This window comes from Phyllostomus discolor, chromosome 13 (assembly GCF_004126475.2).
Source record: "Phyllostomus discolor isolate MPI-MPIP mPhyDis1 chromosome 13, mPhyDis1.pri.v3, whole genome shotgun sequence".
NCBI lineage: Eukaryota > Metazoa > Chordata > Mammalia > Chiroptera > Phyllostomidae > Phyllostomus > Phyllostomus discolor.
In genome coordinates, this window is record NC_040915.2 from 64,043,025 (window position 1) to 64,111,820 (window position 68,796).

At 50.5% G+C, this 68,796-nt stretch overlaps 5 protein-coding genes across 5 annotated transcripts; 3 read left to right on the top strand and 2 right to left on the bottom strand.

Moving 5' to 3' along the window:
• Positions 1 to 10,379: 10,379 nt before the first annotated feature.
• LOC114509092 (sperm acrosomal protein FSA-ACR.1-like) lies at positions 10,380 to 12,434 on the top strand. Its single transcript, XM_036014076.1, has 3 exons — positions 10,380 to 10,626; positions 11,401 to 11,529; positions 11,734 to 12,434. Exons 1-3 carry the CDS (start codon positions 10,560 to 10,562, stop codon positions 11,877 to 11,879), a joined length of 342 nt encoding a protein of 113 aa, XP_035869969.1. The 5' UTR covers positions 10,380 to 10,559; the 3' UTR covers positions 11,880 to 12,434.
• A 3,437-nt stretch (positions 12,435 to 15,871) lies between these two features.
• On the bottom strand, positions 15,872 to 18,578 carry LOC118497917 (prostate and testis expressed protein 2-like). The gene is made up of 3 exons (XM_036014130.1): positions 18,380 to 18,578; positions 17,300 to 17,443; positions 15,872 to 16,815 (listed from the first exon to the last, which is right to left on the bottom strand). Exons 1-3 carry the CDS (start codon positions 18,450 to 18,452, stop codon positions 16,637 to 16,639), a joined length of 396 nt encoding a protein of 131 aa, XP_035870023.1. The 5' UTR covers positions 18,453 to 18,578; the 3' UTR covers positions 15,872 to 16,636.
• Positions 18,579 to 24,666: 6,088 nt separating this feature from the next.
• PATE1 (prostate and testis expressed 1) lies at positions 24,667 to 27,599 on the top strand. Its single transcript, XM_036013660.1, has 4 exons — positions 24,667 to 24,803; positions 25,810 to 25,850; positions 26,339 to 26,489; positions 27,427 to 27,599. Exons 1-4 carry the CDS (start codon positions 24,752 to 24,754, stop codon positions 27,597 to 27,599), a joined length of 417 nt encoding a protein of 138 aa, XP_035869553.1. The 5' UTR covers positions 24,667 to 24,751.
• A 6,228-nt stretch (positions 27,600 to 33,827) lies between these two features.
• On the bottom strand, positions 33,828 to 34,909 carry PATE2 (prostate and testis expressed 2). Its single transcript, XM_028528896.1, has 3 exons — positions 34,889 to 34,909; positions 34,290 to 34,524; positions 33,828 to 33,964 (listed from the first exon to the last, which is right to left on the bottom strand). The coding sequence occupies exons 1-3, from the start codon at positions 34,907 to 34,909 to the stop codon at positions 33,828 to 33,830; spliced, it is 393 nt and encodes a 130-aa protein (XP_028384697.1).
• A 3,872-nt stretch (positions 34,910 to 38,781) lies between these two features.
• LOC114510228 (prostate and testis expressed protein 3-like) lies at positions 38,782 to 40,969 on the top strand. The gene is made up of 3 exons (XM_036013661.1): positions 38,782 to 38,906; positions 40,098 to 40,223; positions 40,746 to 40,969. The coding sequence occupies exons 1-3, from the start codon at positions 38,858 to 38,860 to the stop codon at positions 40,967 to 40,969; spliced, it is 399 nt and encodes a 132-aa protein (XP_035869554.1). The 5' UTR covers positions 38,782 to 38,857.
• Positions 40,970 to 68,796: the final 27,827 nt, after the last annotated feature.

Sequence of the window (68,796 nt, forward strand, 5' to 3'; positions counted from 1 at the left end):
ACTAAACTGAATCGAGCCTCGGCACGGCACAGAGTGCTGGGACACTGGCCTTGCTTCTGGGCCCGATGCAGACATAGCTGGGTTTTTCCATGGCAGGACGGACAGAGGTGAGATGTAGAGAACCTGGGCACATCCATTTACTTCAGCCCCAACAACTCTTACCACTGAACCTCAGCCTCCCACGCGTGGGTCGCTGGAAATGCCTTTCTCACCATTCGTGAAAGGGCCCCCATTTCCACTGGCAGCTACAGGAGTGGAACTTTCAAATAATCAGCCTGGAGCTCCTGGCCGGCACTGGTGAGGTGACCTGCCTGAGAAGCTCCCCGCCCTCAAATAATCCACTCTTGCCTTTCTTATTTCACCCTCATTTTGCCTATAAAAACCTTGTATCTTGTACAACCCTTGTAGTTGCTGGATGGGATGCTGCCTGATTCGTGAATCACTTAATAAAGCCAATTAGATCTTCAGATTTACTCAGTTGAATTTGATTTGTTAATAGTTATTTTCATGTCCCTGGTTAATAGTTTCAGCATCTGGGCCATTGCTCAGTTTTGGTATAGTGATGACTTTATTTCTGGATAATACACTGTTTTCTTTTGCCTTTGTGTATTTGCAATTTTTTATCAAATGCTTGGCAGGGCGGGTAGTAGAGCAGAGAATGAGACAAATAGCGCTGGTGCCTGGAGATGCGCTTGCCTCTGTTTATGCTGGGCTGTTAGGATCAGGAGTTGTGACAGGTCACTTTTTATTCTTGCTGTCACTACTGTCCGTGTGCCGTGGGCTTCCTTAGTGACAGGCTGCTATCTCCTTGTGCTCAGGGTCTTAGGGGTGCTGGAGGGTTCTTCTGCGTGTCCGTGCTCCCCACTCAGCTTTTATACACCCCTGCACCCCTGACGGCAGAAGAGGCCTCCAAGCATGTGCTCCTGTGGGGGAGGGAAAACCATTTCCCTCTGTCCTCCTAGGTGCTTGGCTGAGACAACCCCCGGCTCCCGCAATAAAAGACAGATGAACACGAGAAAAACTAACACAAGTTTAATAGCGTGGATGTTTCTTGTTTAAATGGTGGATACACAGGAAAACTGGGTTACATCCTGAACCACTTTCAATGCCATCTTCAGGGAAAGACAAAAGATGTGGGAGCTGGGGGGACAGAAGGAGCAGTCACTGAAGGCTACCAGGAAAAGAGGTTGTTAAACAGTGGGGGCTTTTTGTCCTCAACCCAGGACATTTCTTCGTTGCTTTTAGAGAGGGCAGAAGGGAGAGGGAGAAACATCAGTGTGAGAGCGAAACGCTGACCAGCTGCCCCCCATGTGTGACCAGGCCAGGGATCACACTGGGAGGTGAGGCAGATGGTAAACCGAGGCCGGGAGGGAGGCAGGCATGTCTCACCCACTGACTCAGCAGTCCTGAGAACTGCAGCCTCAGGCCACGGGGCTGGTCCAGTGATACTGCCGGGTGTTCCTGCACCACAAGAAGCACCATGCTGACTCGGAGGAGGGAAGTCCTTGAGACTCTATGTATGGTTCCCACTATCTGGGGAAGAAGCCCTGAAACTGTTCAGCTCCAGGCCTGGCAGGGGAGTCCACAGCGCCCAGAGAAGCCCAGCAAACAACTTTGGTTAATTGCCTGCATCTGGTCACTATCTGTTTTAGGAGGGAGTCCCTAGAGCTTGCAGAAAGACTCCATAAATAACTTTGGGTACTGCCCCAACTTTAATTAACTGCTTCCTGTCATGTATCTGTTTTACAACAAGATGAACAAATGGAGTCTGGAGCAAGAGAAGGATTCGGGCTAACAGACCCCACACATACCCAAGTCTGGGTCGTCACATCCCCCTGGGAAAGCTGGCACCACCTTTATCTGTCAATCAGTATGTAACTTCTTCACCCCATCCTGCCAACTATACATGTCCCCAGGACAAAGGACTCAATGCTCTTGCCACCCTTGCCCTTGCCTCTTGCTGCCCATACCCTGCTCTGTCCTCAACCTATGCCTGTCACCCCCACCCCGGCAAGGCCTATTCTCCTGCATGAGAAGGTGTCACCAATAAACCTTGCTTATACGCTAATAGACTTGCTGATGTGTAATTCTTTACTATGTCGGCAAGAAGAACCGTGTTTCTCCCATAACATACAAGCCTGGACCAGGGATTGAACCATCAACCTAGGTATGTCCCGTGACTGGGAATCAAACCCACAACCCATCGGTTTCCTCCAGCCAATTGAGCCACATCGGCCAGGGTGGTTGTTATGCAGTTTAAGCTGTTGCCTCCTCCACGGATAAATTTCTAGAGATTCAGTTGTCCTCTTCCTGGTACTTAGGAGGAGATACCATTACAGATGGTCTCTTATGAAAGGCTAACTTCCACTTGGTTTTTTGGAAACTTTTGTATATGCTAGTTCTTAAAAATAACCAGCCTAAAATAACCCTTATGCTAAAGGGCCAGTTTTGGGGTGGTCTATTCTTGTTTTACTCCTCTCTCACTATTATAATGTGGCTACTTGTTATTGCCGCTCAACTTGTGATTGCAACACAGAGATGTGGTTATCCTGGTCTAATTGCAGTCTTAGGCTGTTTCTGAACGCCTGGGCCTGGGGCAGAGCTTTTTCAATACCCCTGCTTTCTGTGGCTGGTCTGGGGTGATAGCTTTTACCTGCTTAAAGAAGTGAAGATTGTTGTCTCTTGTCCTTACTGCAGACACAGGAGGACCTTGCCTGTGCCCCAGGGTCAGTAGGATCCTTCATCTGTCCCCCAGCGATTTAAGGCATTTTTCAGCAGAGGAAATATGGGTCAAAGGGAGAAGATGAGGCTGTGTGCCGTTCTTCCAACAGACTCCAGTCTGGTCCTGCAGGTCTGCAAGGCCCTGGGGCGAGCTGGGTGGAGGGGTGGCGGGTGGGCTGCACCTGGTCTCCAGCCGGGCCCCAGCCTTGCTCCTTAGCACTGGGCGTGGAGGACGCCATGGAGGGGGACCGAAAGTCTTGCCGTTCGCAATATTGATTGTAAGTGGGTTATTAAGAAAAAGGCTCCAAAAGAGCCTCTGCCCCTCCCCCCTTTCCTGGATCTGAGATTCCGACAGAAAGTTGCTTCAGGGAGGGAAATGTAACTTAATCACCGCACCATGAGACAGGACTCTGAGCTGGAACCTGTCTGGACCCCCAGCACCCGCCCCAGTGTCCCCTTGTTTCCGGGTGGCCCAGCAAAAGCCCACTGGCCACATCTGTCTGCTCTTCCTCAGTCACCTGCCAAGAGCTCACTCCCACTTCCGAAACCCAGGGCCCCTCCCCCCCTGCTCTTTCCCCAACAATAGCACATGTACCCACTTTTATGTCGCCGTCTTTGGAATTTTCATGTTTTTGTGAATTAAATGTTTCCTGTTTACCCGTTTTTGTAAATTTGATTATTATCCCAGGTAGAAGAACTTGGAAGGCACCCGCACAACTATGTGTTGCTGGTGGCAATGGGGTCCTTGCAGGGACTTGCAAGACAAGCGTTTCCAGGGGCCCACGCGGGGCAGGATGAGGTGTGGGGGTAAGATTTACTGGGGCAGAAATAAATGACAGCCCCCCAGGGGCCCGGTGTCCGTGTCTCGGCCACCGCCTGCTGGCTCAGCTCCACTCCGCTGCGGAGGAAAGCCAGAAGAAGAACCAGGGTCCAGAAACTGTGCCATTGGTTCAGCCTCTGTCCCTGTTCGGCCGGCTTCCTCTCTGTTCCTGGCTGCATTCTGGCTGCCACGGCGTTGCTGTGCCCAGGCCTGCGCTCTCGTGGCCTGCCGCACCACTGCCACGGAGAGAGGACGCACAAGCGACCAGGCTCAAACACACGTTACTGAGGGAAAGGGCTTTGTTATGCTTTGATGACACCATCTCAGGTTTACAAACTGACCCATCTCTTTTCTAATCCTTCCCCGGCTGTGCTGGGCCCTCCCTCCAACCCATCCATTTTCTAGAGCTTGGCAGGCTTCTGCTGGGCCCTCCCCCTGACCAACGCATTTTCAGAAGCTAACTTGGTAGAGTTTTTCATATTTCATTGATCCAATATTTAGCAATGAGCCAGCTCATTTAAATTGGGATGTCATTCCTGACGGTGCGGTTGAATGACAAGGCCCTGCTTCGGACGGTGCCCCACACTGGCCAACCCCACCGGCCTTACCCTTTATCCCCGATCTCCCCTCAGTGTTAGGTGGGGGACCCCATGACAAGTAATTACATATGACATGCTGAAAGGAAAAATAGATATTTAAAAGGATCTCTTGAGTTCCAAGAAATATTAACTAAATAAAAACCACACAAAATGAATTTGTTGTTAGTCGCTATAAGAGAAACAAAATATTCCTCTTATTTTGTTTGAATTTATAAACAAGAAATGTAAGATTATATTCCATGAGTAATTTAACATCATCATAACATTCTCCATCTTTGTATCACGACTGATAAGGGGACAGAATGAAGGAAGGGGACAAGGACAGAAGTGTAATTTAAAGGAAAAAAAAAAGATGCCAAAAGAACAGGAAAGATGCTCTGAAAGGTACATTGAGAAAGACGAGAAGACGGTGAAAGGTATTCTTGCAGTCCTAATAAGAGAGGCATTTTACGCTAAAGAGAAGACGTAAAACTTTGCCTAAAAGCATATTAAACTCACTTTTCTTATAGGATACACTGACTTTGTCAGTTCCTCCCCACTTCCTCGGGAGCAGTGCCCACACTCACGACTTCCTCCTGCCGTGCTCCATGCACTCCTCACCTTGCCTCTGGGACCTCCCTCTGACGCCTCGTGTGGCCTCTGGGACCTCCACCCCGCTTCATGCTGGTGGGCTCCAGGATCCGTGACCCTTCCAGCCCGCTCCCTTCCCCTCTCATTGGACAGCCCCCCTGAGTCTCCTGACCGTCCGCACACCCTGAGTTTGGATGCAGCATCTGAGGCCAACATCCCAGCTCTTTGCCTCAGGCCTTGGAGCCTCCTTGCACTTTGAGGCCGCTCTGCCCATCTGCCAGTTGCGCACTTTTTCCTGAGTTTTCCACTGACCCTTCACGCTCCTGACGTGTGGAATGGAGCCCATCCCATTTCCGGGCACATCCCAGTCCCTCCTGAGTGGGCAGGATTAGAAGTGAGGCAGCCAGGCAGCTAGAGAAATGCGAGGGCTGTGAGAGAGCAGGGAGTGCAGGGTGAGGAGGGCTGAGGGAGGTTTGCAGGTGTGCAGGACGCCGGGGCCTGGAAGCAGGGGGAACCGAGAGTGTCCAGTGTCCCCTAGGAAGGAGCCAGTGGCCAGGAGAAAGGCGAGGGGGGCTGGTGTGGAGGACAGAGCCGGGCGGGGCGTGCCCCTGAGGTGCACGTGGGGAGGGAGACAGGAGCAGAGGTGCCAGGGACAGGAGAGGGCGAGGGGACGCCACCCTGACAAAGGAGTCAGCAGTTACTGAGAGGGCAAGGTCCACCGCCGTGATTTTCCTCGATATATGTTACAGAAATCTTGACCTTGACAGCAAAAGCTCGACACCTTCAGGTTTCCACGAAACAACCTCCAAGCCTTACACTCATCCGAGCAGTCTAACTGAGTGTGGTTGTAGCGCCACGCATCTGCAAGAGAAGGAATTCACATTCAATGCCACAGTGGTCTCCGGACATCGGCCACAGGCACCTCTCAGCAAGGGCTTCCTCAGCCTGGAGAGCCCCACAGTGTCTGAAGTCAGGGGGCAGCCCGGCAGCATTACCTCTGATGTGGAAAAAGAAGAGATCCCTGGTTCTGCATCCGGGGCCCTGCTCTGCGGTGCAGTTGCCTTCGCCTTCCAAACACTTGCCCTTCTTGAAAACCTTGCAGACCATACAGAGCGTGGCTGGAGCTGTGGACAGACAGACGTGGAGGCTGAGCCTGGGGTGGCATGGGCAGAGACCAAGGTGTCCCAGGACACGTGAGCACTCTGGAGTCTAGGGACAAAGCGTGACTCTAAGCGCCTGTCCCACGCACACTTTGGGGCAGGAAATATCCCCAGTAGATGACTCCATTGGGTATTTAAGGAAATGGAGTCTCTGATGGGGGATCTCAAAATCCATTAGGGATACATAACTGTGTACACTGTGTGACTGAACTGTATGGTATGTGAACTCGTGTTTCCTGAAAGCTGTTCAAAAAAACCTTGGGACGAGAACATGAGATGTTACCACCAGGTGGCATGGGAGGTCCTGGGAGGTGAGACACGAGAGGAACAGAGACAAGGGGAACAGACTCGGGTTCTAACCGGGCAGGTGGAAGTTCCGACCCTGTACCTAAGCAACACCAGGAGCTTCTGTCTCCTTTGTTATTGTTCCCAAGGAGCTTGGCTGAACTCTCCCTGGGACCAGCCCTGTGCGCACAAGCACAAAAAATGTAGGGAGGTTCACGGAGGACATCTTCTCCCCTCAGCTGTGAGCCACGGCCAGGTTGCAGGAGAGCATCTGGGGCCAGTCCCTCTGGGCCCGGCCCTCTGGGAGCAGATGGGGCAGAAGGCCTCTCTACACAGCTGGAAGGTGAGGAGGCAGATTTTAGTTTTCAAGATTTCTGAGCCAGCACCAATGTTGTCCCAAGCACACACAGATTTAAGTGAAAGGAGTCATGTGAAAATATTTGTTCAAAATAAGCCACCCGATTGCCTCTTCCTGCTAACGCACTGCCCCTAGGCTGCTGCTCCACAGAGAGTCTAGAGCGACCATTGGCTCTGCCTCATAGGGCCGGCCATCTCAGATAGCCCCAAAGCCCTAGAGAGAGAAGGGCCCCCAGCTCCAAACAGTCCCACGGGAGCAACAGACCCACTCTGACACCTTGGGCAGGGACCTCAACCCTCTCCTGGTAGTAGTCGGGGTGGGACAGCACAGAGACACCTCAAACCCCAACTGGCCAGGTCATCTCACAGCCTCACCCTTGACCTCCCTCCCTCCCAAGCTGGTCAGAGCATCATCCCCAGAGTGCTCCCCCAACCTCCATGTCCTCACCCCCACCCAGCTAGCCCAGGGCCTCACCCAGTCCCTGGAAGAACACAGTAGGGAAGACTCCCAGCAGGAGCAGCAGCAGCAGCAGGAGCTTGTCCATCTGGGTCCAGGTGGCGGGAGGTGCACCCGGGCTGGAGCAGGGCCGCACAGGCTGCCGTGCGTGTGGATGGGAGGGCCTGGGGGCTGCACTGAGCTGCTCCCGGGCTGTGGGCAGAAGCTTCCTCTTGCACACTTGCCAGTGGGTGTTTCACTGCCACGCAGGCCCAGGAAATGTTCCCACAGAGCCAAGCGCCCTGGATACCTCCGAGGGCAGAGGGTGTGCCAGGTGCCGCCACCTGTTCCCCTGAGGTTGCCTCCCGATGGGCAGAGACCATGCCCGGCCAGATCAGCTGGACCACTCAGCAGTCTGACCCTCAACTCTCCGGACATCCCATTGCCCCAGGCCCAAGAGCAGGGCCCCCCATGCTAAAACACCCACGTCCTCTGGGTCCAGTGTCCTGGACGACCACCTCTCCCCCAGTCCTCTGGCCCAAGGCTGACAGCCAGCAAGGCGGACACCCAGCCTCAGGGCCTAGGATGTTATGTGGACCTTAGCAGCCCCGCCCTCTCCGCACTGACTGAATCTGCATCGATAACGGCAGGGTGGTCGCAGCAGCAAGTGTTCACTCTGTATTCTATCTAAACCAGGGTGTCCATCCGCTGTCACGCCTTCCTTAATCAGGATGTGCCTGCACCTGTCACACACACAGCAAACGTACAGCAGAAACCACCCAAACACACAGAATGAAAGCACCATAGGGAAAGAGCTTATTTTACAAGATACAAAACTATTCCTGCTCCATTACTTTTATTTCCATACCCTGAACTCACCTCCTCCTGGACACGTCTTGCCTGCTGAGCTGTGCCGGGTGAAAAATGCCCTGAGCGCAGCGGAGGTCGTTGTCGGTGGCCGAGTGGCCGCAGGGCGTTACTCGGGAGGGGTGAGTGGAGCCAGCTCAGTGGGAGAGTTTTAGAGGTGGGGTCCCCTGGTTGATACATATGGGTTTTATAAATGACGTTGCAGAATACACTGCTCTTCCACCAGTGTATACGTTGTGCGTAACTGAGGAAAACTAAGCAAAACCCACAGAAGAACGCATGGTAAGAGGATGCGTGATCATTGTGGTAACCGGAGAAGCGCTGAAGGCGATGGTGAGGGCGGCCTGTCTGTTGCTGCCTAAGGGAGCGTCCTTTCTCTCGCCACGGCACCAGCTCGTTGCGGGCCCAGGGACGACAGGGGCTCCCAGGGTAGAGCGCGGAGGAGAGAGATATACAGTAGGGATGGCGGTCAGGGACTGCGCAAGGACAGACACACTCCCCCTCCTGGGGGAGGGGCACGAGGGTCTGGGGGTAGGGGGTGTGTTTGTCCACGCGCATGCCTGGAGAGTGAAGTCAGGACGGCTGACGCCCCACTGCCCAGGTAGGGAAGAGCTGTCTCGGAGCGTAAACCTCTGCCGTTTCCTAGTCTCCGTTTAAAGTTCAAATTTCCTGAATGGAGATTCGTAATTGTTGACACTGAAAAGAAGAATAATGTGAATAATTGAGCCATTACTTATTATATCCTTATTCTATATTGGATATTGTGCTAAAAACCTATATGTATTTTCTTTCATTGCTGCCAGCTATGACTGAAGTATAATCACTATCATCTCTCCTTACTAGAGGAAATTGAGACGTACAGAAAGGATACAAGTTTCCACGGCCTCAGAATTCTAAAACGCTGGACCCAGGCTTCAAACCCAGATCTGGGATACCCGAGGCTGTGCTTTGGCCTGGCCCTCCCTGGCTGGGTCTCAGCCCAGACACTACTGGAAGATCCGGTAGCGGTGGGCATGGGCCTGGAAGCTTGTGGCGGCCCTGGGCACCCACGGTCTGGATGCTGCGGGAAGGAGGCTCCCACGCTGGGAGACAGAGCGTGACTAATGACTCTGAGTAGATGGACCATGTAATTCATTCTCTGGACCAGGGCATCTTGGGAGAAAAAGGGATAACTTAGTAGGTAAGCTTGGACTCAAGTCATGAATTAGAAGCCACTTATTTCTCTCCCAGCTTTATAAACCTGGAGAGAGGCCCTCTTGGGCTCAGGATAAATTTAATATATTATCTCTAGCAGGCTCTCAATTCCTGGTGGGCCTCCTTCGCCTCTTCTCCTGCAAAGTCAGAAAATGTCCACAATGCATCATTCGGGGACATGCGTGTATCATCCAGCACAACTGTGTCACATAAAATGACAAGTGTCTCCCTGTGCAGCCTGATGTCCAGACTCTACAGGATGGTGTTTAAGAAACTTCCCGAGGAAGAGTGGATGAAGGAAGGCTAACCAGGAGTCTGGGGCACTGTGTCCTTCTGTGAGGTGACCTTGGCCTTTACTGGTATAGATTTAACAGATGACATCTCTAAATGGCTCATGTGTGGTGTCAGACACCGTCTCGACTTTATTTTGCTATGGTTATCTAGTGGTCACAGGCATTTCCTTCCTAGAGGGTCCACATCCCATAAATCTGTCAAAGAGTTTTGCTTTTTGTTGGAAACCTAGATAGACCAGGCACGCGGTGCTGACAGGATCCGTAGTGAACACCATGAGGATGTTCGTGGAGCGCGCACTGCCACGGGAAGACTCGGCCAGATTGTCATTTCTGTTTTTTCCCACTCTCTTCTTAGATTCCCTGGTGATAATACGTCCCTTTCCACTGTCATGTTGCCTGTTATTTTTTAAGATCTATTTATTTATTTTTTAGAGAGAGGGAAGGGAGGAAGAAAGAGAGGGAGAGAAACAACATGTGGTTGCCTCTTGCGCGCCCCCTACTGGGGAGCCTGGCCTGCAACCCAGGCAGGTGCCCTGACTGGGAATCGAATCAGCAACCCTTTCCTTCACACATAGTCCGGTGCTCAATCCACTGAGCCACACCAGCCAGGGCTGTCGTGTTACATGTTATGTATCATCATTATTATGACATTCTTCAAGTTTGCAGAGAACAGCATGTCTTCTGTAAATTAATGCTGTTGAAGAACAAAGTTGTCTCTTGGCAGCTCCGATAATTTGGATAATTTCTACTCCTCCTCTCCCCTCTTTTGCACACAGATGATGGGGTGATGGAGTCTCGGGGAACAGTGAGACCCCTGGAATTCAGCCATCACTGTTAGGGGATGCACACTGGACGTAAAGGTGACTCTGGGTTACTCAGGAAAATTACTCAGTTTGGGGACCAGGCAAGAAATGGGATTGCTTGTTCATGCACCCACAGTTTTCCCGAAACTGCTGTGCATGACAAAGACCTTTGTCCTCGGGGGGTGGTGAAGGGGAGCTGTCATGCGTGATAGCTCTGCTCCTGGGGCATCCAGCACAGCCTCCGTCCTTGGAGGTATCCAGGGCACTTGGCTCTGTGGGAACATTTCCTGGGCCTGCGTGGCAGTGAAACACCCACTGGCAAGTGTGCAAGAGGAAGCTTCTGCCCACAGCCCGGGAGCAGCTCAGTGCGGCCCCCAGGCCCTCCCGTCCACACACACGGCAGCCTGTGCGGCCCCGCTCCAGCCCGGGTGCACCTCCCGCCACCTGGACCCAGATGGACAAGCTCCTGCTGCTGCTGCTCCTGCTGGGAGTCTTCCCTGCTGTGTTCTTCCAGGGACTGGGTGAGGCCCTGGAGGTTGGGGGAGCACTCTGGGGATGATGCTCTGACCAGCTTGGGAGGGAGGGAGGTCAAGGGTGAGGCTGTGAGATGACCTGGCCAGTTGGGGTTTGAGGTGTCTCTGTGCTGTCCCACCCCGACTACTACCAGGAGAGGGTTGAGGCCCAAGGTGTCAGAGTGGGTCTGTTGCTCCTGTGGGACTGTTTGGAGCTGGGACCCCTTCTCTCCTAGGGCTTTGGGGCTGTCTGAGATGGCCGGCCCTATGAGGCAGAGCCAGTGGTCGCTCTAGACTCTCTGTGGAGCAGCAGCCTAGGGGCAGTGCGTTAGCAGGAACAGGTCCCTGAAGGGCTCAGCTGGAACCAATACTTTCACAGCAAGTGAGCTGTCATTACTAGGTAGGTCTGAACGTCCAGTGTCTCTCAGGGTGGGAGTAGAAATTTTGTGGGACTACCTCCCCACTTTGGAGCCAGGTCAGTCCTTATATCCCACGATACTCGAACAGATTTCTAGCTTCAGGCAGCTGGAGGCAGGTGCTCTCACTGTGACCTGCATTCTGGCACCAAGGTGAGGGCAGACCACGAACCTTCTGTCAAAGTCTCACATGCTTAACGAATCAATGGACATACTCCGGAGGGAACATTTCCGGGCTTGCAGAGCGTGCAGGAGGAGGCGTGCAGGGTCATACTTCCCCTCGAAGTCCCCGGCCCTCTAGGTCCCAGCCCAGCTTGGTCTCAGCCCATTCTCTCCTGGGATCAGCCGTGGGGTCTGTCTTCCACAGCCCCACCCACAGTGTGCATGGTCTGCAGCAATTTTAAGAGAGGTCATTGTTTGAGGGGGAAGAGCAACTGCACCATGGAGCAGGGCCCTGGATGCAGAACCAGAGATTTCTTCATTTTCACCGAGAGAGGTAATGCTGTTGAGCCAGGCTTGGCTGTGCTGAGCAGACCCCTGGCTTGGGACACGGCGTGGGGGTGCTCCAGGCCGAGGGGTGCCTGGCCGAGGGGTGCCTGTGTCTGGAGACCAGCCATGGTGGACAGGGTGGGAGCAGGTTCTCTCTCAAGAGCTCCAGGCACAGCCCTCTGGCCCTGAACGTGATTTCCTTCTTTCCCAGATGGGTGGAGACTCAACCACACTGAACTGGACTGCTGGGACTACTGTTTGCCTTCACACTGGTATTATCAGACCCTGAAGATTTCTGTCTTTTGTTGTAAAGGTCGAGATTTCTGCAACAGATATCAAGGGAAAGGACAGGGATAGAAACAACCGACTCCTTTGTCAGGGTGGCGTCCCCTCGCCCTCTCCTGTCCCTGGCACCTCTGCTCCTGTCTCCCTCCCCGTGTGCACCTCAGGGGCATGCCCCGCCCAGCTCTGTCCTCCACACCAGCCCCCCTCGCCTTTCTCCTGGCCACTGGCTCCTTCCCAGGGGACACTGGACACTCTCGGCTCCCCCTGCTTCCAGGTCCCTGCATCCTGCACACCTGCAAACCTCCCTCAGCCCTCCTCACCCTGCACTCCCTGCTCTCTCACAGCCCTCGCATTTCTCTGGCTGCCTGGCTGCCTCACTTCTAATCCTGCCCACTCAGGAGGGACTGGGATGTGCCCGGAAATGGGATGGGCTCCATTCCACACGTCAGGAGCGTGAGGGGTCAGTGGAAAACTCAGGAAAATGTGTGCAACTGGCAGATGGGCAGAGCGGCCTCAAAGTGCAAGGAGGCTCCAAGGCCTGAGGCAAAGAGATGGGATGTCGGCCTCAGATGCTGCATCCAAACTCAGGGTGTGCGGACGGTCAGGAGACTCAGGGGGGTTGTCCAACGAGAGGGGAAGGGAACGGACTGGAAGGGTCATGGATCCTGGAGCCCACCATCATGAAAAGTGGGTGGAGGTCCCAGAGGCCACACGACAGCGAGGTGAGGAGTGCATGGAACACGGCAGGAGGAAGTCGTGAGTGTGGGCACTGCTCCCGAGGAAGTGGGGAGGAACTGACAAAGTCAGTGTTTCTTGTAAGAAAAGTGAGTTTAATATGCTTTTCAGCAGAGAAAAATTGATTTCTTCTTGGTGTTTTCCATCTGTTTAATATAAGGATCTTATTATAACAATAGCAATGTATGCTTGTATCTCTCTCACCTTTTATGTATAATGTTTTCTCCTCATTTTGTCAACCTCTTCGTTTTTATCTTCTCATCTCTTGTTTCTAGCCTTAACTTTTCCTTTGCTGTTTGCTGCGGGAATGTGGAGATTATTTGTATTTTTATTACTTATTGACTACTTCCCACTCACAATTTAAAATAAACTAAATGGAGCATTTGACCTTTCTCTTGGAAAGGCGAACAAAATAAATTCATTTTCCGTGTGTTTAATTTGGGTAACATTTTTCAAAGTCATAAGAAAAATCTTCTAAAAATCTACTTTTTTAGATATCAAATTTAAGTGTTTTTTTTTTAATAGATTTCATCTATAAATTTGAACTGAGATGGGAGGTGAAAGGGAAGACAGGTGGGATTAGCCATTCTGGGAGACCTGTGGTTAAATGCTAACATGTCAGCAACAGCCCCGTGAAGATCAAAGCAAACCAAGCCCAACCCGAACGTCCCAGCGCATGTTACGCTGGGTGCACTTATCATGTCTGATCCCATCAGAAAGAACTGCAGAGGGGCCACGCTGGTGCCGGCAGAACTAGTGAGAGGGCTTTTTATTATTTAAGAAAATGCCTTTGATCACTTCACACCTAGTAGGACGTCTAGTATTTTTTTTAAAAACCGGAAAACTAAAGTGTTGGCAGGGAAGCAGAGATGGAAGAACGCTTGGTCCCTGTGGGTGGAAGTGTAAGAGGGAGCAGCCAACAGCATGGTTGTTATAATGACGGTTGTTGAGAGAAATTGAGGAGGACACAAAGAAATGAAAATATATTTTGTGTTCATAGATTGGAATAGTTAACATTGTTAAAATTGCAGTATTACCTAAAGCAATCAACAGATTTAATTCAATCCTTCTCATAATCCTAGGGACAGCTTTCACAGAAATAGAATAACAAGTTGTCAGATATGTATAGAACCACAAAAGACTCCAACAACAACAAAAAAGAACGACTCAGTTTAAAAAATAGCCAAAGGTAGCCAAAGCAACCCTGAGAAAAAAGATGAGAGCCAGAGATTTCATACTCCCTGACCTAAAACTATACTACCAAACTACAGTGATCAAAACAGTATGGTGCTGGCAGAAAAACAGACACACAGACCAATGAAACAGAGCTGAGAGCCCCAAAAGAAACCCACATACATATAGGGACAATTAATTTATGAGAAAGGAGTAAAAAATATATAACAAAGAAAAGACAGTCTCTTCAATAAACAATGTTGGTAAAACTGATCAGCTACATGCAAAAAAAAACAACAAAAAACTAGACCACTGTCTTACCTATACACAAAAACTAACTCAAAAAGGATTAAAGCCTTAAATATAAAGCTTGACACCATGAACTTCCTAGAAGAAAACATACACGTAAGCTCCTTGACATCAGTCTTAGCAATGTTTTCATGGATCCGCCTTCAAAGACAAGGGAAACGGAAGCAAAAAATAAACAAAATGGACTCCATCAAACTAAAAATCTTCCGCATAGCAAATGATCAAGACAAAAGGCAACCCACTAAATGGGAAACTATGTTTGCAACGATATATCCTGCAAGGGGTTAATATCCAAAATTTTCCTACAAATGAGTAATGTCGAACATGTTTTCATGGGCCTAATGGCCATCTCTATGTCTTCTCTGGGAAAACATTATGCAGACCACCCACCATTTTTTAAACTGAGTTGTTCTTTTTGTTGTTGTTGAGTTGCGTATGTTCTTTATATACTTTTGATACCAACCCCTTACCGGGAGTCACAGCTTGGTGAGGACGGAGTTTCTGTCTCAGATGATGAAAACGCTGTGGGCACGTAGGGAGGGGAGGCTTCAACAACAGAGCGAGTGTGCTGAGTGTCGCTGTGCTGCACACTTAACGTGGTTCCAGTGGTGAACTTTGTCCCTTATTTCATCTCACCACAGTTTCATCTGTCATTGGCATTGTCTTGGTTTTCTGTTACTGCAGCACAGAATTCTCTTTGATTTAGGAGTTAAATTATAATATGATGGTGAACTATAATGTAGTTATTTCCTATGGGGCAGTTAAGGTGCACTGGTCACTAAGTACAGTGATATGTTCTATGATTTAGTCTTCACCGAGGCCGCGTGAGGAACCTTTCATCAGCCCAGTTTGCAGAGGAGGAAATGAAAGTGGAGAGGATGTTCCCAAAGCTCTGGGTTGCTAGAAGCCCAGTGCTCTCTGGCTGTGAAGCCTGCACCCTGCTTTCCTGCTCTGGTTTGCCTGTGGCTGAGCCACGTCAGGCCATCTGCTGGGACCCAGGACAGAACCTGGGCCGGGAGCCCAGACGGGGAGGCTGTGGGGCTGAGCGGCCAGAGGACCAGAGGGCAGTGGCTTGTAAGCTTCTCTCTCAGTTTAGCTCCTCCCAGTGACTTGATACCTGTGTGAGCCCGGGTAGGTGATTTCACCTCTCCTAGTTTCACACCCCCCAACTGTGAGCAGGACCATCACACAAATTAAAGGAGATAAGTTCGTCCGGCAAGTAGGAAGAGTGATAACAGCTTCCACTCATTCGGTCCCTACTGAATGTTCCAGGCCCTGTGTCAGGGAGTTCATGCTATATGCCATTTTTTCCCCTTGTCCCGTGATAGTATAAAGGAAGGATATTATTTCTATTATGCAGAAGACGACACTTGAGTGGTTGGGTGCCGGTGAGTGTCAGAGTGCTGCCACCTACCTGGGTCTGTTGGAAGCCAAAGCTTGCACCCTCCATTGAGTCTCCCTCCTACTGCAATAGGCTGCACGGCTGGGAGCACACAGGGGAGAGGCAGACAAGGGAGAGCCGGATAGCAGCGCTCTGGACGGAGTCGGGGAAGGAGACCTGCGCTCATGTCAAGAGCCTGGGGCTGCTGGATTCAGGGAGATGAAGGCCAGGGGAGCTCAGAGTGGACCACGGTGACAGAGGGGAGGCGCCGCCTCCCTTGGGAGCCCCCTCCGGACACTCACTGCAGGTGCAGGGTTGCAGAGGGGGTGAGCACAGGCAGATGCCTCTGTCTGTGGCCTGGCTCGGCCACTCAGCGGCTCTGCACCCTCGGCAGAGGTCACGAACCTCTCTAGCCCCAGCTTCTTCATTGCCACAATGGAAACAATAATCTCGCTGCAGGGGGGTGTTTATGAGATGACGTGTAAAGTGTCCTACCCTGTGTCTGTCACATGGGTGATAAGAAATGTCCAACACCTGTGCTTACTACGCACCTGAAAGCTACAGACTCACTGAGCCTTCATATCAACAGCGTAAAGCAGGAGGTGGCTGTGGTAGAGAGAAGCTGAGGGCTGGAAGGATGGAGTGGGAGGGTTCAGACTCGGGCAGTCTGGTGGGCTCCTTCCGAATGCATGTTTTTAATACTTGGGTCGTGCAATGGCCAGAGACACCTGCTTCCCACTGCCCTCATCACGCATCCTGACCCCAGCCAGCCCCAATGGGGTTTCAGATCCCATACACACGAGACATTAAATCATGTGGTGACCTTTGCCAGATGCTTCTTGCCCAGTATCCCTTCCTTCTTATCAGTCACTGTGGAGACAGTGCGAGAGCTGCCCTGCACCTGGTCTGGTTGCTCATTAGAGTTGGCGTTGCCATCTATTCAGGGCCCCCAGATCCCAGAGCAGCCTCCCCCACTTTCTTGCCCCACCTGGACTTGGGGTTTGGCCCCCAGCCAGAGTGGCAGAACCAGACGATGAGGCCTCATGGGCCTGGCTCGGGCCCAGACGAGTTTCAAAGTTGCACATAGTCCTTCTTCATCCACAGTTCATTTCTCTCGGGCCTCTTGGCTCTCCAGACAGTGTAGGTGGCAGGTGGGTGCAAAGGCTGTGCTGGACATTGATGTTTGTCCAGAAAGGCTGGCAGGGTGCAGTCGGGAGGAGGTCCCCACAAGTCAGTTGAATTCTAACTTCTCTAATTGGATAGGATTGAAGGGAACCTCATCCTTTACTGAGACGCTGTTGCAGTAGCTTTGATTACAACAGAAGAACACGTTTTTCTCCCTGTTGGTGATGCGTATATACTCCACACATCTTTTGGGGCAGCCCAGGATGGAATAGTGGTAGATGTACTCTGAAGAGGGCAGGAAAATAACAGGGAGGTGCAGGTTAGACACGGATGGGACAGGAAATACAGCTGAGTGACCAGACTCTCCCTTCCTGCTTGTCCCCTTAGGCAGAGCCTGAGACAGTGGAGACCCTTCCACAGAAGGGGCAGACTCCTTCCGGAACAGCTCGCTCCCGCCCCCAACGCTCGCATGCATTTACAGCAAAGGAGCTGTAACAGCTGATCCTTTATTAGGGATTCAGTAGCCAGGTATCAGTGATGGGGGGGATTTGGAAATCATCCACAAAAACTCAACCTTTGTGCAGATGAGAAATTCCAACTCAGAGAAGGAAAATAACACGCCCAAGACCAACGCCTGACTTCATGCCGGAGCTGGCGGGGCTAAAAAATTCTGACTCCAGATCTACATTTTTGTTTTGTTTTTGTCTTGCCAAGCCAAGTCATAAAATTCAATCGCCCATCCCTCCTTTCTCTCTTCCCCTCCACTCACCTCCGGTGAAATGTCTAGAGTACACTTCTTTGGTCTGGCATGCAAAGTCAGGGTATTTGGAATGACAGGAACCTAAATTCTTCCTGCAGGTCCTGCCCACAAATTCATCGCAGGAGGTACAACGTGGAAGTCTCCTTGTGGGATCTGGACATTAGGTGAGAACCATGGGGTGAGACCAAAGGGTGTCAGATAGTTAGGGAAGCAGAAGGGGGGCTGCCCCTACCAGCGCAGGGATGGAGGCCAGGACCCCCGACTGTCCAGGGTTCTTTTGTCTCTCTCCTGGGGACCCTCCCCGCACGGCCCAGATCTGCCTCCTGGAGCCTGGTTGTGGGAGCCACGGGGTTTCCAGGAAGCCCTCTCCCTTCTTTCTCTTCAGACTCAGCCAGAATCTGTGGCTTCTAAAGGGGACTCTGAAATAGGCATTGTAGTGCTGGCAGAGCTGGGCGAGGTCAGCAGAGAGGGAAGACCCAGGATTGGGGGTGGGGGGGCGAAGAAGGAAGAGGCGGATCTCTGTTCTGAGTTACTTATCAAGACCAGGGTCTTAGTGTAGAGAAAAGGCAATACTGCTCTCTAACTTGCCCAGGTATAGACCCCAATGATTCTTTTTAAAAACTATTTATTCATTTATTTAGAGATAGAGGGGAAGAGAGGAAGAAAGGTAGAGAAACATCGAGATGGGAGAGAAACATCAATCGGTTGCCTCTCCGTACATGCCCCAACTGGGGACCGAACTCACAACCTAGGCATGTACTGGGGATCGGACCTGCAACTTTTTGATTTGGGGACAATGCCCAACCCACTGAACCACATAGGTCAGTGCCCCAGTGATTCTTTATCACCCCTTCCCCTCACATCATCCCGGGATTAGAGTTTGGTGAAGCTACTGAGCGGCAGGCACAGCTGGTCCCCAGGAAGCGTTTCCATGGTGGGGAAGGGAATTTGCAGCAGCCGTGGGGCTCAGGGGCCTAGATCAGCAAATGCTGTCCCTGCGGCTTCTGCTCCTCCTCATCGGGACACTCTAGTACTTTACTCCCTGAACCCATCATGCTGCCCACTTTGGCTCCCTGCTCCGGGACTCACCCTCTGTGGAAGGCCAGCACAGAGCCAGGAGGATGCCCGAGAGCAGGAGGAACAGGAGCCGCTCCATGTGCATCGGGAAAAGGATGATGTGGCAGGAAACCGAGCTGCAGGAGGGGCTCAGGAACAGTGCACTAGACAGGGTGTGGGATGGAGGCGAAGCTGCAGTTTCCTCCCAGCCTCCCACTCTGGGACTTGCCGTCCTGAGTCATAAAAGGTGCATTTCATTTACTTGTCCTGGGAGGCCCTGCCTCTGAGAGAGTGGGTGTTCTGCTCTCTCTCTCTCTCTCCACTCCAGAGCCTGGACCCGGACATCTGCATAGGAAAGAGGTGACCAAAGGAAGAGAGGGTATTAGTGAGCTCATCCCAGAAAAGGCAGGGGATCTGCGTGAAGCAGAAGTGGAGCCACCTTCGGAGTCCACACATTCTTTACTGTTTCAGCCTACTCTGCATGGTGTTACTGACTGGCCCACTGAGCCTCCGTCCTGGACCTTGCCCCACAGGAACACACGTGTGTGGCACATACACATCTTGTGTTAGATTCCTTCTTTTAAAAAAAGATTTTATTTATTTATTTTTAGAGAGGGGGGAAGGGAAGGAGAGAGGGAGAGAAACTTCAATGTGTGGTTGCCTCTAGAGTGCCTCCTACTGGGGACCTGACCCACAACCCAGGCATGTGCCCTGGCTGGGAATTGAACCTGTGACCCTTTGGTTCGCAGGCTGGTGCTCAGCCCACTGAGCCACACCAGCCAGGGCTGTGTTAGATTCCTTAACTCAGCCAAATCACGTGACCCCAGGCTGGTAAAGGGAGTGGCCATTCAGGGGAAGGTAAGGAACTAGCTCACCTCAGGTTCTCAGAATGTCTGGAAAGAATGCAGTTGGAAACTGCAAATTGTTATTATTCAAGAGCACGTGTCTAGCACAAGGACCAGAGACATAGGCATGTCAGACTGTTCCCAGTGGTGAACCAATTACAGGACAGGGAATGTAAGAGGGGTATACTGATTAGTCCGAAGCTGGGAGAAATGGGAGGCAGGAAAAATAAAGGAGCAATTGGCATTTACAATTATTTTGCAACAATTCCATTTCTCCCAAACACACATTATATGTTAAGGAAACAAGGGCTCCTATTTAAAGGGAAGGCAACTTAAAGGTTGCACACATTGCAACATGGTTTTCCTCTCTTTATTCCACCCCTCTCTCCCTTCTGAGAACCCGTTAAGTCCACTTGCTTTTCTTTCCCACGTCTCTTGACTGAGCTACATTTGGGCCATGTCTGTGGACACCACCCAAGTCTAAGCCTCGACCTCTAAGCCCAGCCTGGCTGCGAGAGCTGCTTCTGCTGGTCTCTAGTTCGTTCTCTAGCTCTTTTCAAATACTGCCCCCTCGAGGAGGATGAGTAAAAAACATCTCTCTTTGTGCCAGAAGCCTCTTCTGAAGTTCGTGCTCCAGAAGCCAGCTCCTTTCAGGTAGTTGCACAGTACAGCCCCTGAACCAGAGCGAGAACCCTCCAAGGGGGAATCCGCCCTCACCGACTAGAACCAGAGAACAAACAGCCCTCCGGGGCGCGGTGCAGTGGCAGGAACGGCAGGCCCGGCTAGGCGGGGCCAAGGGCAACGGCAATCCCTAGCAAAGGCAGGCACTTTGGGTTTCTGGACAGGGGAAGCTGTGTCACAGATGCCTTTTCTCGTGGGATCTTGATGTGGCTGTGGCATCAGGGGAGCGCTGGCTCCCTGAAACGCGTCAGGATACGCGGACTCCTCTTCAATTTTCTGGAAGACTTCTGAGAATCAGTGCTATTCGGCTTCGAGATGTTCGGGGGCGCTCGCCGGCAAAGCCACCTGAACTTCCCTTGCGAGAAGGTTTTCAACTACAAAATGAGCATCTTTAAACGTGTCTTCCTTCCTCCTTGAGTGTCTTTGGTGGCTGGAGTCCTTCGGGACGGCCCATTATCTGGCACAAGCGCACCGCGGCACACTCAGGCGAGGGCTTCAAGACTTGTGTCCAGGCTGTGGGTTGCCTGGGGGCGGGGCTGGGGGCGGGGCGAAGGGGCGGGGAAGGACCGACTGGGAGTCACAGCCCAGTCGCGGGACGCAAAGCGCAGCACCGGGAATGCGGTGGATAATATTGTGACAGCTACGTGAGGCGCCAGGCGGGCGCTGGAAGCAGAGTTTGTAAGGACTTTGTAAGTGTGGGGTTGTCTGCCCGCTATGCTGAACACGTGAAACTGATACACAATAGTGTTCAACGCGAAGTGCAATGGGGAAAAAAATCTCAGAAAAAGATAACGTGTTTGCAGTGTTTCTAACAGAGCAGGTGCTTAGAAAATTATAGCCATTCTTATTGTTACCTTCTAAAGAGAAAAAGAACAGCCTCTGGCTAAGACAAAAAGAAGGGTCTCTAGGTTAATTTTGCTCAAACATCCATGCTGCAGCATGACAGGAATTCAAAAGGCCCAAATTCTAGCACTCGGGAAGAATAAAAACTTCAACACGGAACCCCAGGGGCTTTCCATTGCACCCCTTTCATCTTCTTTCAGCAAATAGAATCTTTCAGGCGCAAGCGAGCGTTTTTTCTAAGACAGGCTCCACGTCTCCCGTCTGGATACGGACCTGCCTGGAGGTCCGTTTCCGCAGCGCACGGGAGCAGCGGGCGTCCGGCTCTGCCAGCGTCGAGGCTCCGGGAGCAGCGTTGCTGCAAGTCGATGCCCTGCGTTCTGGTGCGCCCTTCTCGTGGGCCCTTCCAATGGTTCTGTCACGGTCGGCTAGGCCCTTTGATGCAGCGGCAGGGCAAGTCACACTGTGTCCACCCGCGTCTTCCCGTTCTGGATGGCCCGGGTGGCTGATTCCCCGGCGCCTACGGATGGAGGCCTTGGAAGGAAACTCGGAGACGTCGACCCCAGACGAGGTTCTCCCGGGGCATCCTCACAGGTTTTGGAATGCAGGCGAAGGAAGGGTGAATGTTTTGCCGAGGTCAAAATGCTAGGAAGCAGAACTGGGATTTCAACGTGGGCCCTCCCCAGGGCTCATGTAGTCCTTAAACAAAGTTCAACAATTTAGAGTTACAACGGACCAAATTGTAAGATGTTTAAAGTGTACCTCATGGTGATTTGATATACATTGTGACAGGATCTCCCCCTACACACACGCACTAATCTAGTTAATTAACACGTCCATCGCTTTACCTTTTTAAAAAATATTTATTTATTTTTAGACAGAGGGGAAAAGAGGGAGGAAGAGAGGGAGAGAAACACCAATGTATAGTTGCCTCTCATGCGCCCCCAACTGGGGACCTGGCCCACCACCCAGGCACATGCCCTGACTGGGAATGGAACTTGTGACTCTGGTTCTCAGGCTGGCACTCAGCCCACTGAGCCACACCAGCCAGGACATCATTGCTTTACATTTTACTTTATTTTGGTGAGAACATTTAAGTTCTCTCTTAGCAAATGTCAATGATATAATACATTGTTGTCGACTGTCGTCCCCATGTTGTACATCATATCCTCAGACCTTGGATTCCCGGTCAGAGCGCATGCGTGGGCTGCAGTTCCGTCCCTGGTCGAGTCGTGCGCAGGAGGCAGCCAAGCGACGGACGCTTCTCTCCCGTCGATGTTTTTCTCCTTGTCTCCCCCACCCTTCTCCCTCTCTAAACACCTCAAGGAGCATGTCCTTGGGTGGCGATAAAAAAATGAAAATAATTTAACATGCACATTTATGTTCTACACCTGTTTTTGGTATGTGTATTGTTTTTCACCAATATAACAACCCCACACCTGTACACACACACAGGAAATAGTGAGGGGGAATCTGCTTCAGTGAACTGGTTAGGGACAGTCTCTCTGAACACAGAGAGGTTATTTTTGTATTCTGGCATTGTACGTTATTTTTATAATTATAATATGTAAAAGTATGTCATGAGCTCAGCGATGCAGAGGGCTGTGTCCCACCTCAGGGTGCTGGCAGTTTTCGGAGAGGTCCCTGAGCATGGCCTCCACGTGCTGTGAGTCCACCGCGCAGAGCAGATGAGGAGTCCCTAGTCTGTCCTTAGCTGCGGTCACCCTTAGAAAGAGTCCTTTGGGTGATAGCCAGGCTTGTTGGCAGCAGACTGAAGCACAGGACATTTCCCTTGAGATGCAAGCTGCAACCGGAGCGACGGATGAGCTATTGGCTTCTTATTCTCCCTTGAGAATAACCCTAGACCCAGCCCCCTGGTCACCTCAGTGTCCAAGCTACCTTCTCCCCACCTCAGAGTCACAGGAAGAGACTCTCCAGGGACCTGTGGACGTTTTGAACAATTCTGAGATCCCCAAAAAATCCTTAGGGGTGGCGAGTCTCGCAATAGAAAAGAACCCACCGATGCTCCCCAGAGATGCTTGGTCTATGCTCTTTACTGGATCTGCACGTACTGCCAGAAAATTTTCTGCCTTCGTCTCCTTCAAGGGGGTAGAGCGTCCCTGGCTTCCACAGGTCCCAGTCACCCAGAACTGTGCTACTTACTCACTTGCATCAGGAAAAAAGGGACAGGCTGTTCTGATCTGACTGTTCTGTCCAACTCTGATCTAGAAGAAACTGTTCTTTCCCTGCTGGGTCACTGGTGTATGTCCCACGGGTACTGGGAGAACCCAGGAGCCCAAGGCTATTGGTGCCTCATAGGAAGAGTGACTGAGGGTCTTCGTCCTGTTGACTCACCTGACGGCCTGTGGGGCCCTCCTGAGCTGAGAGCTCCTTCCCCAAGTCCTGGTCCCCACCCCTGGCCCCATCGCCCTATTCAAAAAGGTCATCAGGAGAAACTGTCTCGATTAGCAATACGTTGCAGGGTATTTTGCTGTATTTTCCCTGCGGAGAGTAGATGTTTCTTTTGAAAGTAATGATAAAGAGACAGTAAATCTCCACGCAAGAAACATCATTTTTTAAGGTTTTTTTTAAAATTAATTAATTTATTTATTTTTAGAGAAGGAAGGGAGGGAGAAAGAGAGAGAGAAACACCAATGTGTGGTTGCTGGGGGCCATGGTCTGCAACCCATGCGTGTGCCCTGACTGGGAATCGAACCTGCGACACTTTGGTTCGCAGCCCGCGCTCAATCCACTGAGCTACGCCAGCCAGGTCTTAAAAACATCATTTTTATTATTTTGCCTAATAGCAGAGATGCAAAGCAAACACCCTAGTCCACCATCTAAATGGCTTCTGATCACACACACACAGACCTAAATGGAGACCTTCTAGTCACCCTTGGCTGGGCTGAACCTTGGGCTGTACGTCCAGTTTGCGTGCACCTGGGGCACCTCTGCTGGGGAGAGGGGTGTCACGAGTACAGGGACCACACAGATTGAAACGAAGTCTAGATCCATCGGCAAAAGGGATTCATTCCTGAACACTTTTAAGTCAGGGGTCTGAGATGTATGACATGAAAATCATAATTTGGGGGTGCCCTAAGAGGGTGAGAAAGAGGATTAGAGGTGTGGAGATGACAAACAAAGTGGGGCCCAGTAAGGAAATCAGGTATTATGAGATGCTGAGGCTGAGAGCATGACGTGGGGAAATTTTAATGGAAAAGTAGTACGTCAGCAGCACGGACTCAAAGCTAAGCAGAGTGTAGGCGGGTCAGTAGGGCTGGGAGAGGGGCATTTCTTCCTCAGGGTTGGAGTGAAAACACCGTAGGAGTGTGATTAGGTGAGGAGACGGGTCTGGCAGGCCTGGAATGAGGACCTTTCCTCTTGTGAGTTGCCGTCAGCAGAAGAATTAAATAAGAAGGGAGCAGTTTCCTCCAGCGCTCTCATCTCCTACCCCTGCCGCCGCCCCCACCCCTCCCCGGGTCTGCTCCACCCCAGGATGACCAACAGTGGGGGACTGGCCCCCGCCCTGTGAGGACCCTGTGTCAGTGTCTCTGAGCCTAACCTTCCCCCACCCCCACCCCCGCCCCGCCTCCCCCATTCCCTGGGGGTAGACCTTTTTAAGGCTCCATGCTCAGCCTTCTTTCGGCCTTTCTGCACCCCAATTGTTTGCACTCATATATTCTCTCTGCTTTAATGGCCACCCTGGTGAAGATGGCTGAACCCTACTTGCCTGGCCCTGACTCACCCTCTTCTCTCCTACAGCGTCTTTTAATGAAAAGACCCCAGAACATGACATCAAAACTCCAGAGTAGTCGGACTGGAGTAAACCAGGCCCAGGGTTTACCTAGCCAGTCCCTCTCCCCACACTGGCCAGGAAGAGAAATGACGGAGTCCCTGGTTTCCCTGGGAGCAGAGCAGTCCTGGAAGGTCTTTTGCAGTGTCCCCGCCCCTGGACGGCCCTGGGGAAGTCCAGCCTGGCGGATGTATAAATAGGCACCTTGCAGCTCCCTGCCCTAACCCATTCCTTTCTCCCTCCGAAATGGACAAGTCCCTCCTGCTGGGGCTCCCCATCCTGCTCTGCAGCTTCAGAGGTGAGTCCCGGGGGCTGACAGCTGGAGGGGTGTGTGAAGGGTCCCCGGATGGATCAGGGTTCCCATGGCACAGGTGCTCTTACAGGAGCCCTGTGGGGACAGAAGAGGTCATCCTAATGCCATGTCTTCCCCCACAGTGTCCCTGGGAGCTGCACCCAAGCTGCTGTCCTCCCCTTTAAGGGAAACATTGGTGGATTATAGGAATTGAGAAGATTTTCACAGAAGCTGGGGACGGGGAGGTTGTTAAAATGTGATCTGCAGAGACTGTATTTTTTTTTTCCCCCAACAGTACTCTCTGGGTCATTTTTAGACAAACAGCATGTACAGTGAGTAGCAACAGATCGGTGGTGTGGGAGGGGGGAAGCGGGGGGGTTGCAGGGTGGGGGCGAGGGAGATGGGCAGGGCCAGCACTGGGGATTGAAACGGATCCAGAGATAGACCCTGAAATTCAATACTGAGCAACCTCTTCCAGGAGGATGGGGCTGAGCTGGGAGCCGGTGTGAAGTCTGACAAGGTAACAGGAAGGCAGTTAACAAGCCTTAGGGCCAGTTCATAAAGCACGAGAGAAAGAGCAGGTAGGAAGGGGAATGCTGCCTGTACAAACCAAATCCCAAGTGTAACTCATGAATTTCAGGTGCTTCCACACACACCCTGGTATGAAAGCCACATGGGGTCAGTTGAGAATAGAATGAGTTTTTTTAAAAAGTCCATTTATCTTTTTCCTTCTGGTCTGTGACTCTCCCTACAAGAACAGGTAGGGGGTGTGAGAGGCCACAGAGAGGTGAAGAGTAAGAAAAGGAGGGAAGAGGTGTGGAGGTGCCAGAGACTAGTGACCGAGTTTCGGAGGGACAGAGACGGCCTCGCGTGGCTCTGGGCTGAGAGCACAGCACACACCCCACGGGTCCCAAGGGTTAAGGGGGAGGCCGTCCGGGGGCGGGGGTTGGGGGTGGGGGGGAAATCTCAGAAAAAATGCAGATTTGTTTTATGTATTCTTTCTCTTTGTCAGTGCAGTCCACCGCCTACCTGTTGATCAACATATTTTGTCTGGTGAGTGTGAAGGGGACCTGATCTGATCTTCTTGGCCTTGAATTTGTTCCTCTTCCCCTTTCTTTCCCCTCCCATTTCTTTCAGGCTAAAACTCACAAGAACATAAACTCAAGTCCCTCTCTTGGCTTAGCCTCTTTCATTATTACTTTAAAAAATACTTTATTTCTTTATTTTCAGAAAGAGGGGAAGGGAGGGAGGGAGAGAGGGTGAGAAGCATCAGTGTGTGGTTGCCTCTCACGTGCCCCCTACTGGGGACCTGGCCCGCAACCCAGCATGTGCCCTGATGGGAATCAAACCCATGACACTTCGGTTCACAGGGGGGCACGCAATCCATTCTTGAGCCACTCCAGCCAGGGAGGCTTAGCCCATTTGAATAGAGGCAGGTGCCCTTGCTGAATGGACCTCTGGCAAAGCTGCCCAGGCTCCAAGCAGAACCTCAGCCAGAAAAGGGAGATGGGTGCTTTCACAGCATGTGATGTCTGCTCTCACTTCGGTCCCCCTACTCTCCGGTCCCCACTATAGAAATTATCCAGTGTAGGATGTGCCACTTCCAGTTTCCAAGGGAGAGCTGCTTCAAAGGCCGAGGAATATGCACTGCGACAATGGAAGAGTCTTGCATAACTGGGAAGATTTTCAAAAGTAAGTTGCAGGCTGGGGGAAGAAAGAAGGGGCTGAAGCAGCAGACAGGGCCAAGCCAGCCTGAGTAATGAGGAGGGGCCGCACTGTACCCTAGGCAGTTGCCCCCGGGAATGACTGGTGTCTCCATCCCCATCATGTGCCTTTCTGGAAGGACAGTAGAACGGCAATAGGTGATCCCGGAGGGAGCCGGAGAGCAGTGTTCTGAGAAACCTGGAAGACAACAAAGGAGAGGCAACCGGTTGGGGAACAACTGCGCGTGGGAGCCAGGAAGACGGCTCCTTGTTTCTGACCCCGCCAGGAATTCCTTGTGGGTGGTTTTCAGCCTTTACAAGAGCGGGGGGGGGGGGGGGGGGGGCAGGGGAGGAGGGGGGGCAGCAATAGAGACTGGCTTCAGTGGCTCTGGCTGAGTGAGACTATAAACATCGTGATTTTTCTATTCTCCTACCCTCTATGCTAAGTGACTCCTTGGCATTTATAACCCTTGCTTAAGCCCATGTGGATTCTCAGGGGAAACATCCAGGTTTCCCAGAATTGCTGCTGTCAGGGTGCCCCGCCCCCCAGCATTGCTTCCAGCTGCTGGACCGCTGACTTTTGTTTGTGAAGCCCCTTCCAACTCCTCACATTGGAATCACAGAGCCTGAGACGACACAAGGTGGCTTTTAGCTACAGGGTCCGGCACAAATAACACCCCCTCTTTTTTATTACAACATCTTTTAGTACAAAAGCATAAACATGTCATTCTGTAACATGACAATATCATACTCAAGCACACTTTGAGTATGATAAATGATAGAACATTTTAGGGGGAATGTTCAAATTAAAACTACAGAGTATCACCCCCATATTATTGCCCTGCCAATCACACCGACGCCGGCGTTCCTTCCGCCGGACCGGACCGGTGCCCGTGCCGGGGCACTGTCTGTCCTCTCTCCCACAGATGACGGTTTTCCCTGGATGACCTTCATGGGCTGCCTGAAGAACTGCGCGAACGTGTACCACTTGCGATGGGGAGCCTACCTGGTGAATTTCAGGTGCTGCCGGAGCCACGACCTGTGTAATGAGCCCGTGGCCACCGTTGCCCCGACCCTGCCCCCAATCCAAATATGGTAACGTGATTCTGAATAAGCACGTTGCCAACCGCAAACCCGTCCTCACCAATACTTGCCATGTTCTGGTTTTGTGATCGTGGCCCCCTTAGTGGGTATGAAGTGGCATCTCACTGTGGTTTTCACGTGATGTCGTGCCATTTGTATGTCTTCTTTGGAGAAATGTCTATTCAAGACCTCTGTGCATTTTTAAATCAGCTGGTTGCTCTGAGGACTTCCTTTTATCCGCTGCGTGGTTTCTCTCTCCACGAGTGGCCTGTTCACTGTTGATTCCATCGTTTGGTAGAGAGAAGCTTTTGATTTTGATGTAACCCAATTTATCTCTGCTTTTGATGTCAGAGCCAAGAAATCATTGCCAAATCCAATGCCGTGAAGTTTCTCCTTGTTTCTCTTCAGAGTTTTATAGTTTTATGTGTTCTGTTTAAGTCTTTCATCGACATTGGGTTAATTTTTTTCTTATTTACAGTTTAAAAAAAATTCAATGTTTTGGGGTAACATTGGTTAATAACATCGCAAAACTTGCAGGTGTGCAAAGCTGTAATTGAGCACCTGTGTGCCCCCATCTGTAGGCCACTTTCCTTTGGTTGCCAGACATGGGCCTCCTTTGCCCCTCCCCCTCCCCCACCTCTCTCCCCCTGCTAACCCCCTTCTTTCTGTATCTGTGCGTTTGTTTTTGTTTGTCTTCTTAGTTTGTTTGTTACTTTTTGATGGATATCCCACATGGGAGTAAAACTGTAAGGGTTTTATCCTTCTCTATTTCACAAAGCATGAACGCGGTCGAGCCCCACCCACGCCATCACGAATGGCAGTATTTTGTCTTTTTATGGCTGAGCGGTGCTCCATGGTCTGTGCAGACCACATCTTCTTTACCCAATCTGTCAACACACACTTAATTTGTGTCCATGTTGTCGATATTGTGAATAATGTTGCAATGTACCTAGGGACACATTTATTCTTTTTTTTTAAGATTTTATTTATTTATTTTTAGGGAGGGGGAGAAAGAGAAAGAGAGAGAGAGAGAGAGAGAGAGACATCAATGTGCAGTTGCTGGGGGTTATGGCCTGTAACCCAGGAATGTACTCTGGCTGGGAATCGAACCTGCGACACTTTGGTTCCCAGCCCACGCTCAATCCACTGAGCTATGCCAGCCAGGGCTGGGACACATTTATTCTTACAAATAATCGCTTTCCTATTTTCCTGGTAAGTAGAGGGTTATTGGCCTGGAAAAGCATGCTGGACCTGAGTCTAGAACAAGGGCACTTGCTCAGGGGCTGGCCTCCCTGATGGTTCCCGCTACTTCTTGTTTGCTCCACGTAAATATATTTCAGTAAGATGTGAAGAACAGGGAAGGGCTTCCACTGGACCAAGAAAATCAGGGGGTGCTGGGTATTGTAACCAGGGCAACCTGAGGGTCAGAATCTCCTGGACATCTGAGCTAGGAAGCATAACAGGGCAGGCTCAGGAAGATGGGACCTGGAGGCCAGCGTGGATATGATCAAACCTGAGGGCTTGGCCACCGTGCTTTTCGAACCTTCACTTCAAGCCCAGCTGTAGGTGTGCATGGGTCAGTCTCCATCTGCCTGCACCGCTCCCCGCCTGCCTGCAGCTCTTCCCGCTGCCAGGAGGCCCCTGGCCACCTACATTGTGTCTGTTTCTCATCTGAAGCTTCCTCATAGTGTTTAATTTTGACTTGCCTGAAGCACTAACTGTACATCTCAGGAATCCTTCCATGAATGATTTCATTATTGGAACCCACAGCCAGTAGTACCCTCAGTCTACCCACGTAAACTGATTAACCAGCTCTGAATGGAAGAATCTACTGCATTTGCTACCTCAAGAGGCTGAAGTAGTTAAAGTATTTTCAGGATGCTAAAGTATAGTAGAATACTCATCCTAACAATACACAATTTAGGAAGAAATACTAGCCTACATATTATGCCAATGTTTTAAAATTAAAACATTGAATATTCCAGTATTTTATCCTGTTTATGCCAATACGACTTGGAAGAGGCCTCAAAGCAAGCATAAGCCTGGGTGTCCGCAGAGACGCTGCTGGACCAGGAATAATGTGCTGCAGCTAAACATGAACGCGATACTGTATGTAGATTCTAGCCCATAGAGAGGTTAACATGGTAAAAAAAAAATTAAACCTAAATGAAGTGAATAATAAATTAGGGGTTAATTTTTATCATTTTGTGGCCTCATAGTGTGTTAGGAAAACGGCAGTGAGGCTCTGACACTGACGTCTCCTGGCTCCATGGCCTCAGCTGCGGGGCTGCGCGGCGGGCCAGGAGCACCGAGCTTCCTCCCGACGAGTGCGCTCAGAGCAAGGCAGTATTTCAGTGTCTCTGAGCACCGGGGCGGTGAAGACCTGCAGGAAGCCAGGCGACAGAGTGGTTGGCTGACACCCAGCCAAACACCCATCCTGATAGACTGTATTTTGCCACGTGGAACGTGCAGCCACACTTTATGTGTATTATCCACGGGGTTGTGTAACCATGGTATGTAATGATTACACCCACATGTAATTCGCATCCGTATGTTTCCCTCAAAGATTTGGGCAAAAATTGTGCATTATACACAACGAAATACGGTACTTGGCTCTGGCCCTGAGAGCAAGATGAAATGATCAGAAACACAGTGACCAGGCTCATGCGCACAGGGGGAGGTGTCGTTCAAATCGTTCGTTAAACCCAGGGCAGGACCGAGCCTCTCGTGTGCGGGGCACTGACTGCCGCTTCCACGGAAGTGAGCGTTTCCCAACCTCACGCGGACTTTCTCAAGCCCCGGCTAGCATGGGCCCTCCCAGCCCCCACCAGAGGCCTCCTCCACTTTCCTCCCAAATATTTCTAATATCTCCTCTGGTTTCTCACCCAATTTTTCTACCCAGTCTGCTTTCTCTGACCCTCCCTCACAGTCTCCACCAGAAGAAAACACTCTGCTCCTCTTGCCAGAAATGTTAGCAGCCTGGCTTCAGCCCAGGGGCAGCACCAGAGCTTCGGGGCCAGGAGAGATGGCCAGGAGGAGGCGGGTGGCAGAGAGAGCAGGTCCGACCAGAGAGCAGAGACGGGGCTTTTGTGGCCCCTGGTTTCACGCTCTCCTGGGAGCGGGAGGGCTGACCCAGGAGAGACGGTGCTTGCATGGGTGGTGGATCTGCTGGCTTAGAGCAGAGAGGGGTCTGGGAGCTGAGGAAATGGGAGCTGCCGTTGCCGTCGGGTGGGAGAAGGGCGAAGGTGACTGAGCGACGTGGTGTGAAAGCACTCTGTGTTGTGCTGTGTATAACGCACACTCATGTTTTTGGGCCAGACTTCCAGGAAAAAACTTTCATTTCATTTTTTAATTAATTAATTAATTAATTAATTAATATTTAGAAACAAAAATGATTATCATATTCCAAGGTATTATTTTGCATACATTTGTTTTTATTGGTTTCTGGAGTTATAGTTCTCACACATAATCCTAAATAAAAGAATTAAAAGCATTTACCAGTGTATAGATACAGATCAGTACTACTCATGTGTAATGCACATCCTCATTTTTCCCTAAAATATTTGGGTACGAAAGTGTGCATTATACACGGCAAAATACAGTAATTATTATATTTTTGGTCAAGTCGGCCTGTTATGGTCCGGTGATACATACTCCTTCACAGTGTCCATTGTTTCGTCAGGGTTGTTGCACCTGTCGTTATGAGTGCAGCAAAAGGTTTCTCTCAGGACGTCATGGAACATCTGGACCATGCCCTGTTCACATGGTTCACAAGAGAGTACGGAATGGCGATACAGATACATCCCTAAAGATGAGAAAAGCAAGTGCAGTCACCTTGCTCCATCTCACTGTTCTCCTGGCAATGGCCTCTCCCCGGAACTGGACATTTTTTCCGTAGTCTGGAATGGACCCGAGGCTGTGCCTGCGTCTCATCTCTGTCTGTGCAGACAGCACTAGGCAAGGCACCTGCCTCCCACACAGCCCCCACCCCAAGCCTGGGCGTGGAGAGCCTGGGGCTTACCATCTCTCCCAGGGTAAGAGACTACCCACACCTTGGCCCCATGAATTGGGACCTGCAGTGGTAATATTTTGTGTCTGTCTCTGGCCCCCACCCACCTGTGAGGCAATCAGTGAAGTAAAAGTGGTCTGGGTGACAGCTCCTGTTTCCCGCCATGGCGTTGAACTTCCAGCAATTCTTCATGTGATTGGTGCAATGGGAGCCATTAAAATAGCTGCATTTGTTGCAAAATCGAACCCCTAAAGAAAGACAGTGAGGCTTCAGCCTGTCCCCCACCTGTGAACGCTGACGCCGAGGTGGTGCAGACTGGCCAGGAGGAGTCCACACCCTCCCCAGCACGTGCTGGGGTCCTGACTCCCTTGAGTGGGGAACAGCTGTGACCCTCCCAGAGTCAGGACAGCGACCCCTCCCCAAGGCTGGGGCAGAGAGAAGACACTAGAGCAGTGAGTGAGGGGAGTGGAGTGGAGTCAGGGAGGGGAGGGGAGGGAAGCATGTGTGTTGAAGAACCCAAGACTGTCCCCCATGGTTGCAGCATTATTTATCCAAGAACGGCCATGCATACACTTTGTGGGGAGGACTCTGTCTCCTGTGAAGAGAAGAAGGAAAATCCCCTGTGAGCCATTTTCCAGCAGTCCTCAGAGTCAAGCTGAGAGAGCCCTGCCTTCCTGCCCACAGGTCCTCTCCCCAGCTCTCGCTGCCCCCTCCCCAGACCTCTCCCTCGTCCATGAGGAGCACTACAAATATGGCCAGCAGAAGCCCCTGGAGCAGCCGGGGGCCCATGGCTCACAGGGTCCCAGTGGGAGGCTCCAGCTTGCTGCACGCCCATCCCCTGCCCTCAGGCCCCCACTAGAGTCACAGTGGGAGTGTCCTGATAAAGGTCACCTGCCACCAGGGCTTCGTCAGGCTTGTGTGCTGGAGTGGGCAGGGAGACAGACAGCAGTTTCTTCTAGAATGGCCTTCTAAAGATGGCGGCTCAGGCTCCGAGTCGACTGTCAGGTGTTTCTCGGTGGGTGAACAGCAAGAATCTTACTCGGCCTGAGTGAGACCGGGTCCCTCGCTACAATTCTGGGGGCCAAAGGCTGGGGAACATCCAGACAATGCATAGAGGTCAAATAGAATGCAAAGTGTTCACACTCTGTGACAGGAAGTTACCAATTATTTCCTGAAGACCCCAGATCACTTGAGCTCACCTATTGGTCTCTATTCGTTGGGAAGTCGAAGACCTCCTCCTCCACACGGCAGGCAGTGAGTGAGGAGGACCGGGCCCTCCACAAAAGGGCGTACAGAGCTTCACTCTCCAGGAGAGGGAAGAGAAAGCAGGGCCCTCTGTGGAGAAGTTTCTGGAAACTGCTCCTCACCTGCCATCCCGATTTCTGCACCTCTGCCACCTCTGCCTCGCCTTGCCCGCCCTCTCCACCTGCTCATGCCTTTGCTTTCTCATTCAATGACACCCCTTTCCACCTTCACCTTGATGGCGGGCACACAGATCTGGCTAAGAACGGGTCCATTCCCTCTACACTGCAGCCAGATGTGAAGGCTCTTATTACTATGAGCAGCGTGTTTATCCTAGATGACCTGGCTTCTGTGTCCATTCACAAAGAGGCTATTGAAGATGACAAGCATCTAATTCAGATAACCTGCTTACATGAAGGCAAAGCAGGAACTTCTCGGGAGGTTGCCAGTGTGCCAGATGAAAGAAAAACACAGAAGCTCATGGTGTTTCACAAAGTTTATGTATCTGTTAACAGTCTGAAGGGGGTCATTCTTCTGCCCACATCAAAGCCCAATAAGCCATGGACAGGGGCGATCAGGAGTAATAAACAAAAAAAATCCCAACCCGAGGATGAGGATAAAGTACGGTCACAGAAATCTTAGTAGTACTTGGGATTATTTTGGCCCAAGTCTCTGCATTTCCATATAGTAGATAATTAGAAAAAAATTACACCCAACCCTATTCATGGCATCACCAGCATAAGCAACCCAAACCCCCTGCCAGGCGTGAGCTACAGAGATTTGCAAAAATGCAGTCTCAGGCTCTGGATCAAGGAGCCTCAGCCACCCCCCACCACCACCTCTTCCCACTGCCACTTTCTTCACTGCCAGCAGGTGCGCTCGCTCCCCCCATTGTTAGGAGAGGAGAGCAAAATACAGGTTTGGGGGAAGGTGTGAAGGGGACGCTGAGCAGAAGAATGAATGAATGGCCCAAACTCCAGGAGAGAGGCGGAGCTAGGATCCAATGGGGATGTTGCAATAGTTATTGTGTTTGCAACAGATCAGCTCTCTCCTCAGCTCAAAACCCAGGATGTTGATGTCCTCGCAGTTGGTCATACATGACAGTTTTGAATAATAGTATGCACTCCGCCCTGAGGAGGAAAAAGAGTGGGAATCCTGCTGGGGTGATTGTCTCCCCCACCGGTTTTCAGAGCCTCACTAATTTGGCTCTGGGCCCTTTGGAGCCACAGAGCTGAGTCCACGGATTCCTGACCCCAGGGTGGACTTTGTCCCCCCACCAGTGACACACCTCAGCCTGCCCTTCACTGGATGTTTCCTTGAGGGAAATGTTGCCAGGCCTTCTGGGGGGCCACCCCGACCTGACCCAGCCCACTCTCACGCTCTGCGGGCACAGGGCCGGCCTTGTCCCTGAGGGAAGGAGGGCGCAGGTCTGGGCCCCTCTGCACCCCATGCTACCTTTCACCGTGAGGACGTAAATGTTCTCGGTGGCGCAGGACTGCTCGTACTTCAGGTTGCAGGACCTCATGCCGTCGTAGCACAGGCCCAGGTGGTACGTTGTACACTCATAGCAGAAGACCGTGGGCTCTGCCGACACAGAAAGGCCAGCTTCACGCGAGTGCTCTGGGGAGGCTTCCAGGCCCTGCTCGCGTCCCACCGAAGCTACACCCTGCTGGGCAGAGCCTGTGTGAGTCTGTGGGACGGGGCTGAAGGCCGTGAGCTCCTCCCCAGCACTTTCCTCTTGCCGACTGGCTCCTAATCTTTCTCCTTTGATGATCTCGTGAAGGCCGACAGGTACACACATAAATCAAAGGTTGTGTTTGGCTGCCGAGGGTCGGGGTTCCTGCTAAACTTATCTACGGACCCCCAAGTCACTAGCCCCTTATCTGGACAAAATCTAGATGGTTTTTGGTCAGTAGTCAGGAAAGGGGAGAAACGGGATTTGCGCTTCCTGACTACAAGAAACGGACTCCTTGGGGCGGGGAGAACACAAGGCCCCCAGAATTGTGCAGGGGCGACGGAGGCTAGCCCTCCCTGAAGCTGGAGGGGAGGCCTACCAAGCACTGGACGCCGGGCATGGTCCTACCTGTCAAGCGTTTTTGAAATTCCCCTGTGAAAAGAAGAAGAAATCCTCTTGTCATAATCCCTCATTTATCTGCCCAAGCCCCAAATCCCCAAAGCCAATTTCGGAACTCTGTCCTCCCCCAGATCTGCCCACCTCCTAACCAACAGGCGGCTCCTCCTCTGTCTCTGAGACTTACCATTACTTGTCCAGACCAGAGAGGCTATGCCCAGCAGAAACAGAAGGGACATCCTGGGACCTGGGTCGCGTGCACTTTGCTGAGCAGGGAGCTGGTCAGTCCTCCAGGGATCTGTCCTTGGGCTACTCCTCTAAACTAGGAAACCTTAACATTTCAGGGACAGACAGTTCCTAGTGTTCTGAGAAGCAGACCGCCCACCAGAATCTCACCACCTCTAGACGACTACACTGAAAATTCTCTTCAGTGATGAGCCCGTGTACACCTATACGCAATGTCGTGTAGCTAAGCCTTGAGCTCTGCAAGGAGAGTCGACTTTCTCTTTCACATTTTTTAACCTTTCAGGTAGATCAGGACAGGGTTTGGACGCCTGAGTTCCTTGTAGCTCTTTTCACAAATCTAGTCACTGTCTTCAGAATAATCTCTGATTTTTCTTCGTCTCACCTAGGCTGAGACTCGGGAAAGAAAGCCCGGGATTGCAGGTGGGGTCTCCAGGTGGGGGCAGCCCTGGCGGGCTCCTCCTGTGGTGCAGGGAAGGGCAGTTTCAGGGAAAAGGTGAGCGGAGGTGACATGTGTCTGCTTTGCCTTCAGGTGACTGATTTTGTAATGAAACACTTACAGAACACGTACCAAATGCCAGTATCACAGGAAGGGGAGATAAGCAAAGCAGGACACAAATAGGAGGTCTCTGGGTGTCAGAGCCCCATGTTAGAGGCCACGGCTGTGGGTGGGGGCCAAGGGGGGGCAATCCAGGGGGACTGCCCAACCAGGACGCTTCCCTGCGGGGGTGGGGTGGGAGGTGCTGGGCAGGACTTTTGTCTTTTTATCCTTACCCGAGGGCATTTTTATTTTCATTGATTTTAGAGAGAAAGGAAGGGAGAGGAAGACAGAGAGAGAGAGAGGAGAGGGAGAGGAGAGGGAGAGAGAGAAACATCAGTTGGTTGGTTTTGTTCTTTCCTTTCCCAATCTTCCCACCAGCATTCAGAGGTGTGGGGAGCTCTATGCGAACTCCATGTGACTTCCTTGGCCCCCACCAGAAGGTACGACCCATCAGATTTTTTAAGGACCCTTATCTCTCACTCTAGGCTCTGCGAGCACACACACACACACACACACACACACACACAGGGAAGCCATGCCTGCCCCCTGGGAACCCAGGAACAAAGCGGCCCGACCCTGACTCCATGCCAAGGTCCATTCCCCCAAGACAACGGCCAGAATTGAGACGCTCAGGGCAAGAGGCTGCTCACGTGTGGTATCACCAAGATCTCAGTTGCCCACCCCGTGCCAAGACAGACCAGGGTCACAAGGACACAGTGTTCTGCTTTCATCTCTGCAGAGCAGGACAAATGGCATCTCAGCCGAGTGACGGCCTTCTGGCCATGGGGGTGCATTAACCAGGGTGCTGTGCCCCACAGATTCTGTCTGTGAGGTCGTGGAGAGGGTGTCTGGTGAGAGCGATACTTTCGTTCATTCACATCTTCATTCAGCGGCCACGTGTTCAGCCCACCACCGTGTGCTAGGCAGAGTGCCAGGCAGGGAACTAGGTAGCCATCCTCGTGATTGACATCCTAGACCCATAGGATGTCCAAGCTGTCAGGGATCATGAACATGGCCCAACTCTCTCCTCACAGACACATGGCTCGGCAAGGACGCCATGGGCTGCACAGTCATCCAGCACAGGTCTGCAGACTCCGGGAAAAGGCGATCTCCAGCACACCACACTCCTCGAGGAGCAGGCTCCTGTTCTCTCCCACTCTGTGCTAGATGAAGAAAGAAACTGTTCTTACAAGAAACCAGGGTGGATGCATTTCTATAGGAGAATGGGGAGTGGGACAGAGGACCCCAATGTTTGGGTGGAGTGACAGAAACCCATGATGTTGACTGGAAGTACAGCCGTCCCTCGCTCTATCGCGGCTCACTTACTGTGGCCTCGCTGTATCGAGGGTTCCAGTGAAGCCGCTCAGTGATCCGAGCTGTAGTGAGGGTCGGCTGGACACTTCACTGGTGAGTACCCATAGAGAAGTTTATACGTTGTTAAAATTACGTAGGTTTAAGAGTGAGAAAGTGTTTAAGAGCATATGAAGTGTTTGTAAGAGTGTGGGAAAGGTGAATAAGATGGGGTTTAGGGAGCCCTGGGGAAGGTTTAGTGGGAAAGGTTTATGGGAGTGTGGGAGGAGTTTATAAAGCCTGAAAGTATATACAAATAATAAAATAAATATAACACTGCTACTTCCAGGATTTCCACCTATCGCGGGGGTCTCTGGAATGTAACTCCCGAGATAGGTGAGGGATCACCTTAATCCAGTCGAAGGGAGACTCAGAACTCAACCGGCCCTTCAGAAAGTACCTACCTCAGGGAACTCCACGGAAGAAGAGAAATCATGCAAACCTGTTGCAGCTTCCCTAGGATGTCTGCTTCTGGAGCTGTGATCCTAGAGCCACTGTCATTAGACACACCAAGTGGAGAAACTCTGATCATCTTGTAAACCCAAGCCCCCAAGGGTCAGGCCTTTGCCCTCTTGACAAGCCTCTGGGAAGTCCCGAAAAGCTCCATGCGGTTTGAGGCATCCTCACTGCAAACACGGCAGAGAACGGAAAAGGCTGCACCGTCTTGCCCTCCAGGTGAGGACTCGATTGGCTTCAGAAGCCCTCCTGTCTCCGCCTGATGGCTCTCTTCCTAGGCAAGGATGTGTGTCAGTTTTCTGGCATCTGACCCGAGACTTTATTTCAGGTGATCTGTGTCCCATGTCCCCAAAGGTCAGACTGGGCGTGTTTTATGCAAGACATTATTCCCACAACTAAAGAACACGTGGTTCAATCTGCTGGGTATGGAGGAGTCTTAGCATCCCTAGCGCAGGTGCCACCAGCTCACCCATGGGCGAGGGAGGTTTAGAATGCCAGCGCCGGCCCGTTTCCCGGAGCCTCACCCAGGGCCAACCTTAACCAAGTTCCCTTTGGTGCGGAATGCTCACCTACATCACGGGCAAAACTGGCCAGGTGCACAACATCAATGTGCTAGAGGTCGGGTGGTGGGACACGTCCAGGGGGACTTGCACAGCCTTACAAAGTGAACAGTCCCTGGGCTCGGAGGCTGGATTTCTGGTCAAGGGAAAGAGTTCTGGGCTGGGAATCAGCAGCCCTGGGTGCAGTCCCTGTTGGGTCATAGATTATAGGGCTTGCCATCTCCTCCACCCTCCTGTTCCTCACCCACAACGTAAGGAGTTAAGGGAACTGGTGTCAGCCGCTCATCGCCCTGTTCTCCCGCGGAGCCCTGCGTCCGGCCGCGCAGCGCTCCGTGCGTGTGTGTCGAGCGTGCGGATGAATCCCCGAGACGCGCGGACTGAGCGTGGCGAAAGCACAGCCTCTCAAGGCAGACCGTCTTGCTCCGAGTACCTGCACCTTCGGTCAGCAGAGGTGTGTCCTGGGTGAGATAGGAAACCTCTCCTAGACCCGCTTGCCCGCTGTGGGAAATTGGAACAAGAATTGTAATATCGTGGCTGTAATCCTAATTGGAACCACTAGGACGAAAACCAAAGGCAGCCTAGTGTAAAGGCCAGCATTTATCTCTCAGCCATCATTGTTCTGTGCTGGGGCGGAGAGAAGCCAGCTTGAGCTCCCAGGGGAAGCTTCGTGTGATTGGCTGGCTGCCTTGCCCATAAATGACCCCTGCCCTGCCCTGCCCACAGTCTCCTGCCTGTTGCCTAAGGACCGGGACTTGCTGACCCTGGCTTCTTTCCTCCCTGGGCAAGCGACTTCTGCGTCAGGATGGACAGACACATCCTGTTGGTCTTGTTCCTCTTCTGCTGCTTTGCGGGTGAGTCACGGAGCTGAGGAGTGGGCTCCTGAGATGGGTTTACGGAGCCTCAGGAATCTCCACCTGTGTAACAGGGACCCAGGCAGGGCTGAGCCTGGACTACATTAAGGGAGGGGAAGTGAGCCTTGGAAGCCAGCCCTTTGCCTTCCTGGCCAGCTTCCTGCCCTTTCCACCGTCTGCCAACACTCCCGGCAGGGGCTGGGGCCTCTGTAGCTGCCCCTTCTCACTGCCTCCCACCCCCCTTTCCCTACCATTCCCCACAATCCGAAATCCTGACAGGGTTTTCCCTCGGACGGGCTTTCCATTTGGAAATGTGTATGCATATGTTCGGGGAGCTGGTCACTGTCTAAGAAATAATTTTGCTGGAGAACGGTCTTTGATATCCTTGTCAGGGACCTTCGAGTAAAATGCAAACAAGTGATTTGAGGAGAGCAAATACTACGCACTCTGAGATCAATCAGGTAGAAGAACCACGGCTCAGTCACTGCCTCTAGTGCCCTGTGCTTTGGGCTGCTCACCTGCGAACCCGGGACACACCCACTCACGAGGCTCCTGTGGGCCAGCTACAGACTAAGGCAGCGTGGCCCCAGTGAAATGCTCAATCCACGCGGCTGTGTCTTCTCACGTGGGTGCACCGAGAGAGGTGTTTCCAAAGAATCAAGCCTCTGTCTTGGTGAGCTCCCCTCACAGTGTCAGGTAAAGCGTCCCAGCCTGTGCTGTTGTTCCCGAGGCCTTCCCAAGGATTCAGGCTGGATTTCAGAATAGTGACTGTACCACCTAAGGACCTCTCAGCAGCGAAGGTCGGAAACCCTGTCATGGGAACACTGGCCTGGGGAAACTGCCGAGCAGCACTCACTCGCAGCCTCTCACTCCTGCCAGCCGGTCTGCAGTGCTGCCGAACAGGCCAGGGTGGCGTTCAGGAGCCCGTGCTTACACTGGAAAACCAAGGCCACCAAGGCTAGATCTTTGCTCAGTTACCCAGGCGAAACGGCTTCAGCTGGGGCCAGAATCTTTCCCTCTCCTGAAAGCATTTCTCTGGGGAGTGCAGTTGGCGACAACCCGACCCCCACCACTGGGCCCTCCTCCACTGCCTGCCACCCCGCACCACCCGCCCTCTGTCCCAGACCTGCGTCTGTGCAGCCCCTGCCAGCCCGTGCATCCCTGGCCTCACGCCAGCCCTGTGGTCTCCAGCAGGGACAGCGCTCAAGTGCATAACCTGCCACCTTCAACTGACCTCAGATCGCTGTAGAAGTGGCTTTGGTGTTTGTGTTGCTAAGGAGGAAGAGAAGTGTATGACTTTAAAGGTCTACAACTTCGGTAAGCCAGAGGGCCAAGGTGGGGGGTGTGGTGAGATCCTTAGACCATTTTTAGGAGAGTGCTTCAGCAATATTACTGCCCAGACTAAAGCCCGTCCAGGGGAGGGACCGAGGTGCAGAATGCACCCAGCACAGGTGCTGGTGGGTGCAGACAGAAGGGAATCAGGGAAAATGCGACAGGGGGAGAGAAGGCGGGGGTTCCACATTCCCCAGAAAACTGACCAATGGGACTGTAGCTCTGCAGACACCAAGGCACTAGCTGCTGATCTTCTGGCAGGGAAAGCAGTGAAGCCGCTGGGCAGAGAGCTGAGACCTGTGAGGGACCTCAGGCCGACAGCTGCTGCCAGGGTTGGTGGTGTTGGCCCCACCTGCTGGGGCCTCCCGGAGAAGTCTAAGGTGGACAGGGTCCAGAAACCTGCCCTGGGGCCTGGCTACATTCTCCCCAGCTGGGCAGGTGCTGGGTATGACTTGTCTGCAGAGAACCGTGTCACTGACTGACTGCCACGGCTGCTCCTTCCTCCAGGACACAAACACCTGCTGTCCTACATGGTGTGCCAGAGGTTCTGCAGAGCCATGAAGTTCCTGTACCACGGTCGGTATTTCGTCTACGAGTGCTGCGACCAGAATTACTGCAACTTCAAAGTGGGAGGTGCGTGCCATCCCCAGGGCTCCCTCCAGAGTGTCACTGACGCTTCTCCTGCTTGGCCCACTGCCTGCTCCTGGTCCCTGCCTGGCCCACCCTGGTAGTAGCCCCGCTCCTTCATGCTTTCCTTCCTGGTCACCCCCCACCCCTCTGGGCTCCTGTGTTTGTCAGAGGGGAATGATTCTCCACAGCAGGTCCCCTCTTGCAGGAACTGGCACCACCACACTCCAAGAAGGCAACGCCAAGAGTCCTAGTGCAGCAACAGTGACAGGACTATTCTAGAACCTTGTGATTCGCTTGGATCGTTGAGGTAAACGAGAACTTCCTCAGATAAAAATTGACAAGTGTTTATTTTTCTGTAAAACATGAGTCTATCTTTACTCGAGTGAAGCAAGAAATAGGAACACCTCGGATGGGGGACCCTTACGAATTTCCTCTATGGACACGACATTATTTTTCCCAGTGGATATTGTCCACTGCCGACTCAAGCATGATTTCCTCGGCCTTGACACAGGATACCCACACCCAGTGTCAGTGGGACACGCAGATGAGGGCTTTCCTGCTTCTGTGGCCTTCCTTGCTCACACATGGCTGTGGGGAGAAGGACCAGTGCAAAGCCCTTGGTCCGATCAAGGTAGCAGACAGTGTCTAAAACAGAGCGGGGTCACCTATGCCAACTAACGTGGCTGTCAAGCAGCCATGTCACTTTGGTTCAAGAGGAAAGTGACCTAGGTCAGAGCAGACGCGTCTGGAGAGGAGACATATGTGCCCAGGTGGTCAGAGCAGCCGCGCCTGCAGAGCGGGACCACCCATGGAGAGGCTGCTGGGGAAATTCCCCACCTGCCAGCCGGGCCGTCAAGCAGAACAGCCGGGTACCACCCATGGGCTCCTGGGCAAATTCCACCCCTGGCCTCAGGGGTGTCAAGGCATTTATGGAGAGGGCCCGGAAGGGTGGAGTTCACCACTCTCAAGGTACAACCCAGGCAGGCTCCAGACCCCTGCTGAGACGGCGGAGCTCCATACCCCAGGTGCTGCCCCGCGCCACGCTGGTCTCCCTTGGCAACAGTCCCCGGAGGCTCTGCCCTGCTGGACTGAGGACTCACCTGCCTTGCCTCCCACCTGGCTCCAGAGATGTTTCCTTGCAAGATGCTGACGACTCCCGTGCTGACTCCCAGACCTGCAGATGGAGATCCTGGGACTCGGGCTCATCACCCCCATTGATTGTTCTGTGTGTGTGTGTGTGTGTGTGTGTGATATTTCTCTTTGACTGTTCGAGTGTGAGAATGATAGGAATGTGTGTTGATGTTCTGCTTTGAGTGAACCTGCATTCAATGAAAGCTGAGTGAAGAGCGTAGTTACTGTGTGTGACTGTTGCCTGTTCTTTGGCACTGGGCTGCTCAGCAGGTAGTGAGCTGAGCAGTCGCCTGGTCGACTCACAGGAAAGACGACACCAGGAAGAAGACACTCGTGACAGCGGCCCTTTGCCAGGCCTGTCAGGGTGTGCACCCCAGACACACCTCTCCTCTCCTTTCTCCCTCCTCCTCGCCTCATCTTTCTCCATTCCACGTTTCCTTGACATTCACCTCCACTATCACCTCCCCAGCACCCTCGCCGTTGCTGTCCACATTCTCCCTCTTCTGAATACCCTAGCCCCTTTATGGATACTTTAAAAATAATCCTCACCCAAGTTTATGTTTATTGGTTTCAGAGAGAGAGAAGAAGGGAGAGAGAAATGTTGATGTGGGAGAGAAACAGTCATGGGTGCCTGCTGTACGCACCCCAGCCGGGGATGGAACATGCACCTGAGGCTTGGGCCCCGACTGGGAATCAAACCTGTGACCTTCTGGTGCACAGGACGATGCTCCAACCAGTCGAGCCACCTGGCCAAGGCTGGATGCTTTTCTTGACACTCTCTTCTAATGGTCTGTCTAATTTGCCCCAGCTGGTTATAAACCGCAGCAAGAGCAGGGACCAGGACTTACTCATCTCTGCTGTTTAATTGCACACCCAGTGAAACTGATGGACTTTTTCTCTTGCGTCTCTTTAGTCCGCAGCACTAACGAGGTCTTGGTGCTTTTAGTAGCTGCCACCACTCTGTTCAGTGTACCGGGAAGGGTAACTCCTACTTTCTACCCCGTGAAGAATGTTCACTCCGGGTGCCAATATGCCACGTGCTTTCCTCAGGGTTCTTGTTTAATGGACCCTCCAGTATGTAAATATCTTAACCAAAAATTGTTTTTCATGGGATTCTTCAAAAACTCTCTAGCTAACCGTACTTCAGAATTGATCGTGGATACCCTCATCGTGCCAAGGTCTTATAAAGGAAACCTGCTCATCTGGGGAGGGCCGTCTGACGCTGCTGGAAATGGCTGAAGGCTCGCGCTTCTTGGTTCTAATGATGTCGAGCATGATGGCGTGGGTTTGTTCTCAGATTCCACTTCACAATGGAAACTCTCCCTTCAGTCTCTCGCCTCCCAGGGTTGGCCTCCCTGATCATGATAAACTAGGTCCATTACTTATTATGAGTAGAAATATAGTAACTTCACCTTCTTGATTAAAGTACAAATCACATACAATAAAATCATCTTTTGGAAGTATACGATTTGACGTGATTTGACAAATGTGCAAACCTGTAGAACCACCACTCTAATTAAAATATAGAACATGTGCATCAGCCCCAGAAGTTTCTTCAGGCAGCCATCCACTCCCAAGGTGTTATTTTAATGTACATCACCATGGGATAATTTCACACATTCTTAAACCTACTATAAATAAAGTGATACAGAAAGGACTCTCTTGAGATTGGTTTCTATTATTCACCATAACATTTTAATATTATCTTTTTATATTTTTTCTTTTTTTTATAGATTTTCACTTTTTTAAGATTTTATTTATTTATTTTTAGAGAGGGATGGGAGGGAGAAAGAGAGAGAGAGAAACATCAATATGCAGTTGCTGGGGGTCACGGCCTGCAACCCAGGTATGTACCCTGACTGGGAATCAAACCTGTGACACTTTGGTTCGCAGCCCTTGTTGAATCCACTCAGCCATGCCAGCCAGGTTCACTATAACATTTTAAAGATTCACGCAGGTTTTTTCTTATACCACAAATTGGATCTTTTTTCCACTGTATACGTATACTACAATTTATTAAATTAATTTGCCTGTTGAGGGACATCAAGCTCTGTCCAGGTTTGGGCTCTAGTGCACAATGCTGCCATAGAATTCTTATATAAACTTTTGGTGGACATATACACTCCTTTCTTTTGGGTAGGGTAGGTAATGAAAAGTAAAATGTAGGAGTCATGAGGTGGGCATATGCAAAACTCTGAACAGAATTGTGAAGTCGTTGGCCGAAGTGGTGGGGCTGGTTTGTAGCCACCCCCGTGCTCTGCAGGGGTCCACCTCCCCGCCGCCTCCGGGCGCCGGGGGCTGTTGGTCACTGGAGTTTCAGCTGGTCCAGCGGGCGTGAAGGGCCTATTGCATTTTCCAAATAATTAATGAAGGCTAGCCACTTCTTATGCCCCAAGTTAGAAAATCATTCACCCATGACTTGTAATAGGTATACAGATGAAAATCACCATTTAGATTCTCCATTTGGAGTTGATCTTTGTAAGAAATTGATGCAATTCAATCTATTCCTCTATGGCTACTTGATTAGCCCAACATTTATTGAAAAGTTTCTATTTTTCTCAACTAATTTGAGATGGCTCTTACATAACACACTGAGTTTTCATTAGCACTTCACTCCAATTCTGGGTTCTCTATTCAGTTACATTTTTCTCCCCGTTGCCTCTACTTCACAACACACACACACACACACACACACACACACACATTCAAAGGGGACTGTAGGCTGGAGGTGAAGATGAAAACGATAACATTTCTAAAAGACAGCATAGTATGCTTTTATAACTTGGGAATAGGCAAAGGTTAGTTACCTGTGATGTGCAAAGGAAAAGCATTTTTAAAAATTCATAAGTTTCATGTCATTCAGTTAACACTGTCCATTCTTCAGCAGCATGACTAGGAGAGTGGAAACCCAGGTGAGGGCATGGGCAAGACATCTGTAGTACTCACATCTCACACGGAACTTGTTGCCGGAACACACATATCATTTTTCACCCTTCCTGGACAGACAGACGTGGAAGGAATTTGTCACCTGCCTGGCGAGAAATGCCGAAAGGAGGTATTCTAGCTGAAATGGAACGATGTAATCAATGATAGGAAAGCAGACAGAAATACGTCACGGACCGAGCCCAGCCAATATCCCATCAGACTAGAGATCTGATAGGATGGCGTGTTCGTCACTTAACTGTGGTGCCGAGGTCCAAAGACACAGCACTAAATATAATTGTAGCTACTATAACTTGTTCATAAATAAGCAATAGAAAAAAGGCGCACGATGACATCAAAATATAAAAAGGGCCATAAGAAAAGGTCGAGGCTTTTGTAGATGCTCGCAGTTTTGTTACAGACAGCTCAAGCTGGACCACTTTATCTGTGAGGTGTCTTACATAAGACTCCCAGTGCACACAAAATGAAAACCCAGAGGAGATGCACAGGAGACAGAGAAGGGGGAGGCAGAGCCAGGCACCGTGGGAAACCACCAGTGTGCAAAAGGTAGGCAGGAACACGGGGCGAAAGAAAGAATATAACTTCAAAACAACTGGAAAGCAATTAAGTGAGTGGCCTGAGTCCTTATATCCATAGCATCTCTATATGTAAATGGACTGAATTCACCAGTGAGAAGACACAGAGTGACGGAACGACGAAAGCAAAAGATGCCATGTGCCCTGCCTGCAGGAGATTCACTTCGGTTTCATAGATGCACAGGTGAGGAGCTGGAGAAAGACATTCTGTGCAAGTGGAGACCAAAGTGGACTTTGAGCCACAAACTGGACAAGAGACAAGGTCAGTATGTGATGATAAGGGTGCCCATTTATCAAGAAGATGTAACAAGCATTCTGATCACAATGCTATGAAACCAGAAATCAATAAGAAGAAGAAAATGGAAATCTGAAAATATGTGGAAATTTAAAACAATACCAAAACACTCCAGAATAACCAATGACTCTACGAAGGCATCAAAAACAAATAAACAAAATATAGCTTTTTTCTTTTTTAAAAATTACAGTTGAATAACTATAATTGAACAATAAAATAATTTAAATAAAAATTACAGTTGAAGCCCAATATTATATTAGTTTCAGGCATAGAACCCTGTAATTAGACTTTTATATAATCATGAAGTAATCACCCAATAAATCATCCCAACAAATCACCCCCATCTGACACCCTCCATGGTGATCATAATACTCGAGACCGTACTCCCTATTCTGTACTGTACATCCCCGTGACTACTTAGTGACTGCCCAGCTGTGCTCCTGACTCCCTTCACCTTCCCACGCCTGCCCTCCATCGCTCTCCCATCTGGCAACTGTGGAAACGTTTTCTGTATCTGTGAGTCTGCTTCTGTTCTGCTTGTTTGTTTACTTTGTTGTTTAGATTCCATATATAAGTAATCAGCGGACATTAAACAACAAAAAATATATTGAACAAGCCAAAACGAAAACACAAAGGAAAAAGGAAAATAATGACATAAAAAATACCACAACCTTGGGGACGCTGCCAGTGTGGTCCCGTCATGGAGGGTTTTAGTCATGAAGGCACATGTGAAGACATAGAAGGATCTCAACAATCAATCTAGTTTTGCACCTCAATAAATTAGGGGAAAAACTGAGCCCAAAGTTAGGAGAAGCAAGGAAATAAGAAAGAACAGAGTGAAAATAAATAGAAACAATCAAAAGAATTACAAAATGCAGGAAACCAAGCCCCGGTTTTTCAAATACATAAACAAAATGGACAAATATCAGCTAGACTAAGAAAAAAAGAGAAGACTAAAATCATGAAATCATATGTAAAAGAGGCGAGACACATTACAGCTGATAACAAAAATAGTAAAGATCACAAGAGACTACCAAGAACAATTAGATGCCAACCTGTTGGTTAACCTAGAAGACACAGGTCAGTTCCTGGAAACATACATTCTACCAAGACTGAGTCAGGAAGAGAGAGAGAATCTGAACAGACCAACCATGGGTAAGGGCATTCAATTAATAATCAAAAACTTCCCAACACAGAAAACCCCAGGACCACCAGGTGGCTTTGCTGGCCAAGTTGACCAGACATTTAAAGAATTCATGTCAATCCTTCACATACTCTTCCAAAAACTTAAAGAGGAAGGAACCCTTCCAAACTCAGTTTGTAAGACAAGCATTACCCTGATTCAAAGCCAGACGAGGACACTACAAGAACGAACACTGGGGACTGATATCCCTGGTCAATACAGAGGCAGACATTCCCAACAGAATGCTAGCAAACCCAATTCAACAACACTCTGCAACGATGATGCATCGTGACCAAATTGCACTGGTCTCTGGGATGCAAGGGTGGTGAAACAGATGCACATCCATGAATGACATAGATGACATTAGTGCTAGGAAAGATAAAAATCATAGAATCATCCCATGAGATGCAGAAAAGCATTTCACAAAATAGAACATCTTTCATGATAAAAATTCTCCAGAGAAAAATACCTCCACATAATAAAGACCATATATGGCAAACCCACAGGCAAACCTCGTACATGCAGTGAAAACTGGAAAACTTTTCCTCTAAGATTAGGAAACAAGACAAGGGTGCCTGCTCTTTCCTCTCTTATTCCACATGCCCCAAAAGGCCTAGTCAGAACAGTAAGGCAAGAATAATAAATGAAAGGCATACAAACAGAAAAGAAAGAAGTACGATTGTCATTCTTGGCAGATGACCTGATCTGAGGTGTAGAAAACCCTAGAGAGTCAACCCAAACACTGCTGGAACTCATTAGCAAATCTAGTAGAGTCGTGGCATTGGTGGAGAGGGCTCTCATTCAGTGGGTTGTTTGTTCATGTGGATGGTTCCCTTTGGTGTGCTAAAACTTTTTAGATTGATCTATCCCCTTTGTTTGTTTTTCCCTTTGTTTCCCTTGCTCAAGGAGATCTATTAGAAAAAATATTGCTCCAAGAAGTTCCTGACATTTTACTGCTCATGTTTTCTTCTAGGATTTTTATGGTTTCTGGTCTTGCATGTTGTTTTTCCACTATTTAGAGTTTATTCTTCTGCATGGTGGAAGAAGGTGTTTTACTTTCATTTTTTTTGCATGTATGTGTTCAATTTTCCCAACACCATTTATTGAACAGATTGTCTGTATTCCATTGAATGTTCTTGCCTCCTTTGTCAAACATGAATTGACCATAAAGGCATAGGTTTAATTCCGGGCTCTGAATTCTATTTCATTGATCTAGGTGTCTGTTTTTACAGAAGCACCATGATGTTTTGATTACTACGGCCTTGTAGTATAGTTTGGTATCAGATAGTGTGTTTTCTCCAACTTTATTCTTCTTTCTCCAGATCGGTGTGGCACTTTGGAGTATTTTGTGGCTCCACATAATTTTTGGAATATTTGTTTTAGTTCTGTGGAATATGCCATTGGTACCTTGACAGGAACTGTTTTCAGTCTATGGATTGCTTAGGGTGGTGTGGACATTTTAATCTTCTAATCTTATATTAATTAGCTGTAGAGGTACTGATCCTCCTGTGTTATCCCTTGTTTTAGCATGAGCAAATGTTTCCCCATTAAACACATACTGGCTCTTGGGACTAAGCTCTATGTCATTTTATTATGTTAAATACGTGTTTATCAATTCCACTTTTATTCGTTTTTCATATGAATCGGTGTTGAAATTTTGCCACCTAACTTCTTGTTTTCAGTGGGGTGATCATGTGCTGTTTCTCAATGATTATAATTGATATTTAAACATTGAACCAATCTTGCATCTTTCGAATAAGACTCTCTTCGCCATAACGTGTAGTATATTGCATCATCTGGCTCCGATCCTTCACCTTTCCCTTCGTCTATATCCTCCCACCTACAAGGTTTTAATGTGGTGCCATTGAAGGTGGGATGACCTGCCCAGTGTCCTCACTCTAAGCTTGGTCACATCACTTGCTTTGACCGCTGTGTTGTAGGCAAACCTAATGTAAGCACAGGTGGGGTCTTGCTTTGTGCTGCTGCCTTTGCTGTAAGTGAGCTATGTCCAGGCTGGTCCTCTGGTCCAGAAAGAGATAAGCATGCAGAGCGGAGCCCAGTCACTCCACTCAGACCAGCCTACTCAACCAGTCCCCAGGTGCCCGCCAGCGGGATGAGTGAGGGGCTGAGATGAGTAGAGCAGCCCAGCTGAGCACCTCGGCAGCATCTGAATTCTTCAGACACAGAAAATAGTTGGTGATTCTTTGAAGCCATTGAGTTTTGCCATGATTTTTGACATCAAGAAACATTAATGAATTTGCATATTATCCTTTTATCTGCCAACAGAGTAATTGCCAACACTCAGACAAGCGTCCTTCCTGATAGGTTTGAGTCTGCCGAGAGAGCAAGATGAAATGATCAGAAACCAGTGACCAGGCACATTCGCACAGGGGGAGGTGTCGTTCAAATCGTTTGTTAACCAGGGGCAGGACAAGCCTCTCGTGTTGGGGCACTGACTGGCCGCTTCCACGGAAGTGAGCGTTTCCCAACCTCACGCGGACTTTCTCAAGCCCCGGCTGGCACGGGCCCTCCAGCCCCCACCAGAGGCCTCCTCCACTTTCCTCCCAAATATTTCTAATATCTCCTCTGGTTTCTCGCCCAATTTTCTACCCAGTCTGCTTTCTCTGACCTTCCCTCACAGTCTCCACCAGAAGAAAACACTCTGCTCCTCTTGCCAGAAATGTTAGCAGCCTGGCTTCAGCCCAGGTGCAGCACCAGAGCTTCGGGGCCAGGAGAGATGGCTAGGAGGAGGCGGGTGGCAGAGAGAGCGGGTCCTACCAGAGAGCAGAGACGGGGCTTTTGTGGCCCCTGGTTTCACACTTTCCTGGGAGCGGGAGGGCTGACCCAGGAGAGACGGTGCTTGCATGGGTGGTGGATCTGCTGGCTTAGAGCAGAGAGGGGCCTGGGAGCTGAGGAAATGGGAGCTGCCGTTGCCGTCGGGTGGGAGAAGGGCGAAGGTGACTGAGCGATGTGGTGTGAAAGCACTCCGTGTTGTGCTGTATATAACGCACACTCACGCTTTTGGGCCAGACTTCCAGGAAAAAACTTTCATTTCATTTTTTAAGTAATTAATTAATTAATATTTACAAACAAAATTGATTGTCTTATTCCAAGGTATTATTTTGCATACATTTGTTTTTATTGGTTTCTAGAGTTACACTTCTAAAACATAAGCATAAATAAAAGAATTAAAAGCATTTAGCAGTGTATAGATACAGAATCAGTACTACTCATGTGTAATGCACATCCTCATTTTTCCCTAAGAAATTTGGGTACGGAAAGTGGTGCATTATACATAGCAAAATACAGTAATTATTATAGTTTGGTCAAGTCAGCCTGTTTTGGTCCAGTGATACAAACTCCTTCACAATGTCCATTGTTTTGTCAGGGTTGTTGCACCTGTCGTTGTGAGTGCAGCAAAAGGTTTCTCTCAGGACGTCATGGATCACCTGGACCATTCCCTGTTCACACGGCTCACCAGAGAGTGTGGAATGGCGATACAGATACATCCCTAAAGATGAGAAAAGCAAGTGCGGTCACCTTGCTCCATCTCACTGTCTCCTGGCAATGGCCTCACCCGGAACCAGACGTTTTTTCCGTAATCTGGAATGGACCCAAGGCTGTGCCTCGTCTCATCTCTGTCTGTGCAGATAGCACTGGGCAAGACACCTGCCTCCCACACAGCCCCCACCCCAAGCCTGGGCGTGGAGAGCCTGGGACTCCCCCTCTCTCCCCGGGTCCCAGGCTCCACCCACACCTTGACCCCATGAACTGGGACCAGCAGTGGTAACATTTTGTGTCTGTCTCTGGCCCCCACGCACCTGTAAGTCGATCAGTGAAGTAAAAGTGGTCTGTGTGACAGCTCCTGTTTCCCGCCATGGCGTTGAACTTCCAGCAATTCTTCATGTGATTGGTGCAATGGGAGCCATTAAAATAGCTGCATTTGTTGCAAAATCGAACCCCTAAAGAAAGACAGTGAGGCTTCAGCCTGTCCCCCACCTGTGAACGCTGACGCCGAGGTGGTGCAGACTGGCCAGGAGGAGACCACACCCTCCCCAGCACGTGCTGGGGTCCTGACTCCCTTGAGTGGGGAACAGCTATGAGCCTCCCAGAGTCAGGACAGCGACCCCTTCCCAAGGCTGGGGCAGGGAGAAGACACTAGAGCAGTGAGTGGGGAGTGGAGTGGAGTCAGGGAGGGGAGGGGAGGGAAGCATGTGTGTTGAAGAACCCAAGACCGTCCCCATGGTTGCAGCATTATTTATCCAAGAACGGCCATGCATACACGTTGTGGGGAGGACTCTGTCTCCTGTGAAGAGAAGAAGGAAAATCCCCTGTGAGCCGTTTTCCAGGGCCCCCAGAGTCAAGCTGAGAGAGCCCTGCCCTCCTGCCCACAGGTCCTCTCCCCAGCTCTCACTGTCCCCCTCCCCAGACCTCTCCCTCGTCCATGAAGACCACTACGAATATGGCCAGCAGAAGCCCCTGGAGCAGCCGGGGGCCCATGGCTCACAGGGTCCCAGTGGGAGGCTCCAGCTTGCTGCACGCCCATCCCCTGCCCTCAGGCCCCCACTAGAGTCACAGTGGGAGTGTCCTGATAAAGGTCACCTGCCACCAGGGCTTCGTCAGGCCTGTGTGCTGGAGTGGGCATGGAACAGACAGCAGTTTCTTCTAGAATGGCCTTCTAAAGATGGCGGCTCAGGCTCCGAGTCGACTGTCAGGTGTTTTCTCGGTGGGTGAACAGCAAGATCTATACTCGGCCTGAGTGAGACCGTGGGTCACCTTGCTACAATTCTGGGGGCCACAGGCTGGGGAACATCCAGACAATGCATAGAGGTTCCTGGGAAAGTTTCAAGTTAAATGTCTAGAGACTTTCTCTGTGTCTCCTCTTCCTTTCCAGAGGTCTCAAGCCTAGAGGTTTGCTGGCACACCCACGAGAGCCCTTCCAGATGTCCCGACCTGGGAACACGCAGTGCTCTCTAGGTTTGCGGGAGGCAAGGGTGGGTCGTTGGGTGGAAAAGGTTGAGAGGACCTTCAGGATTCTTGGGGAACATTCCGTTCTCCACCTGACTCTAAGTCCAGCAGAACTCCCAAGTGTTCACACTCTGTGACAGGAAGTTACCAATTATTTCCTGAAGACCCGGATCACGTGAGCTCACCTATTGGTCTCTATTTCGTTGGGAAGTCGAAGACCTCCTCCTCCACACGGCAGGCAGTGAGTGAGGAGGACCGGCCCTCCACAAAAGGGCGTACAGAGCTTCACTCTCCAGGAGAGGGAAGAGAAGGCAGGGTCCCTCTGTGGAGAAGTTTCTGGATACTGCTCCTAACCTGCCATCCCGATTTCTGCAACCTTCGCCGCCTCTGCCTTCGCCTTGCCCGCCCTCGCCACCTGCTCGTGCCTTTGCTTTCTCATTCCAATGACACCCCTTTTCCCACCTCACCTTGATGGGGGCACACAGATCCGGCTAAGAACGGGGTCCATTCCCTCGACACTGCCAGCCAGATGTGAAGGCTCTTATTACTATGAGCAGCGTGTTTATCCTAGATGACCTGGCTTCTGTGTCCATTCACAAAGAGGCTATTAAGATGACAAGCATCTAATGCAGATAACCTGCTTACATGAAGGCAAGCAGGAACTTCTCGGGGAGGTTGCCATGTGCCAGATGAAAGAAAAACACAGAAGCTGATAGTGTTTCACAAAGTTTATGTATCTGTTAACAGTCTGAAGGGGGTCATTCTCCTGCCCACATCAAAGCCCAATAAGCCATGGACAGGGGCGATCGAGTAATAAAAAAAAAAATCCCAACCCGAGGATGAGGATAGGATAAGTACGGTCACAGAAATCTTAGTAGTACTTGGGACTATTTTGGCCCAAGTCTCTGCATTTCCATATAGTAGATAATTGAAAAAATTACACCCAACCTGTTCATGGCATCACCAGCATAACACCCAACCCCCTGCCAGGCGTGAGCTACAGAGATTTGCAAAAATGCAGTCTCAGGCTCCCATCAAGGAGCCTCAGCCACCCCCCACCACCACCTCTTCCCACTGCCACTTTCTTCACTGCCAGCAGGTGCGCTCGCTCCCCCCATTGTTAGGAGAGGAGAGCAAAATACAGGTTTGGGGGAAGGTGTGAAGGGGACGCTGAGCAGAAGAATGAATGAATGGCCCAAACCCCAGGAGAGAGGCGGAGCTAGGATCCAATGGGGATGTTGCAATAGTTATTGTGTTTGCAACAGATCAGCTCTCTCCTCAGCTCAAAAGTCAGGATGTTGCCGTCCTCACAGTTGGTCATACACGACAGTTTTGAATAATAGTATGCACTCCGCCCTGAGGAGGAAAAAGAGTGGGAATCCTTGGGGTGATTGTCTCCCCCACCGGTTTTCAGAGCCCCACTAATTTGGCTCTGGGCCCTTTGGAGCCACAGAGCTGAGTCCACGGATTCCTGACCCCAGGGTGGACTTTGTCCCCCCACCAGTGACACACCTCCGCCTGCCCTTCACGATGTTTCCTTGAGGGAAATGTTGCCAGGCCCTCTGGGGGGCCACCCCGACCTGATCCAGCCCACTCTCACGCTCTGCGGGCACAGGGCCGGCCTTGTCCCTGAGGGAAGGAGGGCGCAGGTCTGGACCCTCTGCACCCCACACTACCTTTCACCGTGAGGACGTAAATGTTCTCGGTGGCGCAGGACTGCTGGTTCCCCAGGTTGCAGGTCCTCATGCCGTCATAGCACAGCCCCAGGTGGTACCTTGTACACTCATAGCAGAAGACCGTGGGCTCTGCCGACACAGAGAGCGGCTTCACGCGTGTGCTCTGGGGAGGCTTCCAGGCCCTGCTCGCGTCCCACCGAAGCCGCACCCTGCTGGGCAGAGCCGTGTGTGTCTGTGGGACGGGGCTGAAGGCCGTGAGCTCCTCCCCAGCACTTTCCTCTTGCCGACTGGCTCCTAATCTTTCTCCTTTGATGATCTCGTGAAGGCCGACAGGTACACACATAAATCAAAGGTTGTGTTTGGCTGCCGAGGGTCGGAGTTCCTGCTAAACTTATCTACGGACCCCCAAGTCACTAGCCCCTTTGGTCAGTAGTCGGGAAAGGGGAGAAACAGGGGATTTGCGCTTCCTGACTACAAGAAACGGACTCCTTGGGGGGGAGAACACAAGGCCCCCAGAATTGTGCAGGGGCGATGGAGGCTAGCCCTCCCTGAAGCTGGAGGGGAGGCCTACCAAGCACTGGACGCCGGGCATGGTCCTACCTGTCAAGCGTTTTTGAAATTCCCCTGTGAAAAGAAGAAGAAATCCTCTTGTCATAATCCCTCATTTATCTGCCCAAGCCCCAAATCCCCAAAGCCAATTTCGGAACTCTCTCCTCCCCCAGATCTGCCCACCTCCTAACCAACAGGCGGCTCCTCCTCTGTCTCTGAGACTTACCATTACTTGTCCAGACCAGAGAGGCTATGCCCAGCAGAAACAGAAGGGACATCCTGGGACCTGGGTCGCGTGCACTTTGCTGAGCAGGGAGCTGGTCAGTCCTCCAGGGATCTGTCCTTGGGCTACTCCTCTAAACTAGGAAACCTTAACATTTCAGGGACAGACAGTTCCTAGTGTTCCGAGAAGCAGACCGCCCACCAGAATCTCACCACCTCTAGACGACTACACTGAAAATTCTCTTCAGTGATGAGCCCGTGTACACCTATACGCAATGTCGTGTAGCTAAGCCTTGAGCTCTGCAAGGAGAGTACACTTTCTCTTTCACATTTTTAACCTTTCAGGTAGATCAGGACAGGGTTTGGACGCCTGAGTTCCTTGTAGCTCTTTTCACAAATCTAGTCACTGTCTTCAGAATAATCTCTGATTTTTCTTCGTCTCACCCAGGCTGAGACTCGGGAAAGAAAGCCCGGGATTGCAGGTGGGGTCTCCAGGTGGGGGCAGCCCTGGCGGGCCCCTCCTGTGGTGCAGGGAAGGGGGGTTTCAGGGAAAAGGTGAGCGGAGGTGACATGTGTCTGCTTTGCCTTCAGGTGACTGATTTTGTAATTAAAACTTACAGAACACGTACCAAATGCCAGTATCACAGGAAGGGGAGATAAGCAAACCAGGACACAAATAGGAGGTCTCCGGGTGTCAAGCCCTGTGTTAGAGGCCACGGCTGTGGGTGGGGGCCAAGGGGGGGCAATCCAGGGGGACTGCCCAACCAGGACGCTTCCCTGCAGGGGTGGGGTGGGAGGTGCTGGGCAGGACTTTTGTCTTTTTATCCTTACCCGAGGGCATTTTTATTTTCATTGATTTTAGAGAGAAAGGAAGGGAGAGAAGACAGACAGAGGAGAGGGAGAGGAGAGGGAGAGAGAGAAACATCAGTTGGTTGGTTTTGTTCTTTCCTTTCCCGATCTTCCCACCAGCATTCAGAGGTGGGGGGCTCTATGCGAATTCCAGGTGACTTCCTTGGCCCCCACCAGAAGGCACGACCTATTTTTTAAGGACCCTTATCTCTCACTCTAGGCTCTGCGAGCACACACACACACACACACACACACACAGGGAAGCCATGCCTGCCCCCTGGGAACCCAGGAACAAAGCGGCCCGACCCTGACTCCATGCCAAGGTCCATTCCCCCAAGACAACGGCCAGAATTGAGACGCTCAGGGCAAGAGGCTGCTCACGTGTGGTATCACCAAGATCTCAGTTGCCCACCCCGTGCCGAGACAGACCAGGGTCACAAGGACACAGTGTTCTGCTTTCATCTCTGCAGAGCAGGACAAATGGCATCTCAGCCGAGTGACGGCCTGCTGGCCATGGGGGTGCATTAACCAGGGTGCTGTGCCCCACAGACTCTGTCTGTGAGGTCGTGGAGAGGGTGTCTGCTGAGAGCGATACTTTCGTTCATTCACTCTTCATTCAGCGGCCACGTGTTCAGCCCACCACCGTGTGCTAGGCAGAGTGCCAGGCAGGAACTGGTAGCCATCCTCGTGATTGACATCCTAGACCCATAGGATGTCAAAGCTGTCAGGGATCATGAACATGGTCCATCTACTCCTCACAGACCCACAGCTCGGCAAGGACGCCATGGGCTGCACAGTCATCCAGCACAGGTCTGCAGACTCCGGGAAAAGGCGATCTCCAGCACCCACACTCCTCGAGGAGCAGGCTCCTGTTCTCTCCCACTCTGTGCTAGATGAAGAAAGAAACTGTTCTTACAAGAAACCAGGGTGGATGCATTTCTATAGGAGAATGGGGAGTGGGACAGAGGACCCCGATGTTTGGGTGGAGTGACAGAAACCCATGATGACTGGAAGTACAGCCGTCCCTCGCTATATCGCGGCTCACTTACGTGGCCTCGCTGTATCGAGGGTTCCAGTGAAGCCGCTCAGGATCCGAGCTGTAGTGAGGGTCGGCTGGACACTTCACTGGTGAGTACCCATAGAGAAGTTTATACGTTGTTAAAATTACGTAGGTTTAAGAGTGAGAAAGTGTTTAAGAGCATATGAAGTGTTTGTAAGAGTGTGGGAAAGGTGAATAAGATGGGGTTTAGGGAGCCCTGGGGAAGGTTTAGTGGGAAAGGTTTATGGGAGTGTGGGAGGAGTTTATAAAGCCTGAAAGCATATACAAATAATAAAATAAATATAACGCTGCTACTTCCAGGATTTCCACCTATCGCGGGGGTCTCTGGAACGTAACTCCCGAGATAGGTGAGGGATCACCTTAATCCAGTCGAAGGGAGACTCAGAACTCAACCGGCCCTTCAGAAAGTACCTACCTCAGGGAACTCCACGGAAGAAGAGAAATCATGCAAACCTGTTGCAGCTTCCCTAGGATGTCTGCTTCTGGAGCTGTGATCCTAGAGCCACTGTCATTAGACACACCAAGTGGAGAAACTCTGATCATCTTGTAAACCCAAGCCCCCAAGGGTCAGGCCTTTGCCCTCTTGACAAGCCTCTGGGAAGTCCCGAAAAGCTCCATGCGGTTTGAGGCATCCTCACTGCAAACACGGCAGAGAACGGAAAAGGCTGCACCGTCTTGCCCTCCAGGTGAGGACTCGATTGGCTTCAGAAGCCCTCCTGTCTCCGCCTGATGGCTCTCTTCCTAGGCAAGGATGTGTGTCAGTTTTCTGGCATCTGACCCGAGACTTTATTTCAGGTGATCTGTGTCCCATGTCCCCAAAGGTCAGACTGGGCGTGTTTTATGCAAGACATTATTCCCACAACTAAAGAACACGTGGTTCAATCTGCTGGGTATGGAGGAGTCTTAGCATCCCTAGCGCAGGTGCCACCAGCTCACCCATGGGCGAGGGAGGTTTAGAATGCCAGCGCCGGCCCGTTTCCCGGAGCCTCACCCAGGGCCAACCTTAACCAAGTTCCCTTTGGTGCGGAATGCTCACCTACATCACGGGCAAAACTGGCCAGGTGCACAACATCAATGTGCTAGAGGTCGGGTGGTGGGACACGTCCAGGGGGACTTGCACAGCCTTACAGAGTGAACAGTCCCTGGGCTCGGAGGCTGGATTTCTGGTCAAGGGAAGAGTTCTGGGCTGGGAAATCAGCAGCCCTGGTGCGTCCCTGTTGGGTCATAGATTATAGGGCTTGCCATCTCCTCCACCCTCCTGTTCCTCACCCACAACGTAAGGAGTTAAGGGAACTGGTGTCAGCCGCTCATCGCCCTGTTCTCCCGCGGAGCCCTGCGTCCGGCCGCGCAGCGCTCCGTGCGTGTGTGTCGAGTGTGCGGATGAATCCCCGAGACGCGCGGACTGAGCGTGGCGAAAGCACAGCCTCTCAAGGCAGACCATCTTGCTCCGAGTACCTGCACCTTCGGTCAGCAGAGGTGTGTCCTGGGTGAGATAGGAAACCTCTCCTAGACCCGCTTGCCCGCTGTGGGAAATTGGAACAAGAATTGTAATATCGTGGCTGTAATCCTAATTGGAACCACTAGGACGAAAACCAAAGGCAGCCTAGTGTAAAGGCCAGCATTTATCTCTCAGCCATCATTGTTCTGTGCTGGGGCGGAGAGAAGCCAGCTTGAGCTCCCAGGGGAAGCTTCGTGTGATTGGCTGGCTGCCTTGCCCATAAATGACCCCTGCCCTGCCCTGCCCTGCCGACAGTCTCCTGCCTGTTGCCTAAGGACCGGACTTGCTGACCCTGGCTTCTTTCCTCCCTGGGCAAGCGACTTCTGCGTCAGGATGGACAGACACGTCCTGTTGGTCTTGTTCCTCTTCTGCTGCTTTGCGGGTGAGTCACGGAGCTGAGGAGTGGGCTCCTGAGATGGGTTTACGGAGCCTCAGGAATCTCCACCTGTGTAACAGGGACCCAGGCAGGGCTGAGCCTGGACTCCATTAAGGGAGGGGAAGTGAGCCTTGGAAGCCAGCCCTTTGCCTTCCTGGCCAGCTTCCTGCCCTTTCCACGTCTGCCAACACTCCCGGCAGGGGCTGGGGCCTCTGTAGCTGCCCCTTCTCACTGCCTCCCACCCCCTTTCCCTACCATTCCCCACAATCCGAAATCCCGACAGGGTTTTCCCTGGACGGGCTTTCCATTTGGAAATGTGTATGCATATTTCGGGGAGCTGGTCACTGTCTAAGAAATAATTTTGCTGGAGAACGGTCTTTGATATCCTTGTCAGGGACCTTCGAGTAAAATGCAAACAAGTGATTTGAGGAGAGCAAATACTACGCACTCTGAGATCAATCAGGTAGAAGAACCACGGCTCAGTCACTGCCTCTAGTGCGCTGTGCTTTGGGCTGCTCACCTGCGAACCCGGGACACACCCACTCACGAGGCTCCTGTGGGCCAGCTACAGACTAAGGCAACGTGGCCCCAGTGAAATGCTCAATCCACGCGGCTGTGTCTTCTCACGTGGGTGCACCGAGAGAGGTGTTTCCAAAGAATCAAGCCTCTGTCTTGGTGAGCTCCCCTCACAGTGTCAGGTAAAGTGTCCCAGCCTGTGCTGTTGTTCCCGAGGCCTTCCCAAGGATTCAGGCTGGATTTCAGAATAGTGACTGTACCACCTAAGGACCTCTCAGCAGCGAAGGTCGGAAACCCTGTCATGGGAACACTGGCCTGGGGAAACTGCCGAGCGCACTCACTCGCAGCCTCTCACTCCTGCCAGCCGGTCTGCAGTGCTGCCGAACAGGCCAGGGTGGCGTTCAGGAGCCCGTGCTTACACTGGAAAACCAAGGCCACCAAGGCTAGATCTTTGCTCAGTTACCCAGGCGAAACGGCTTCAGTGGGGCCAGAATCTTTCCCTCTCCTGAAAGCATTTCTCTGGGGAGTGCAGTTGGCGACAACCCGACCCCCACCACTGGGCCCTCCTCCACTGCCTGCCACCCCGCACCACCCGCCCTCTGTCCCAGACCTGCGTCTGTGCAGCCCCTGCCAGCCCGTGCATCCCTGGCCTCACGCCAGCCCTGTGGTCTCCAGCAGGGACAGCGCTCAAGTGCATAACCTGCCACCTTCAACTGACCTCAGATCGCTGTAGAAGTGGCTTTGGTGTTTGTGTTGCTAAGGAGGAAGAGAAGTGTATGACTTTAAAGGTCTACAACTTCGGTAAGCCAGAGGGCCAAGGTGGGGGGTGTGGTGAGATCCTTAGACCATTTTTAGGAGAGTGCTTCAGCAATATTACTGCCCAGACTAAAGCCCGTCCAGGGGAGGGACCGAGGTGCAGAATGCACCCAGCACGGTGCTGGTGGGTGCAGACAGAAGGGAATCAGGGAAAATGCGACAGGGGGAGAGAAGGCGGGGGTTCCACATTCCCCAGAAAACTGACCAATGGGACTGTAGCTCTGCAGACACCAAGGCACTAGCTGCTGATCTTCTGGCAGGGAAAGCAGTGAAGCCGCTGGGCAGAGAGCTGAGACCTGTGAGGGACCTCAGGCCGACAGCCGCTGCCAGGGTTGGTGGTGTTGGCCCCACCTGCTGGGGCCTCCCGGAGTCTAAGGTGGACAGGGTCCAGAAACCTGCCCTGGGGCCTGGCTACATTCTCCCCAGCTGGGCATGCCAGGTTTGACTTGTCTGCAGAGAACCGTGTCACTGACTGACTGCCACGGCTGCTCCTTCCTCCAGGACAAACACCTGCTGTCCTACATGGTGTGCCAGAGGTTCTGCAGAGCCATGAAGTTCCTGTACCACAGTCGGTATTTCGTCTACGAGTGCTGCGACCAGAATTACTGCAACTTCAAAGTGGGAGGTGCGTGCCATCCCCAGGGCTCCCTCCAGAGTGTCACTGACGCTTCTCCTGCTTGGCCCACTGCCTGCCCCTGGTCCCTGCCTGGCCCACCCTGGTAGTAGCCCCGCTCCTTCACGCTTTCCTTCCTGGTCACCCCCCACCCCTCTGGGCTCCTGTGTTGGTCAGAGGGGAATGATTCTCCACAGCAGGTCCCCTCTTGCAGGAACTGGCACGACCACACTCCAAGAAGGCAACGCCAAGAGTCCTAGTGCAGCAACAGTGACAGGACTATTCTAGAACCTTGTGATTCGCTTGGATCGTTGAGGTAAACGAGAACTCCCTCAGCTGAAAATTGACAAGTGTTTATTTTTCTGTAAAACATGAGTCTATCTTTACTCGAGTGAAGCAAGAAATAGGAACACCTCGGATGGGGGACCCTAACGAATTTCCTCTATGGACACGACATTATTTTTCCCAGTGGATATTGTCCACTGCCGACTCAGGCATGATTTCCTTGGCCTTGACACAGGATACCCACACCCAGTGTCAGTGGGACACGCAGATGAGGGCTTTCCTGCTTCTGTGGCCTTCCTTGCTCACACATGGCTGTGGGGAGAAGGACCAGTGCAAAGCCCTTGGTCCGATCAAGGTAGCAGACAGTGTCTAAAACAGAGCGGGGTCACCTATGCCAACTAACGTGGCTGTCAAGCAGCCATGTCACTTTGGTTCAAGAGGAAAGTGACCTAGGTCAGAGCAGACGCATCTGGAGAGGAGACATATGTGCCCAGGTGGTCAGAGCAGCCGCGTCTGCAGAGCGGGACCACCCATGGATAGGCTGCTGGGGAAATTCCCCACCTGCCAGCGGGCGTCAAGCAGAACAGCTGGGTACCACCCATTGGCTCCTGGGCAAATTCTACCCCTGGCCTCAGGGGTGTCAAGGCATTTATGAAGAGGGCCAAGAAAGGTGGAGTTCACCACTCTCAAGGTACAGCCCAGGCAGGCTCCAGACCCCTGCTGAGATGGCGGAGCTCCATACCCCAGGTGCTGCCCCACGCCACGCTGGTCTCCCTTGGCAACAGTCCCCGGAGGCTCTGCCCTGCTGGACTGAGGACTCACCTGCCCCGCCTCCCACCTGGCTCTTGAGATGTTTCCTTGCAAGATGCTGACAATTCCCGTGCTGACTCCCAGACCTGCAGATGGAAATTCTGGGACTCGGGCTCATGATCCCCCATTGATTGTTCTGTGTGTGTGTGTGTGTGTGTGTGTGAGAGAGAGAGAGATTTCTCTTTGACTGTTCGAGTGTGAGAACGATAGGAATGTATGTTGATGTTCTGCTTTGAGTGAACCTGCATTCAATGAAAGCTGAGTGAAGGGCATAGTTACTGTGTGTGACTGTTGCCTGTTCCTTGGCACTGGGCTGCTCAGCAGGCAGTGAGCTGAGCAGTCGCCTGGTCGATCACAGGAAAGACGACACCAGGAGGAACACTCGTGACAGCGGCCCTTTGCCAGGCCTGTCAGGGTGTGCACCCCAGACACATCTCTCCTCTCCTTTCTCCCTCCTCCTCACCTCATCTTTCTCCATTCCACGTTTCCTTGACATTCACCTCCACTATCACCTCCCCAGCACCCTCGCCGTTGCTGTCCACATTCTCCCTCTTCTGAATACCCTAGCCCCTTTATGGATACTTAAAAACAATCCTCACCCAAGTTTATGTTCATTCGTTTTAGAGAGAGAAGAAGGGAGAGAGAAATGTTGATGTGGGAGAGAAACAGTCATGGGTGCCTGCTGTACGCACCCCAGCCGGGGACGGAACATGCACCTGAGGCTTGGGCCCCAACTGAGAATCAAACCTGTGGCCTTCTGGTGCACAGGACGATGCTCCAACCAGTCGAGCCACCTGGCCAAGGCTGGATGCTTTTCTTGACACTCTCTTCTAATGGTCTGTCTAATTTGCCCCAGCCGGTTATAAACCGCAGCAAGAGCAGGGACCAGGACTTACTCATCTCTGCTGTTTAATTGCACACCCAGTGAAACTGATGGACTTTTTCTCTTGCGTCTCTTTAGTCCGCAGCACTAACGAGGTCTTGGTGCTTTTAGTAGCTGCCACCACTCTGTTCAGTGTACCGGGAAGGGTAACTCCTACTTTCTACCCGGTGAAGAATGTTCACTCCGGGTGCCAATATGCCATGTGCTTTCCTCAGAGTTCTTGTTTAACGCACCCTCCAGTGTTTAAATATCTTAACCAAAAATTGTTTTTGATGGGATTCTTCAAAAACTCTCTAGCTAACCTTACTTCAGAATTGATCGTGGATACCCTCATCGTGCCAAGGTCTTATAAAGGAAACCTGCTCATCTGCGGAGGGCCATCTGACGCTGCTGGAAGTGGCTGAAGGCTCGCGCTTCTTGGTTCTAATGATGTCGAGCACGATGGCATGGGTTTGTTCTCAGATTCCACTTCACAATGGAAACTCTCCCTTCAGTCTCTCACCTCCAGGGTTGGCCTCCCTGATCATGATAAACTAGGTCCATTACTTATTATGAGTAGAAATATAGTAACTTCACCTTCTTGATTAAAGTACAAATCACATACAACAAAATCATCTTTTGGAAGTATACGATTTGACGTGATTTGACAAATGTGCAAACCTGTAGAACCACCACTCTAATTAAAATATAGAACATGTGCATCGGCCCCGGAAGTTTCTTCAGGCAGCCATCCACTCCCAAGGTGTTATTTCAACGTATCACCATGGGATAATTTCACACATTCTTAAACCTACTATAAAAAATGATACAGAAAGGACTCTCTTGAGATTGGTTTCTATTATTCACCATAACATTTTAATATTATCTTTTTATATTTTTTCTTTTTTATAGATTTTCACTTTTTTAAGATTTTATTTATTTATTTTTAGAGAGGGATGGGAGGGAAAAAGACAGAGAGAGAAACATCAATGTGCGGATCCTGGGGGTCATGGCCTGCAACCCAGGAATGTACCCTGACTGGGAATCGAACCTGCGACACTTTGGTTCGCAGCCCGCGCTGAATCCACTCAACCATGCCAGCCAGGTTCACCATAACATTTTAACGATTCACGCAGGTTTTTGCTTATATCACAAGTTGGATCTTTTTTCCACTGTATAGGTATACTACAATTTATTAAATTAATTTGCCTGTTGAGGGACATCAAGCTCTGTCCAGGTTTGGGCTCTAGTGCACAAAGCTACCATAGAATTCTTATATAAACTTTTGGTGGACATATACACTGCTTTCTGTTGGGTAGGGTAGGTAATGAAAAGTAAAATGTAGGAGTCATGAGGTGGGTGATGCAAAACTCTGAACAGAACTGGAAGTCGTTGGCGGAAGTGGTGGGGCTGGTTTGTAGCCGCCCCCGTGCTCTGCAGGGGTCCACCTCCCCGCCGCCTCCGGGCGCCGGGGGCTGTTGGTCACTGGAGTTTCAGCTGGTCCAGTGCGCGTGAAGGGCCTATTGCATTTTCCAAATAATTAATGAAGGCTAGCCACTTCTTATGCCCCAAGTTAGAAAATCATTCACCCATGACTTCTAATATGTATACAGATGAAAATGACCATTTAAATTCTCCATTTGGAATTGATCTTTGTAAGAAATTGATGCAATTCAATCTATTCCTCTATGGCTACCTGATTAGCCCAACATTTATTGAAAAGTTTCTATTTTTCTCAACTAATTTGAGATGGCTCTTACATAACACACTGAGTTTTCATTAGCACTTCACTCCAATTCTGGGTTCTCTACTCAGTTACATTTTTCTCCCCATTGCCTGTACTTCACAACACACACACACACACACACAAATTCAAAGGGGACTGTACGCTGGAGGTGAAGATGAAAACGATAACGTTTCTAAAAGACAGCATAGTATGCTTTTATAACTTGGGAATAGGCAAAGGGTAGGTACCTGTGATGTGCAAAGCAAAAGCATTTTTAAAAATTCATAAGTTTCATGTCATTCAGTTAACACTGTCCATTCTTCAGCAGCATGACTAGGAGAGTGGAAACCCAGGTGAGGGCGTGGGCAAGACATCTGTAGTACTCACATCTCACACGGAACTTGATGCCGGGACACACATATCATTTTTCACCCTTCCTGGACAGACAGACGTGGAAGGAATTTGTCACCTGCCTGGCGAGAAATGCCGAAAGGAGGTATTCTAGCTGAAATGGAACGATGTAATCAATGATAGGAAAGCAGACAGAAACGTCATGGACCGAGCCCAGCCAATATCCCATCAGACTAGAGATCTGATAGGATGGCGTGTTGGTCACTTAACTGTGGTGCCGAGGTCCAAGGACACAGCACTAAATATAATTGTAGCTACTATAACTTGTTCATAAATAAGCAATAGAAAAAAGGCGCACGATGACATCAAAATATAAAAAGGGGAATAAGAAAAGGGTGAGGCTTTTGTAGATGCTCGCAGTTTTGTTACAGACAGCTCAAACTGGACCACTTTATCTGTGAGGTGTCTTACATAAGACTCCCGGTGCACACAAAATGAAAACCCAGAGGAGACGCACAGGAGACAGAGAAGGGGGAGGCAGAGCCAGGCACCGTGGGAAACCACCAGTGTGCAAAAGGTAGGCAGGAACACGGGGCGAAAGAAAGAATATAACTTCAAAACAACTGGAAAGCAATTAAGTGAGTGGCCTGAGTCCTTATATCCATAGCATCTCTATATGTAAATGGACTGAATTCACCAGTGAGAAGACACAGAATGACGGAACGACGAAAACAAAAGATGCCATGTGCGCTCCCTGCAAGAGATTCACTTCGGTTTCATAGACACACAGGTGAGGAGCTGGAGAAAAGCATCCTGTGCAAGTGGAGACCAAAATGGACTTTGAGCCACAAACTGGAACAAGGACAAGCTCAATATGTAATGATAAGGGGGCCCATTTATCAAGAAGATGTAACAAGCATTCTGACCACAATGCTATGAAACCAGAAATCAATAAGAAGAAGAAAATGGAAATCTGAAAATATGTGGAAATCTAAAACAATACCAAAACACTCCAGAATAACCAATGACTCTACGAAGGCATCAAAAACAAATAAACAAAATATAGCTTTTTTCTTTTTTAAAAATTACAGTTGAATAACTATAATTGAACAATAAAATAATTTAAATAAAAATTACAGTTGAAGCCCAATATTATATTAGTTTCAGGCATAGAACCCTGTAATTAGACTTTTATATAATCATGAAGTAATCACCCAATAAATCATCCCAACAAATCACCCCCATCTGACACCCTCCATGGTGATCATAATACTCGAGACCGTACTCCCTATTCTGTACTGTACATCCCCGTGACTACTTAGTGACTGCCCAGCTGTGCTCCTGACTCCCTTCACCTTCCCACGCCTGCCCTCCATCGCTCTCCCATCTGGCAACTGTGGAAACGTTTTCTGTATCTGTGAGTCTGCTTCTGTTCTGCTTGTTTGTTTACTTTGTTGTTTAGATTCCATATATAAGTAATCAGCGGACATTAAACAAAAAATACATTGAACAAGCCAAAACGAAAACAAAGGAAAAAGGAAAATAATGACATAAAAAATACCACAACCTTGGGGACGCTGCCAGTGTGGTCCCGTCATGGAGGGTTTTAGTCATGAAGGCACATGTGAAGACATAGAAGGATCTCAACAATCAATCTAGTTTTGCACCTCAATAAATTAGGGGAAAAACTGAGCCCAAAGTTAGGAGAAGCAAGGAAATAAGAAAGAACAGAGTGAAAATAAATAGAAACAATCAAAAGAATTACAAAAATGCAGGAAACCAAGCCCCGGTTTTTCAAATACATAAACAAAATGGACAAATATCAGCTAGACTAAGAAAAAAAGAGAAGACTAAAATCATGAAATCATATGTAAAAGAGGCGAGACACATTACAGCTGATAACAAAAATAGTAAAGATCACAAGAGACTACCAAGAACAATTAGATGCCAACCTGTTGGTTAACCTAGAAGACACAGGTCAGTTCCTGGAAACATACATTCTACCAAGACTGAGTCAGGAAGAGAGAGAGAATCTGAACAGACCAACCATGGGTAAGGGCATTCAATTAATAATCAAAAACTTCCCAACACAGAAAACCCCAGGACCACCAGGTGGCTTTGCTGGCCAAGTTGACCAGACATTTAAAGAATTCATGTCAATCCTTCACATACTCTTCCAAAAACTTAAAGAGGAAGGAACCCTTCCAAACTCAGTTTGTAAGACAAGCATTACCCTGATGCAAAGCCAGACGAGGCACTACAAGAACAGAACACTGGGGACTGATATCCTGGTCAATACAGAGGCAGACATTCCCAAGAATGCTAGCAAACCCAATTCAACAACACTCTGCAACGATGATGCATCGTGACCAAATTGCACTGGTCTCTGGGATGCAAGGGTGGTGAAACAGATGCACATCCATGAATGACATAGATGACATTAGTGATAGGAAAGATAAAAATCATAGAATCATCCCATGAGATGCAGAAAAAGCATTTCACAAAATAGAACATCTTTCATGATAAAAATTCTCCAGAGAAAAATACCTCCACATAATAAAGACCATATATGGCAAACCCACAGGCAACCTCGTACATGCAGTGAAAACTGGAAAACTTTTCCTCTAAGATTAGGAACAAGACAAGGGTGCCTGCTCTTTCCTCTCTTATTCACATGCCCCGAAAGGCCTAGTCAGAACAGTAGGCAAGAATAATAAATGAAAGGCATACAACAGAAAAGAAAGAAGTACGATTGTCATTCTTGGCAGATGACCTGATCTGAGGTGGAGAAAACCCTAGAGAGTCAACCCAAACACTGCTGGAACTCATTAGCAAATCTAGTAGAGTCGTGGCATTGGTGGAGAGGGCTCTCATTCAGTGGGTTGTTTGTTCATGTGGATGGTTCCCTTTGGTGTGCTAAAACTTTTTAGATTGATCTATCCCCTTTGTTTTTTTCCTTTGTTTCCCTTGCTCAAGGAGATCTATTAGAAAAAATATTGCTCCAAGAAGTTCCTGACATTTTACTGCTCATGTTTTCTTCTAGGATTTTTATGGTTTCTGGTCTTGCATGTTGTTTTTCCACTATTTAGAGTTTATTCTTGTGCATGGTGGAAGAAGGTGTCTTTACTTTCTTTTTTTTTTTGCATGTATGTGTTCAATTTTCCCAACACCATTTATTGAACAGATTGTCTGTATTCCATTGAATGTTCTTGCCTCCTTTGTCAAACATGAATTGACCATAAAGGCATAGGTTTAATTCCGGGCTCTGAATTCTATTTCATTGATCTAGGTGTCTGTTTTTACAGAAGCACCATGATGTTTTGATTACTACGGCCTTGTAGTATAGTTTGGTATCAGATAGTGTGTTTTCTCCAACTTTATTCTTTTTCCAGATCGGTGTGGCACTTTGGGTATTTTGTGGCTCCACATAATTTTTGGAATATTTGTTTTAGTTCTGTGGAATATGCCATTGGTACCTTGACAGGAACTGTTTTCAGTCTATGGATTGCTTAGGGTGGTGTGGACATTTTAATCTTCTAATCTTATATTAATTAGCTGTAGAGGTACTGATCCTCCTTGTGTTATCCCTTGTTTTAGCATGAGCCAAATGTTTCCCCATTAAACACATACTGGCTCTTGGGACTAAGCTCTATGTCATTTTATTATGTTAAATACGTGTTTATCAATTCCACTTTTATTCGTTTTTCATATGAATCGGTGTTGAAATTTGCCACCTAACTTCTTGTTTTCAGTGGGGTGATCATGTGCTGTTTCTCAATGATTATAATTGATATTTTAAACATTGAACCAATCTTGCATCTTTCGAATAAGACTCTCTTCGCCATAACGTGTAGTATATTGCATCATCTGGCTCCGATCCTTCACCTTTCCCTTCGTCTATATCCTCCCACCTACAAGTTTTAATGTGGTGCCATTGAAGGTGGGATGACCTGCCCAGTGTCCTCACTCTAAGCTTGGTCACATCACTTGCTTTGACCCTGTGTTGTAGGCAAACCTAATGAAAGCACAGGTGGGGTGTGCTTTGTGCTGCTGCCTTTGCTCTGAGTGAGCTATGTCCAGGCCGTCCTCTGGTCCCAGAAAGAGATAAGCATGCAGAGCGGAGCCCAGTCACTCCACTCAGGCCAGCCTACTCAACCAGTCTCCAGGTGCCCGCCAGCGGATGAGTGAGGGGCTGAGATGAGCAGAGCAGCCCAGCTGAGCACCTCGGCAGCATCTGAATTCTTCAGACACAGAAAAATAGTTGGTGATTCTTTGAAGCCATTGAGTTTTGCCATGATTTTGACTCAAGAAACATTAATGAATTTGCATATTATCCTTTTACTGCCAACAGAGTAATTGGCCAACACTCAGGCAAGCGTCCTTCCTGATAGGTTTGAGTCTGGCCGAGAGAGCAAGATGAAATGATCAGAAACACAGTGACCAGGCACATGCACACAGGGGGAGGTGTCGTTCAAATCGTTTGTTAACCAGGGGCAGGACCGAGCCTCTCGTGTGCGGGGCACTGACTGCCGCTTCCACGGAAGTGAGCGTTTCCCAACCTCACGCGGACTTTCTCAAGCCCCCTGGCACGGGCCCTCCCAGCCCCCACCAGAGGCCTCCTCCC

What these genes read in the sequence shown, in the direction of transcription:
- LOC114509092 (XM_036014076.1), top strand. Translation starts at nt 10,560, where the DNA reads ATGGACAAGCTCCTGCTGCTGCTGCTCCTGCTGGGAGTCTTCCCTGCT. An exon ending in TGTGTTCTTCCAGGGACTGG is followed by an intron (nt 10,627 to 11,400) that starts GTGAGGCCCTGG and finishes TGTCTTCCACAG; the next exon opens with CCCCACCCACAGTGTGCATG. An exon ending in CTTCATTTTCACCGAGAGAG is followed by an intron (nt 11,530 to 11,733) that starts GTAATGCTGTTG and finishes CTTCTTTCCCAG; the next exon opens with ATGGGTGGAGACTCAACCAC.
- LOC118497917 (XM_036014130.1), bottom strand. Translation starts at nt 18,452, where the DNA reads ATGCACATGGAGCGGCTCCTGTTCCTCCTGCTCTCGGGCATCCTCCTG. An exon ending in GTGCTGGCCTTCCACAGAGG is followed by an intron (nt 17,444 to 18,379) that starts GTGAGTCCCGGA and finishes CCTAATGTCCAG; the next exon opens with ATCCCACAAGGAGACTTCCA. An exon ending in CTCTAGACATTTCACCGGAG is followed by an intron (nt 16,816 to 17,299) that starts GTGAGTGGAGGG and finishes TGCCCTCTTCAG; the next exon opens with AGTACATCTACCACTATTCC.
- PATE1 (XM_036013660.1), top strand. Translation starts at nt 24,752, where the DNA reads ATGGACAAGTCCCTCCTGCTGGGGCTCCCCATCCTGCTCTGCAGCTTC. An exon ending in CCTGCTCTGCAGCTTCAGAG is followed by an intron (nt 24,804 to 25,809) that starts GTGAGTCCCGGG and finishes TCTCTTTGTCAG; the next exon opens with TGCAGTCCACCGCCTACCTG. An exon ending in AACTGGGAAGATTTTCAAAA is followed by an intron (nt 26,490 to 27,426) that starts GTAAGTTGCAGG and finishes TCTCTCCCACAG; the next exon opens with ATGACGGTTTTCCCTGGATG.
- PATE2 (XM_028528896.1), bottom strand. Translation starts at nt 34,909, where the DNA reads ATGCCCGGCGTCCAGTGCTTG. An exon ending in TGCCCGGCGTCCAGTGCTTG is followed by an intron (nt 34,525 to 34,888) that starts GTAGGCCTCCCC and finishes CCCGTCCCACAG; the next exon opens with ACTCACACAGGCTCTGCCCA. An exon ending in TTACGTCCTCACGGTGAAAG is followed by an intron (nt 33,965 to 34,289) that starts GTAGCATGGGGT and finishes TTTCCTCCTCAG; the next exon opens with GGCGGAGTGCATACTATTAT.
- LOC114510228 (XM_036013661.1), top strand. Translation starts at nt 38,858, where the DNA reads ATGGACAGACACATCCTGTTGGTCTTGTTCCTCTTCTGCTGCTTTGCG. An exon ending in CCTCTTCTGCTGCTTTGCGG is followed by an intron (nt 38,907 to 40,097) that starts GTGAGTCACGGA and finishes TGTGGTCTCCAG; the next exon opens with CAGGGACAGCGCTCAAGTGC. An exon ending in TTTAAAGGTCTACAACTTCG is followed by an intron (nt 40,224 to 40,745) that starts GTAAGCCAGAGG and finishes TCCTTCCTCCAG; the next exon opens with GACACAAACACCTGCTGTCC.